The following is a 71,214-nucleotide window of genomic DNA, read 5'->3' as shown; positions in this document are numbered from 1 at the left end:
TATGAGCAAAGAGGTCAAGACCATGATGGAGACACCCACTGAAACAGCTTACCTGAGCTAATGGGAGCTCACCAACTCCAGAATGACAGGGAAGAAACTATCATAGGTCCAAACTAGTCCCTCTGAATGTGAGTGACAGTTGTATGGCTGGGCAGATTGCGGGGCCACTGGTAGTGGCACCAGGACTTATCCCTACTGCTTGTACTGACTTTTTGGAAACCCATTCTCTTTGGATGGATACCTTGTTCAGCCTAGATGTAGTAGAGGGGCCTTAGACTTTTCTCAAAGCAATGTGCCTTTTCCTCTCTGAGGAATGGATGGAGGGTGGGGAGGATAGGTAGAGGGGACAGGAGGAAGGGAGGAAGAGAGAACTGGGATTGGTATGTAAAATGAAAAAAGATAGTTAGTTTTTAAAAAAAAAAAACTAAATTAAAAATAGAAAGAAAAATGGCCTGGTGCCACAGGCCTGACACGCCAACATTTTCAAGGTTAAGACAGAAAGATAATGAGTTCAAGGCCAGCTTGTAAAACAGAGTATGATACTATCTCAAAATGAAAAAAAAAGTTTGGAATCTTCTGTTTCTGCTGGTGGCCTTTCACAAGAGAAGCTTCATTTTCTAAGGGTGTTCAGCTCTCCAGGGCACTAACTGTTTCCATGCCTCACTACAGCATAAGGGATCTGCGGGGGCTGAGATGGGAGCAGACAAGGAGTCATACATTTCCAATCCTCCTTTCTTCATTGTTCTATATAAGCCTTAGAGTCACAAAAGCAAGCCCCAGACTGGCACTTCCTACTTAGCTCCGTCTTCAGCCCGTTCTAGCCCATTCTAATCCCTGGGTCTTTCTACTTGGGTTTCTAAGTCTTCTAGTATTTGAACTGAGCTGTAGTTCCGGGGCCGGGACAGGCTTGCTTGTCGTTATCTCTATACACTTGCCATCTCTATACACTTGGCTTTCTCAGCACAGCTTGTTTTTCCACTCACAACCACCTGAAACTCTAGCTCAGGGGCTCCTTTGAGGGGAGATTTGTTTGTATTGATTGCTAAGACCACCAATAGAGTTCAGCCCTAATTCGGAGGGCAGTGTCCACATTCAGCTGGCTGGAGTGGACCATAGAGTTTCCTAACAGACTCAGAGGGAGATATAAGAACACAAGGAGGAGAAAAAGGAGGAGCTAAGAGGTTGTGGGGTCTTCTCGATCTAGGAATTGGGGAGAGGTTGGTGTTCGTGGCTCCATCTTTCTGTGGATCTCTCAGGTTTATTCCCTAATAATTACTCCCAAGTTTTATTTTTTTAATAAAATGAAAATGGAAATCACAATATCTGGCACCGAACATGGGACATGAACCCATGACCCTGAGATTAAGAGTCTCATGCTCGACTGATTTGAGGTCAGAGTCTGTAGGTGGTCTTGTAGCAATTAACACACACAAATCTCAAGAGACTCCAACCCCTCTGACCTCTGCAAGTACCTGCACTTGCAAGTACATCCCTATACATAGATATGCACATTCGCAGTTAGCTGTATTAAAAGTAACAGAGGGGAAGCAGGGTAGGGTGGGGCACTCTTTTAGTCCTAGCAGAGATAGAGGCAGGTGGATCTCTATGAGTTTGAGGCCAGCCTGGTCTACATAGAGAGTTACATGCCAGCTAAGATTCCCTAGTTGGTGTGGGAAGTTCTTTTGCATATGTGTTGCTTTTATTGGTTAACGAATAAAGAATATGCCTTGGTCTATGATAGGATAGAGTAAAGTTAGGTGGGGAAACTAAACTGAATGCTGGGAGAAAGAAGGTGGAGAAAGGAGATGCCATGTAGCTGCTGCCGGGAACAAATGAGCCGGAAACTTGCCAGTAAGCCACAGACACGAGGTGATATACAGATTAATAGAAATGGGTTAAATTAAGATGTAAGAGCTAGCCAATAAGAAGCTAGAGCTAATAGGCCAAACAGTGATTTAATTAATATAGTTTCTGTGTGGTTATTTCAGGGCTGAGCAGGGAACGAACAAGCGGGCTCCTACAACACATAGTGAGACCTCATCTCAAAAAACTAACCAACCAACCAAAGACAAAACAAAACATTAAAAGTAGCAGGGGGTGGAGGGGGCAGGATAAAGACATTATATATAGGAGAATAATGAAGCAAAGGGGCACTGTAAGAATGGAGATCAGGGACTGGAGAGATGGCTCAGGGGTTCAGAGCGCTGGCTGCTCCTACATGGCAGCTCACAATCATGTGCAATGAGATCTGGCACCCTCCCTGACCTGCAGACATACATGCAGATAGAACACTATATATAATATTTTCAAAAAGAAATGGAGATCAGAAGACAATGACTAGTACCTTTAAAGTATTATGGAAATAACTGTATTAAAAAAATAAGTAAACATGGGCTGGAAAGATGGCTCAGAAGTTAAGAGCACTGACCTAGATTCAATTGACATCAGCCACATGACAACTCACAACTGTCTACGACTCCAGTTCTAGGGGATCCAACATTCTCACACAGACATACATGCAGACAAAAGACAATGCACATGAAATAAATAAGTAATTTTAAAAAACAAGCAAAAGGCCAGGTGGTGGTGGTGGTGGACACCTTTAATTCCAGCACTCGGGAGGCAGAGTCAGGTGGATCTCTGTGAGTTCGAGGCCAGCCTAGTCTATACAGCGAGTTCCAGGACAGCCAGGGCTATTACACAAGAAACCCTGACTTGAACAACCAAAAGTAGGGCTAGAGAGATGGCTCAGTAGTTAAGAGCACTGGTAGATCTTCCAAAGTTCCTGAGTTCAATTCCCAGCAGCCACATGGTGGCTCATAACCATTTGTCATGAGATCTGGTGCCCTCTTCTGCAGGCATACATGCAGAAAAAAACACATAATAAATAAATCTTATGAAAAAAATAGAAGAAAAGCCAAGAATAAATAAATAGTAAACAAACAAACAAAATAAAATGATTTGCAACCACACAGAAACTGGGAGAACTTACTTTAGGGAGGACCTGCATTCTAACAAATGCTAAAAGAAGTTCTAGAAACTGATGGGAAATGACACCAGATGAAAGTATGGGCCTATCAGGAGAAACAAAGAGCAGAATACATGGTAAGTATCTGTAGAAATACAAGATGACTTTTCAAACATTGTCTCTAAGGCTGGGGTGATAGCCCAGTGGTAGCAGGTCTGGGGTTTTGCTCGCAGGTCTGGGGTTTTGCACTTGAATCCTAGTATACATACACCACATACAGACAGTAAATATTGCCTGTTCTCTCTCTCACACACACACACATACACAACATTGTTGATTGATAACTGTCTCCTCATAAGATAGCATGTAAGTTATTAAGCATCGAGGGAATTCTGAACAATGAATTTTTTTTCCATTTTCTGGATCTCAGTTTCAAGCTATAAAGATGAAGATAATAAAAGCATTACCTTACCGATGTGTTGTATTGGTTAAACAACGTATATGTTGGACCTAGCCTAGTGCTTTACATATCAGTTATTTCTCGGGAATAATAGATAAAGGGGCTGGAGAGATGGCTCGGCAGTTAAGAGCACTGGCTGCTCTTCCAGAGGACCCGGGTTCCCAGACCCACATGGTGGCTCACAACTGTCTGTAACTTCAGTTCTAAGGGATCTGATGTCCTCTTTCTGGGCTCTGCTGGCACCAGGCACAAAAGTGGTGCACATACATATATGCAGGCAAAGCACTCATATACATAAAATAAAAAACAGTAACAGTAATTGAATCTGGAGGTGGGTTGTGTATGAGAATACAGCTCAGGAGTAGCTTGGTTTGTCCAGCATGTATGAGGCCCCAGATTTGATCGTCAGTGCTGCAAAAAACAAAACAGTTGACTTTGACTCTGATGCCACACTGTTTGGAAAGGTAGTTTTAACTCAACACAAGGGATACACATTGCTACAAAACAGTAACACTAAAATTCTTTGAAAGCCAACAGCATCTTCTTTATCACCTCTGTACGTCCAGCATAACGAAGCACTGTGAAAATGACTTTGCTGTGAGAGATGAGCAAGAGCATTTTAGCAAATTTCCATCAGAGAATTCCTTGTGACATCCAGTGGCAGAAAAATAGTCTAGAGAAATAGTCTAGAAAGAGTCTAGAGAAATAGTCTAGAAAGAGTCTAGAGAATAGACTAGGCCCACTAGTCTTTCGGCTCTCACTTGACCAGAGCATCTTGGAGTTGTGATGGTGGCTGAGGGAATCAGCATTTGTTTCATACTTGCCATGTACCAAACAGTGACTGGGAGAACTTAATGAGTGCTGACATATTACTATTATTAATTATTGTGTGTGTGCGCGCGCATCTGCGCCTTGAAGCTAAGAACAGAGAAACACCTTTTCTTCATGGACGCGGCTGAGTGGCAGAGCCAGCGTCTGAGCAAGGATGGCTCTGGTGCTGGTGCCCACCTTGTTCCAATGGACCAACTGCCCTTCTCACTGTTTGACCTGGGCCATAGAGGCAATCTCGTCTTCTGTGTTCCTGGATGCAGGATTGTCCTTCCTGACCCACTCACCAGACTGAAACAAAATCAACTACAGAAACCACTGGTTGTTCAGCTTGATTCAACTTGACTTCTCTTTGGTAAGATGGGCTTAATTTGGTTGTGCATTTAATGTCACTGAGAACCACATGGTTATGTGAATTGAGGTAAGGCATCTTCTGTTTCAAGTTGATCGAAACTAATTTGATCATTTATTAGTAATCTTATATGAACACATTATCATATTGGATTTTGTTGTTACAGAGTGAAAAGCAGACATCACCTCAACACTGAGAGGTAGGTCACCTGTTCCTCAATGTTACTGCCAAGTCATGTGTTACAACGACACCAAACCTCACACTGAAATCTGACACAGGCTCAAACATTTACTAACAATCAACTAAAACCACTCATACAGTAGTAAGCTCAGTGACGTCTCAGCTCTTGGTTCTTTTATGTACTTTGTCAAGAACCTTTCATGCCAACCTTACTTTAGGTAAATAAGACATTCTCAACAGATTTGTCTAATGTAGTCAGAAACAGGTAACAGGTAACCCCTTGGCTGAAAGGGGTGTAAATGTCTATACATTGCTCTAGAGAATCTAGTTTCTGGCCTTACTAGATTCTTTAGCCGGAGTGTACAAGGGTGGAGAAAGCTGTAAAAAGCAATGAATTCTAACCAAATCGCATATCTTCTTTCCACCCGTTTCACTCAGGGAAAAATGCCATGGCCAAAGCTGAAACACATTTAACAACCCTGGAGCACTGTTGGAGGGAATGACAGCTGTTCTTAGCATAATTGCCACTGGAATGAAGGCTCTTCACTTGGAATTTCTCAGACGCTTCTAACCACTCCTAGAGTGTAAAAGTATTTTCTCTGCTTTTTTTTTTTTTGAGATGAGGTCTCATATAACCCAGGCGGGTCTCGGACTCACTGTGTAGCTAAGTATGATCCTAAATTTTGAATCCTCCAGCCTCTACTTCTCAAGTCCCGTGATTACAGACACACACAACCACACCTGGCTTTCTATGTCAAATCTAGGACTTTGTGAACGCTAGGCAAGCATTCATCAACTGAGCTACAGTCCACCTCTGGGATGTCTATTTCTTATGGTCTCTGGAGTTTATATTAAAGATAGTTGACACATGTAAATGTCAAATCTTAATGTACATTAAAACACTATGATTTGTACATATGTAGAGCATATATAAATATATGATGATTTATGTTGTTTCTAATTTATTGTACTATTTAAACAAATTATAGAAAAGGTAACACTTTCTCTGGAGTTTAGTGTAGTTTATGATGAGACAGGACAAGCTGATTTCTAAGACTTCTTCCACAGGCAATCTCCTATTACTTTATAAGTAGATTTAAAAGTAGACAGAATTAATTATTTATGTTGTGGAACAATCTTTGTATACTGTAAGTATGTATTGCTCTCATTGTTGATAAAAAGCTGATTGACTGATGGCTAGGTAGGATTTTCAGGGCAGAGAAAACGCTGGGAAGAAGAATGGCAGAGTCAGAGGAGGGTCACCAGTCAGATGGAAAGGAAGCAGGACATGCAGAAGAAGTAAAAACCACGAACTTCAGGGTAGCACATAGATGAAGAGAAATGGGTTGATTTAAGTTATAAGAGCTAGTTAGTAATAATCCTGAGCTATTTTCAGAGCATTTATAATTAATAGTAAGTCTCTAAGAGGTTATCGGGAGCAGCTGCCTGGATACAGAGAAACTCCGTCTGCAGATATACACTTTTATTTTGAAATGATGTATCTATGTGTGTGTCTTTGTGTGGGTGTGTGCACATGTGCACAGGTTCCCACAATACTCAAAGGCACCCCTGAAACTGAAGTTCTAAGCAGTTGTGAGTTGCCTGACATGGGTGCTGGGAACCAAACTTGTGTCCTCTTCAAGAGCTGTGCACAATCTTAACCACTGAGACATCTCTCCAACCCCAGAATCTGGGTTAGACACACAGAAAAAAAAACTTAGTAAAGAGTCATCAAGTATGAACACCTCTTTCTAAGATTTTATTTTTATTTTATGTGTATGAATGTTTTGCTTGTGTATGCATGTGCTCCATATGCATGAGTGCCAGCAGAGGTCAGAAGAGGGCTGGATCCCCTGAACTGGAGTGAGCCATCATGTGCATTCTGGGAACTGAACCTGGGTTCTCTGCAAGAGCAGTGCTCTTAACATCTGAGCCATTTCTCCAGACCCTTTTCTTGAATAAACTTCCATCTTTTTCTTTTCTTTTTTTTTCTTTTTTTGTTTGTTTTTTTTGTTTTTTGTTTTTGTTTTTGGTTTTTTTGGGGAGACAGGGTTTCTCTCTGTAGCTTTGGAACCTGTCCTGGAACTCGCGCTGTAAACCAGGCTGGTCTCTAACTCACAGAGATTCACCTGCCTCTGCCTCCCACGTGCTGGGATTAAAGGTGTATGCCACCACTGCCAGGACAGTATTTTTCTTTATTGACTTGGTTTTCTCTTGGAGCTGAAGAGAAAGCTAAGGAGGTAAAGTGCTTGTCAACTAGACTAATGACCTGAGTTCGATCCCTGGACATGATAGAAGGACAAAATCAATTTCCACATGGCCACCACACACACACACACACACACACACACACACACACTCACACATGCCACAATTCTTTTATTAAATATTTGATCTGTAAAGCAGAAGTCTTTTCCTTTAGCCTTCAGGTACACTTAGCATCCTCTAAAATCATATCTTTTGTTTTTTTTCTTTTTTTTTTCCTTTGGTTTTTCGAGACAGGGTTTCTCTGTGTAACAGTTCTGTCCTGAAACTCACTCTGTAGACCAGGCTGGCCTCGAACTCACAGAGATTCATCTGCCTCTGTCTCCCGAGTGCTGGGATTAAAGGCGTGTGCCACCACCACCCAGCCATTTGTTATTTTTCTTCTAGGCACTTATTTATTTATTTACTTATTAATTTATTGCCAGCAACAAAAATGTAATCTCTGTCAACAGCCATTTGTTTGTCCACAATTTAGTAACCTGACAGGACTCAGCTGGCCAGGTCCTCTGGTTTACTTTTGCTCACTTAAATGGTCATTCAACTGGAGGCTCACTGGGTCTGGATGACCCAAAAGAATCACCCTCACCCACCAAATGTTCCCTAATCCGCTGCTTTGAGTGTATAATTTATCCCAAAGAAAGGTGACTCAAGCTAGTGGATATTCAGCTCAGATAACACTGTGGATTCTTAGAGAGTTGGGTTTAACCTTTATGTCTTATTCATTCTCTTATTCATGTCTCTTTTTCCTTCATAATCACCCACCCTTCTCAAACCTTAGTGTCCTTCCTACCTCCACACCTTTGCTCATCCTGTTTTCCCTGCCTAAAATATTCCCCTCCTCTTCCTCCTTGCCTATCTGAGCGTTTCTCGTTGACATTTAACAAACTTGGCCTCACCCACCAAATGCCAATCAGGTCTGAGTCATGAAGAAAGCCATGAGAGATCTCTGGTTGGTACCATCCTTTGGGCCTATGGTGGGCACAGTGTTCTATTCTGTTCAGTACCACTTCTTGTTTTACAAAAACATTGCAACTATATTGTAAGCAAAGGAATTGTCATATTCTTGTGAGACTCTGTCTTTCTCAGTATACTTTAGTTATCAGACATGTCTGAAAAGGGCCGGGCCTTAACCAACCAATAGAGCAGGTACTGGAATTAAACAGGCTGTAGAAACAGACCAGTAACCCTTTGTCATTCTGTGGCGGAATCCTTTTCCTCAAGCACACATACCTAGATAAGAGTCCCTATATTGGTTGAAGTTTATATGATCAAAGTATACATATATACGATTAGCTATTCTATAATGATGTATGGTAATATATACAGAAAATATGTCCTGTATGCATACACATATACATTTAAAAGCTGTAGTTTATTTCCATATGTGAGTACGCACATGTGTGCACAGGGGCCAATGGAAGACAAAAGAGGATGTCAGATCACCTAAAGCTGGAGTTATAGGCAGTTATGAGCCACCTGATATGGGTGTTGGGAACCGAGTTCTGGTCTTCTATAAGAGCAGAGAGTGCTCTTAGCTGCCAAGCCATCTCTCAAGCCCAGGCTGATATATTTGATTGATCAAGTGCTGGGGATACTGATATCTCAATAAATTTTCTTTGCACTGACCTAAAAACACCTGAGAAAATTGAATCCAGCTAGGGTGGAGGAATTTCTGCTCTATGTATTTCTTGGGTAGGGAACCAGGAAAGAAATGGAGTAGTGAAGAGACACTACGTGAGTAGAACACAAAAAAACTGCTAAGCAGAGCTTCTCCTTAATGCTGGGATAACAAGTGTGCCACCATGCCCAGTCATTGTGTCACTAAGGATGGGATCCAGGGCCTTGGGTTCGCTAGGCAAGAAACTCAGCAACTGAGTTACATTTCAAATCCCCCTTTTCTTTGTTCTCTCTGTCGGTCCCTTTCTTTCTCCTCCTTCCCCTGGCCTCAAACTTAAAATCCTCTTTCCCTATACCTCCTGAGAGATGGATGAATTTTTAATTAGTGACATGTATTCTTAGTTTCAGTGGAGTGTATCATGGCCCATCACCATCAACCCGGAAATGTGGACATCACTGGGGTCATCCTGACTCTCCCTCACTCCTCAAGGTTAATCATCAGCCAAGCACTATTAATTTTGTCTCTTTTTTTCCAACCCATCCCTTCTCTTTCATTGTTACTACCATTGACCTAATTCAAGTTCCCATAATCTCCCAGAGACAACAGGTCTTTCTGCCGCCAGAATAATCCCCTTTTAATTCATCTTCCACACACTGCCGAGATTATCTGCACATATTTGACTGTACCACTCTCCTTAACGACTTTCACCTCTACTCCTCAACTGCCCAGTTCATTCTGTTTAAATTCTGAGTAGAACATTCCAGATGTTTTGACCCTTCCTCCCACCCTCCATACACCCTGTGTTCGAGCCCTACTGACCTACTTTCTGTTCCCTGAACACAACATGCTTTATCAAGTCCATGTATGAACACGGAATGCTGTCTCCTCTTTGCGCCAGCCTGGGGAACTAATTCGTCTTTGAAATGCAGTTGGTGAGTCATTTCCCTTGCCTTGCCCCAGCCATAGTCTGCCACCAGCTATAGTTGTCACTCCCTCCAGTTCCCCACAATCTCTTGGACATATTTACATATTGCATATACTTGCTTGCTTGCCTGTCTCCAACGGCAGTGGGAGGCTCTCTGAGAACTGCTTTTTATGTGTCTTTGCATTCTTCAAGTCTAACATAGGCTTAAAATAGGAGCTTGGGGTTTGTGAATGAACAGGTGACTGCTATATAGGTTCTTGAGGTTGGACAAAGCTGTGGCACAGGCGCCTCTACACAGGAAGGATGCTGGCTCACCTTGAAGAAAGGCCCTGGTCATTTTCTGCTCTTAGTCTGACATTTTGATCATTCAGTCAACTATTAAGCAACTATTATGCTTCAGTTCTTGCTTGACCTTTTTTTTTTCTTTTTGTTTAGGAGGTGTTGGAAGCAAGAAAGCCAGATGCCACCTCTAACAAGGACATTCTCGAGAGCTTTAAAGCTGTTTGAAGTTGAAATATGAAATTTTTCTCAAGTGTTTTGCTGGATGATATAAATATGTCATTCTACCGAAGACAAGCTTAAATAACTCTTTGAATAATCTTCCAGACTCTTCTACTCGCACACAACCCAAGCCTTCTCTAAGTGGCTTCAGGTGAGAAGTAGAGCGAGGGAGCCGGAAAGATGACGCGGAGACCGAGAGAGCTTACTTCTTCCACACCTGGGGATTTACAACTACCTGTAGTTCCAGCTTTAGGGGATTAGGATCCCAGAACCCACATGCTAGGAGAAAATAGACCCTGCAAATTGTTATCAGTCTCTCACACAAGGGCTATGGCATGTCCACCTATCCCCCAATAAAAAAAATAATAATAAATGGGGGGGTGTTACATTACCATAAAAAAGTAAACCGGGTAGTGGTGGCGCACACCTTTAATCCCAGCACTTGGAAGGCAGAGGCAGGCAAATCTCTGAGTTCGAGGCCAGCCTGGTCTACAGAGTGAGTTCCAAGATAGCCAGGGCTACACAGAGAAAACCTATCACAGGAGAGAGAGAGAGAGAGAGAGAGAGAGAGAGAGAGAGAGAGAGAGAGAGAAAAGAAAGAGAGAGGGAGAGACATGACTGAGACCTACCACTTGGTGGCAGTGCTTCTCCAGAAATGAGGCCTTCTAGGCCTAGGCCTTTAAAATAAAGCAGTTCACAAACTCTACAGAACTGTAATAAACTGCAACATGAGAGGCTGTCTTTCATAAGAAGAAGAGAAAAAAAAGGACCTAGAGAATGATCAGGGTAGGAGAACACTTATCTAGCATGATGAGGTTCTGCTTTTGATTCTCTGCCCAAAGGCAGCAAAATGCAAAGGAGTGAAAGATAGGATTTAGGCAACCATTCAAACTTTTCTTAATCTTTAGCATCTGTTTTGTTTATCTGCCACGGAACAAATAAATCATAACAGAACACTTGACAATGGCCTGAACATGTTAAGTTCTGTTTTTCTTGTGTACGTGTAATCTCAGAACTTATTTTTATTTTTTGTGTGTATGCTGCGTGCGAGTGAGCGGAGCACACATGTGCCATAACATCCGTGTGGAGGTCAGATGATAACTTTGGGGAGTCAGGTTTCTCCTTCCATTGTGGGTTCTAGGGCTAAAACTCTGGCAATTGGTCTCTGAAACAAGCGCCTTTTCCTGCTGGGCTATCTTGCTGGCCTAGAACTGACTTGGAAATATTCTGTGTGCTGTAGAAAATCCAAAGTGCCTAACTTCTTGGAAGAGTAGACTAATGGCTAAAAATAAGTTTTTACTCATTTTGATGTTTATGGGTGTTTTGCTTGAATGTGTGTCTGTGCTCTATGTTTGTGCCTGTTGCCCATGGAGTCCAGAAAAGGATGTCATATCCCCTGGAGTTACAGACAGTTGTGAGCTGCCATGTGAGTGATAGGAATCAGAAATCAAACCTGGGTCCTCTGGAAGTGCAGGGTCTAGGGATGTGAGGCTTTCCTGTGCTAAAGTTGGAAAAGTCCTCAGCAAACTGGGCCGAGTTGGTTGCCATACCAGTGGGGGGTGCGGGGGGGGGGCGGTAATAAACTCTCAGCTTTTTATTTTCCTGTGCCAGCTGGTCTCTTTACAAAAGCCTTGTAAGTAGTTTTACCACTAGCCTGACCATACAGAACCCAAAAGGTAGGACAGCTGGGACTATGCAGTCCAGAAAGGTCAGTCTTAACTGCCCGTAGAGCAGGGCAAAGAAAGGACAAAGACTCGAACAACAGAGGCAAGAACACAACTCTATAGGTTAGGATTGTTGCAGGGATGAACTGATGGAGAAAGCCTCCAATGGGATCTCAGGCTCCTTTATCAAAAAATCAGGTGTGGGACACCCCGGGGATATCTAGGGAAGGACTTCTCCCTAGTTCACTTCCTGCCTGGAAGTTTCACTTCTCAAATTGCTCTTGGTACGACGCATGAAAGTAAAACAAAGATCAAAAGTCCAAAGACATTATTCGCAGTCTACCTTCTTTCCAAGCCATAGCGCCGAACCTCTTGCCACCGGGCACCCCCAGCCACCCCAAAGTCAGTTCTAGATCTGGTTGACAACAGCAGCCGCGACCCGCCAAATCAACCCAAATTACATTTGCAGGGCCGGCTGGAGGCGCTTCCTGATTGGCAGGACTGTAGGGGGTGGGGCTTCGGAAGGAAACCCTCCCTCGGATTGGTGCAAACCCCCGAGGGTGGGTGCTGTAGTGCGTCTAGGCGCGAAAGCTCGAACTCTGCTGCCGGGCTGGAGACGGCGGGAGCTGCCGCCGGCAAGTTGAAGTTACTGAGGACCGGTTCTCCCGGAGCCGCGCGGTACAGAGGCCGGAATCATGACCAGCGAAGTGGATTCTGAGGTGAGTTTAGGCTCCGGCCGGGGCTGTGAAGGCCGCTCGCTGAGGACCAGGTGTGACAGGGGACCCAGCGGGGCCCGAGAGCTGAGCCCGAAGGACTACAATTCCCGGCGTGCACTGCTCCGAGACCCCTGGGATGGGGAAGGGGGTCGTGGCCTGGGCCTCGCACGGGTCTCCTCCTGGCGGCTTCCCGCGCTCGGACCTTGAGGTTCCTGGTTCGGCTGCCCGAGCCGCTGTCGGTCCAGCCGGGTTCTCGGCTTGTCACGGCAGCCCGCCCTGCTCTTTGGCGCGTTTCCTGCCGCGCAAGCTCCTGTTTTACAGCATCCCCGGCAATAAGGAGGCCTTGGCCAGCCTTGCCTGCGGGATGTGGGGCGGGATTCGCTGTAAACACTGGGCGAGGGGAGTACGAAGTTGGAACTGGTTCTGGAAGAGATCTGTGAGGGTCTCGCGCGTTGGCCCACTCCGTTCGCCAATAGTGCTTCCCGCGCGGCGTCCCGCTCGTAGCTGACGGCTCCCTGGTGGAGTTTGGCCGTAGGAAACTGTTTCGGGATCTGTGTTCTCTTTTGGAGCCAGGACTAGGACGAGACAGTTGCCTGGGAAACAGATGGGGTACCAGAAAACTTAATCACCAAGCGAAAGCCATATTTTAACATAAAGTTTCCATGATTAGATACTGAGCAAAAATATCAGACTTAAATCAAGATGAGCTCTCATCCTGCACCGACCTGCCTTCTCACCTCACCTAAATAAAAAAAAAAAAAAAAAGCAAAAAACCCTTGGTTTTAATAAAATTATTTACAAAATCAGGTGGGTGACCTCATAAGCCGTGCTTTTACTGACTCTTATTTTAAAAGAAAAGGAAAAAAGAAAAGCCTGAAAGTAGGTGAAAGGATTACTAGGGACAGAGAGGAGTACCAGGAAGATGGGGAGGCAAAGTTAGAATGGCAGATGAACACAATTACTGCAAGATGTGTGTGTGTGTGTGTGTGTGTGTGTGTGTGTGTGTGTGTGTGTGACAGTGGGGCCTGAGAGGTGGCTCATGAGTAAAGACACTTGTTGCCAAGCCTGATAACTTGACTCCATCCCTAGGACCCACCTAGTAGGAGAGAATAGACTTCTGCAGGTTGTCCTCTGACTTCCATACCCCATCTCCAAACATGCCCATGCAGACACAAAATAAATGATGTAATTTTTAAAAAAATTAAAAAGGGGGCTGGAAAGATTACATAAGAGCACTTGCTACTCTTCCAGAGGATCTGTGTTTGTTTCTGTCTCCCACATGGTGACTCACAACCATCCCTAAGTCCAATTCGGCGGGATCCAGTGCCCTTTTCTGACCTTCATGGTACCAAGCTTGCATACAGTGCCCTTACATGCATGCGGGAGAAATACTCATACACATAAACTAAGGGTTTTTTTTTTTTAATTTAAAAGAGTCTGGAGAGATGACTCAATGGTTAAGAGCCCTTGCTGTTCTTGTGGAGAAGCCTGGTTCAGTCCCCAGCATCCACATGAGGGCAGTCTGTAACTACAGTTCTAGGGGCTCTCACGCCCCCTTTTGGTTCCCACAGGCACTGCATGCAGATGAAAACATCCGTATACATAAATTAGTCTTTTCAATTTAAAAAAGCAAACAACACAATGAATCTGATTGGTGCAATTAATGTGCTTAATAATTAAAAGTAAAGGGGTTTTTTACTTAGAATTCTGTAGCAATTAATGTCTGTTTTTGCTTGTTTATTGTTCTGGCCAGTGATTCTAAATGTCATCTCTTCATCAAACCATTGTGTGAGTTCTTTCCAGTTGCAGCAGGATGACCCCACACTTTATGGATCCATACATACTCTGTACTCTGTCTCCTTGTTAATGCAAAGTTTATTCTCATTTTCTAGGTTAACCTGGAAGTCAATGATCTAAAATTTGCTTCACAAGAAGGAGCAGACAGTCCTGTAGACAGTGGACAGGGCAGCTTTGAAACACTCGAGCCCCTGAGTGAAAGAGGTTTGTAAATACCTACTATTAATCTTAGGAATAGAGTGTGGGGTCCTGGGTTGTAAGCAGTTACAGTTAATTACATTATTTTATTGACTTATTATATTGTTAGTGCCCCAACTTTATTATTTATTTTCTTTTTTACAGATAGAAAATAACAGTGCTTACATAGATTTTTAAGGAATATCCATTACTGTTATATAACTGAATAGATAAAATGTCTAATAATTACTACATTGCCTGGTTAAATTGCATTCGCTATAGAAAAGGATTTCTAACACCTGCCAGGATGATTAGAACAGCTTCACACATTATAAGTACATATAATTACATTTTTAGCAAGGGAGGTTTTGGCACAGGAAAAAACTTGTAGTGTATTTTTAGATATGCGTTGCTACAGCCAGTTCTTAATGGTAGTTGTGTAATTCCACAAGGTGACATATCACATGTATAATTGAATATAATTTTAAGTAGCTAGGAAGAAGCCCAAATGATTGGGTATCTTCTTTTTAAAAAAAAAAAAAAAATTTTTTTTTTCCTCCAGATTCTGATGAAGAGATATTTGTGAGTAAGAAACCGAAGGGCAGGAAAGTGCTGCAGGACAGCGATTCGGAGGCTGAGGACAGAGATGTCGCTCCAGAGATGCCCACCTATGGCAGCGCGGAGGAGAATAAAGAGAACGTGCACTGGAGGGAGAGCAGAAAGCACAAAAGCATCTCTAAGACTCTGGCCGACAGCGATGAGAGTAACGTGGAGGGAACTGTGTGTCAGGAGAGCCCTGGAACTCAAGAGACGCCTTCCTCAGAGCGGAGCCAGCAGTCTGGACGCCCCATGGATCTCACCCCTGACAGAAAGCTAGCCAAAAACCTCTTCAGAGAAGGAGCTGAAGGAAAAGCAAAACTGAAATCCAAGAGAAGACTCGAGAAAGAGGAGAGAATGGTGGAAAAAATTCGGCGGCTGAAAAAGAAGGAAACAAAACATGAGGTATGTTATGATTTTCCGAACTGTGTAATCCTTTTCGCTGTTATTATTTTTGAGATGGTCTCACCATGTAGCCCTGGCTATCCTGGAACTCACTCTGTAGACCAGGCTAGACTTTGGCTCACAGAGATCCGCTTGCCTCTGCCTCCTGAGTACTGGGATTAAAGGTGTGTACCACCAAGCCCAGCAATCATTTTCCTGAACTTTATAATGCAGTCTTTATTCAAGGTTCTTCTAAAATATATTTTTACTTGACATGTAATTGCCTATACTTAGGGGTTCTATGATATTTCAGTGCATGTGTGTAGCATGTAAGGATCAGATCAGAACAACTGGCAAACCCATCACCTCCATCTGTTGGCCTTTCTTTATGTTGGGCACATTAAAAATTCTGTCCACTGGTTATGATTATGATTATATTGAGTTAATAGTTGTCAACCAATAGTTACCTTACTGTGTTGTAGGATCTTAAGAGTTATTCTTGAGGGCTGAAGAGATGGCTCAGCAGTTAAGAGCCCTGACTGCTCTTCCAGAGGACCCTGTCAATTCCCAGCACCCACATGGCTGCTCATAACTGTCTATAACTCCAGTTCTAGGGGAAATGACACCCTCATACACATACATGCAAGCAAAACACCATGCACATAAAATAAACAAATTATTAACGAAAGAAAGAATTATTCTTATTCATCCACACTCCTATACCCACTCACTGTTATCTCTATAATCCATCCATCCAAGGCCCCGCTATTCTAATTCTTTCACTTTTTTTCTTTCAATGTGTATGTGTTTGTGCTTGTGTAAGTTCATGTACACCATGTGTATGGTGCAGGTGCCTGTAGAGGTCAGAGGTGTCAGATCCTCTAGAACTGGAGTTAAAGTCAGCTGGACGCCACCAGAAAAGGGTGTTGGGAACTGAATCTGGGTCCTCTTTAACAGCAGCAAGTGCTCTTAACTGCTGAACTGTCTTCTAGCCCAAAATCAACTTCTTAATTTCCATATAAGTGGGAACATGTGCTGTTTCTCTTTCTAGTTTGACATAGTGTCCTTGTCTTAGTTGGGAATTCTATTGCTGTGAAGAGACACCATGACCACGACAACTCTTATAGAAAAAAACTTTTAATTGAGGTGACTCGCTTACAGCTCAGAGGTTCTGTCCATTGTCATGGTGGGGAGCATGGCAGCATGCAGGCAGACATGGTACTGGAGAGGGAGCTGGGAGTGCTACATCTTGTAGGCAACAGGAAGTCGACTGTGACACTGGGGAAACTTCAAAGTCCACACCCACAGAGACACACTTCCTCCAACAAGGTCATATACACCCCAACAAAGCCACACCTTCTAGTAGTGCCACTCCCTATGAGGTTATGGTGGTCAATTACATTCAAACTACCTCAGTCCTCTGAGACCCATCAACATTGTTGCAAATGACAGAATTCCTTTCATTTTTTTTTTTTTTTTTCATATTTGAGACAGGGTTTCTCTGTGAAACAGCCCTGGCTCTCCTGGAACTCACTCTGTAAACCAGGCTGGTCTCGTACTCACAGAGACTTCTCCTTCCCTCCCAAGTGTTGGGATTAAAGACAAGCGCCACCACTACCCGGCAGAATTTTATTTTTTAAGTGTGAACAATATACCCTTAAGTATGTATGACTATTTCATGTTGGTGTTTGTTGAAGTACATTCTAAAGAATAATTAGGTTTTATTTTTTAAGGTAGATTAATGTTTTAAAATGTAGGTTTTAGTTCCTGATACTGTTTCCATACACAAATTGTAGTTTTAAATGGACTGCTTTGCATATGGTGGAATGGTTTTGTAATTGATAATTATTGATCTTCTTTGCCATTATGGATACATCTAGGATACTTCCAAATAGATGGGTTTCTGATTTCTTGGTGTGTTCTGGTAGTAATTCTTTGTTACTGCTCCTCTGGTGAAACTGACTTCAAAGGGAGGATTTTTGAAAAACACATAATCAATCAAAAAGTTCATTTGTTAGCAGGAGGCAGTGCACACCTTTAATTCCAGCACTCTGCAAGCAGAGGCAGGCAGATCTCTGTGAGTTCGAGGCCAGCCTGGTCTACAGAGGGAGTTCCAGGGCAGCCAGAGCTGTTACACAGAGAAACCCTGTCTTGAAAAACAAAAATCACAGCTTGGATTTCAAAGGCTAATTGTAGGTTAGGACTCATTAAGAATGTTCTAGGTGCGCTATTTTGTCTGTTGATGAACCGTGGGCTTTGTTGTCTGTTTCAAATTGCCACATGATGTGAAATGCTAGACTTTAAAATGACTGGGTTGTGCCTTTTCTTTATTGTCCAGGAACCTGATGCAGACCAACCGCTTAATGACAGTGGCTGTCTTCTTGAAGATAGTGATCTTTTTGAAACAGGTTTGGAAGAAGAAAACGACTCTCCAGTGGAAGATGAGGAGTCATTAGAGTCAATAAGGGCAGCCGTGAAGAGCAAAATGAAAAATCATAAGGCAAGTGAAGAGCCATCCCAACCTAGCCTGCCTCTTCAAACCTTTGCTTTGTGTTTTGATTTACTGTTGCAATTTTCATTTTTTAACTTCATTTCTAAAAGATTTGTTTTTATGTATGTGTCTATGTACCACATGCATACAATGCCCATGGAAGCCAGAAGAGGTCATTGGATCCCCTAGAGCATGAGTCACAGGTGGTTGTGAGCTGCCCTGTGGGTACTGGGAGTTGCTCTGTGGGCTATGACACAAGTGTTAGGAACTGAATAAGTGCTCTTAACTGCTGGGTTAACATTTCCAGTCCCCATAAAAGAGGCATTGTTTTTTCAGTTCCCTAGATATCATTTCCCTTCTTAGGAAATAAGTAAATAAAAAATTTAAGATTCTGATTCCATTTGTATCTAACTTTTTTCTAAGCACAGTAGGAAAAGTTTCTAACTGGTAATTATTAACTTAAGAGTAAAGTAGTAAGAAACATCCTTTCACCAACCTGGTGGTTGTGTTATCCCAGCTACTTGGGAGGCAGGAGAATTGCAAGTTCCAGGCCAGCCTGGGAAATTTAATGAGACCCTGTCTCAAAACAAAATTTGAGGACTGGGGATGTATCTCAGTGGAAGAACACTTGCCTAGTTCAATGCCTCTCACCAACAAGAGAAAAATATCATTTTATCTGAGTTTAGTTTTTGTCTTTAATCAATTTGCAATCTTCTAGAAAAAGGAACCATCTCTGGAGAGTGAGACGTTTTCATTAGAAGAGGAAAATGAATTATCTAAAGGCAATGGGAGGAAGGTAAGACAGCCCTACCCAGTAATTATATTGATCTCTTCCACAGGAGAGTGTGCATTTCTCATAGATAAATCTTCATCTTATTTGATTTCCAAGATCTTTCTTTTTTTATTTACTTCTTTTTTTAAAAAAGGATTTACTTATTTTTTATGTGTATGTATGTACCACGTGCATGCAGTACCTGGTGCCCATAAGTGAGTATCGGATCCCCTGGACCTGAAGCTGCTACATGGGTCCTCTGCAAGAGCAGCAAGTGCTCCTAACCACTGAGTCATCTCTCCGTCCTCCAAGATTTTTTGTACATGGAAGGAGCAGAAATATCATTAGGTTAAATTTGTTTTGTGAGATTTGCTAATAAATTCATTTTATTCTTGTACTGAGTTTATTAGTGCCTGTTCTTCCTTCTCTTCTTGTTTTCTTGGAGAGAAAAGCTCTTCAGGGATAAATATCTTTCAAGAAAACAACATTAATGTAGTTTCACCTTTTGTTTTGTTTTTTAAAGGAAAGAAAGGCAGCGAAGTTAAGTAAGGAAGCATTAAAAAAGCTACACAGTGAGACCCAGCGTCTTGTCAGAGGTAATACAAACCAGTACAGTAAACTTTGAGGTGAACCATGGTTTTGTGGTTTGTTTGTTTTTGTCAGCTCAACGTGGCTGTAGGGGAGTTGGTTTGCTGATACTCCTAATGTGAATTCACATTGTGATTTGAAATTTAAAGCTTGATAAATGTCCATTGTTCTCAATGTCCATGGACCATTAATATAAACAAGAAAATTTGCAGAACTGTGGTAGAGTTAAGGGGAAACTTTGTTTTTAATATATATATATTTTTAAATTTTAAGCTGTTTGTATAAATATGTATATATGTGGGGGGTTGTATTCATGTGAGTGTAATTGCCCACAGAGGCCTGGGGAAGTCAGAGCCCCTGGAGCTCAGTTATAGACAGTTGTGAACTGCTGGCCCGACATAGGTTCTGGGAACTGAACTCGGATCCTCTGTGAGAGCGTTAGTGCTCTAGCCCCTAGAGGGGAAGCTTTTAAATGTTGTCTATGGACTGACTACATCAGGGGCCCTGTAGGAAGTTTTGAAATCTATAAAATTTTAGGCTCCACAATGATTCTGATTCAATACGTTTGAAGTGGAATCCAAGAATATGTGTTTGTTAAAGTCATTCTTGTTGATTTTTGCCTGTCTTATGGTTCAAGGCCCTTATGGTGTTTGAAGCTGGGAAGATTGGAAGTTTGAGATCAACATGGACTCTACAGCAGGTTTCAGGCTAGCCCATGCTACACAGCATGACCCTGTAACAAAACAAGCACAAAAGCCAGGGGTCTCCAAGGAGCTTATCTGTGTTTGCCCTTGCCCTTGGTAAAGCAGGATTGCTTTCTGTTTCTCATGATGACTTTGTGTTACACTATTTGATTAACTGAGTATGAAGTGGCATTTCAAAATATACATGAGTATTTCCTTGTCTTGTTCCAATTTTTTAGAATCTGCACTTAATCTTCCATATCATATGCCTGAGAATAAAACCATTCACGATTTCTTCAAACGTAAACCTCGGCCCACTTGCCAGGGAAATGCCATGGCCCTGCTGAAGTAAGAACCTGCTTTTCTTGTGATTATTGTCTTAGTGAATATTCAGTTTTGTAGCATTTGGTATAAAAGTTCAGACTCCATAGTCCCTTAAAACTGATTTAAAGGATTCCTTCTGTGTTGAGGAATGAGAGTGTTTCACAGTGAGAGTTTTGAGAATTTTCAATTCCAGCTCATTTCCCCTTTACTAGGTCGTGTAAGTATCAGTCAAGCCATCACAAGGAAACCGTAACCACAGCAGATGCAGCTGAGATGAACGCTGATGACCCCAGCAAAGGCACTGAGCGGACACCAGGTACAGAAATCGCAACGGGTACTAATGTCCTCCCTGAGGTCTCGGAAGAAACTGGGATCACTACTGGGTTAGATGAAGCTCGGTCAGAGGAGCCGGTAAGACACGGAGAACTGGAAATTGAGGAACCTGAGAAGCACAGTGATGACAGACCTTCTCCTGGGGACAGATCAGTGTCACAGCAGGAGTCCCCCGTCTCCAGGAACAAGGCCAATGAGGTTGGAGAACTCACAGCATCTGACCCTCATGCCCTGGAGGGAGAAAAACTGGAAAAGACAGAAGAAACAGATTCAAAAGAGGAAGAGCCAGAGCAGAAGACTAAATTGTCAGCGGTCGCAGCCCCCGAGAAGGTGAGAAGATTTACCGTGGACCGACTTCGACAACTGGGAGTGGATGTCTCCATTCGGCCTCGACTGGGTGCTGATGAAGATTCCTTTGTGATACTTGACGAACCTGAAACGAACAGAGGTAACCCTTGAAACTGGGGAGGCTCTGTGGTTCACACTGGCAACTTGTGCTAGTGTGGAAGATGGTGAACATAGGAGAAGCCAGGGATCGCACTAGAATCTCATTCAGATGAGTCGACAGAATGTCAGGGTGATCTTTAAGGCTTTTTTCAGATAGAAGCCTTGTGATAATTAACATTTAGAATAGGCAGATTGCTGTTGGGTTATGGCATTTAGGAATTTGTTTATGATTTGAACATCTAAATTTTTCTCTGACCCTGAGTCAGATCTTATTAAATCATTCATAAAAGTGTTCCATTTTTCACAGCCAGAGAGAAACATTTTGGTCCACTTAAATTGTCTGCAAAACTGAATTTCTTCCCCAAACCCCATACTCAACAGATACTAAACTATTTGCTACATTTATAAGATGCCTTACCCCTTTCTGAGCTGACAGAACAAGGTCACCTGTAACTTCATAGGCATCCTGTTTTACAAGCAAGGCACTCTATCATACACCCAGGTAAACGGTCGTTTCACTGTAGGCCTTTGTTAAGAGCACTTGTTGCTCTACCAGAGGACCAGAGAGAGTTTGGTTCCCAGCACCTACATTGGATGGTTCATACCTACTTATAACTGCAGCTCCAGGACTCTTGACATTCTTGTGTCTTGTGTTTCTCTGGCTAGTCTCAAACTCACTGTGTAGTCATGGGTGACCTTGACTGAGTGTTGGGATTATAGACGCATACTGCCATGCCTAGCTCATGGATGCTAGGGATTGAATTTAGGACTTCATGCATGTTAGGTGAGTCACTCCCTATCCTTAGAGTATATTCCAAGTTGTTGAACTGAGTTTGGAATATTTAGTTATTGTTGAATCAGAATCTCTCTGTGTAGTTCAGGCTAGCCCTGAATTCCCAGTCCTCCTGCCTCTGCCACACAAGTGTTGGGATTCAGTATGTGCCAGCACTCAAGCCTGGCTTTTCTCTAACCCATCTTTGAAAGAAAGAAAAGAAAGACATACTATACTGTATGGCTCCTGAGTGATACAATACTAAGGTGTGTCAAAATAATGTATTCAAATGAGTAGAGTAAAGAAGCATTCAAATAGTGATAACTAAAATTATTTACATTGGGACTTTCAGCCGGGCAGTGGTAGCACACACCTTTAATCCCAGCACTTAGGAGGCAGAGGCAGGAGGATCTTTGTGAGTTCAAGGCCAGCCTGGTCTACAGAGCAAGTTCCAGGACAGGCTCCAAAGCTACACAGAGAAACCTTGTCTCGAAAACACACACACACACACACACACACACACATACACACAAGACTGTTTCAGTTAGCAGCTTATCATTGGCAGGTGCTATGTAAACCACTGTGTCCGTTGTAAAATATTTCTGGTGACTTTGTTGGGTAGATGGGCTTTGTAAAGGAGAGAGAAGAGTACTCTGGGAGTGTGTGTGTGTGTGTGTGTGTGTGTGTGTGTGTGTGTGTTGATTTGAGTCAGGGTCTCACTGTGTAACCTTGGCTATTCTAGAACTCACAGTGTAAATCAAGCTGGCCTCAGACTTGGCAGCATTCCTCTACCTCTGCTTCTCAAGTGTTAGAGTTACAGGTGTATACTGTAAGTGTGCCTGAGAAGGACATTTTGGAAATGATAGAAAAAGATCTGCATGTACATATCGGGAGAAGATGAGCTTTGATTGGAACTAGAGATCCAGCTGGGGTGGTATGAAACAACTGCACAGAGTCATCAGCAAAGGACAAGAAGGAGCTGCTGCCCACCGCACCGAGGAACATGCTAAACGACACTAGGCACTATCTAAGTAGTCCTGGGCTCAGATATAGGAGTAAGACCTCTTTTGAGTTCTATTATATTAAATACTGATATATTTTTTATTATCTTCCTTAATTCTTGTAGCCCTGGAGATTATTTTGCAAAATGAAGAAACAAGCTCAGGAGTTGTGTAATTTTTCCAGCATAACATTTAGGTTGTGCAGAACCTAGCATAATACCTGCCGCATGGTGGACACTTTCTTTTAATTTAGCCTTTTGTCCGGCTGGGTATGATAGCACATGCCTTTAGTCCCAACATTTGGGAGACAGAGGCAGGCTTATCTCTGAGCTCGAGATCAGTAGCTTGTTCTACTTAAAGAGTTCCAGGACAGTCAGAACTACACAGTGAGACCCTGACTCAAAAAAAGTTTATTTGTCCTTTAAATATACTTGGTATGAAAGCTGTTCCCAGACCAGTCTTTCATGCTACTCTGGACATGAAGTTTGTATCGGCATTCGCGCAATAAACTTTGACTTAGCATTTTGTTGGGTAGTATGTGTACAAGTAAGACACAATCCCTCTTTTCGAGAAAATGAAAATTTAATAGAGATAGACTATAGGCAGACAGGCTGTTACCTTACTGGGTGGTAAGTAAAGTGGTCAGTATATGCCACTAGAGAAGATGCATAGGAACCCTAGAGCAAATGGCATTTACTTGGGTTAGAAATTCAGACACGTTTCTGAAAGAAGAAATAAAACAAAAAACCCATCAGCGTACTGAAAACTGAGGAGCAGATACCAAGGCAGGGAGGGAGAAGACAGCGTTTTGGTAGAGACAACTGCAAAAGACACAGGTAATAGATGTCAGGGAGTGCTGGCTGTGTTGTGATGGTTGTAGGAGATTGGCGATTGCTTAGCTCCTGTGGCATGGCAGAGCTACCATTGAGCCTTTCTAATCAAGGACCATTGAAAAGCTTTATTTATTTATTTATTTATTTTATTTTTTTTTGAGGCAGGGTTTCTCTGTAGCTTTGGAGCCACACCTTTAATCCCAGCACTTGGGAGGCAGAGGCAGGCGGATCTCTGTTAGTTTGAGGCCTGCCTGGTTGAAAAGTTTTATTTTTTCAAGCAGGAAAAAATGACTCGATCAATTATTCATTTTAAAGGGTTCAAGCTGATCACTTGTATAGTTGATGCCTTGAAAGGGCTTAAGATTAATATTTGGGAGCTGGGCATGATACCATGTCCCTGTAATCCTAGCACTTAAAAGGCCAACGCAGGAGAATTATTGAAAGTTCAAGACCATCGTGGGCTACGTAGCAAGTACCAGACCAGCCAAGGCTGCCTAGCCAAGACCCTGTTTCAAAAACCTGAGAAACAGAAAAGGAGGTTAAAGAGGTGGCTCTGTGGTTAAGAGAATGTGCTGCTTTTGCAGAGGATCCAAGTTCAGTCCCGGCACCCATGTCTGGCAGCTTATAACCATCTGGAACTCCAGTTCTGGGGGATCTGATGCCCTTGGGCCTCCAGGGGCAACTATAGTCACTTGCACATAAACACACACACACAAACTAAAATTTTTAAATAATTTCAAAAAGTACAAACAAGAATGAAAACAATGATAATATCTCAATTTCTTTATCTCATAGAGTTAATTTTCGTGAGAAAAATGAATATAGATTTAAATTTCATCATGTAGAAAATACACTATTCCTATTCTTTATGAAGGCCTAGGGAATAGTATCTAGCTTTACTTAGTGGAAATGAGAACAGTGGACCAAAGCTACTGGTGTAGACTTGAGCTGGGGCAGAGGTTTTCTACCTGGCGAGAGATGAGAGAGACTAGGAGAAGACTGAGGGGAGGAGAAGATGTGGTAGTTGAGCCATGTATGGAAGGGCAAAGAGGGTGTTTGCTTCACCTGCTTTCAAGACAAAGAGCTTTGAGTCGTCACTTTCTCTAGTTATGAATGAAGGTGCTTTCTCACTGTTATTTTAGGGCCTTAGTGAAATCTTCCTACCCAACTGTTTTATTTTATTAGCATCAATAATGATCTGCCTATTTCTGTTCCCTTTCTGCTGGTGCCACCTGTTGCTTCCAACGTTACCGAGCCACTATAAATAGGAAGCAGCCTTAGGGTTTCTCTCATTCTTCTTTTGTCTGTAAGTAGACATAACATCTTTTAGAGTTGGGTTTTTTACTGCTAATAATTGTTAAAGGCACAATAAAAGATTTTGTCTCTTCTAGAGAAAATAAAGAACACATGTAGGCACTAGCCATATTGCTACTAACATAGGATTTAAAGACATGTTTTTAAAAAATTCATCATTGGCCAGGTGTGATGGTGCACACCACCTCAACACTTAGATGCCAGAGACAATAGGATCAGGAGTTCAAGATAGGCATGAACAACATGAGACCCTGTCTCTAAAAACAAACAAAATACTAATAAGATCCACCAAAAAATAAGCTTTTTCTTTTTATATTTTTAAAACTAATCTTGCCACTTTTTAAAAAAGTTACTGTTTGTTTCATTTTATGCATATGTGCCCGAATGTATGAATGTGCACTGTGTGTGCAGAAGGCATTGGATTCCCTGGAACTGGAGCGACAGGCAGTTGTTAGCCACAGTGTGGGTGCTGGGAACCAAACTCAGGTCCTCTGCAAGAGCAGCCAGTGCTCCTAACCACTGAGCCATCTCCAGCCCCAAAGTAAGCTCATGTTTTTTGAGACGGCAGCTCACTATGTAGCCCTGGCTGGCCTGAAACTTGGTATGTTGACCAAGATGGCCTTGAACTCAGAGATGCACCTGCCTCTTTAATTCTGAGTGCTGGAATTAAAGGTATGTACCACAACAACTGGCTCTAAATTAAGCTTTTTAATAGCTGAAATTAAGGCTAATTTGATACCAAAAATGAAATAGAGGCTGCAGGGGGCAAAGAGTAACGGCTCTTGCCATCAAGCCTGCTGACCTGAGTTGGATCTCTGGAACCCACAAGAGGAAAAGAAAGACTGACTCTAACAACTGTTCTGACCTCCACATGTGCCGTGGCATGCATTCATACATACACTATGGTAAGTGTAATAAAAATTTGCTTTAAAATGTTTGGTTTTTAAAGCAGCGAGAACAGTTATAGGTTATAGTGTATGAATTTTATGCAGATCTTAGTAGCAAGGGGGTTTTGGTTTCCCTGTTATTTTCCTTGATGCTTATCATTCTTACCTGGAATCCTCAAGCAAAGAACATGAGCATGGCACACTGACAAACTGTTCCTGTTTGGGTTTAGAACTGGAAGCCCTGAAGCAGCGTTTCTGGAGGCATGCTAATCCAGCAACCACTCCCAGGGCTCGTCAGACGGTAAACGTGAACATCATAGTAAAGGACTTAGGCAGTGACGGCAAGGAAGAGCTAAAGACAGATGTGGTGCCCGTGACATTGGCAGCTGAGAAGCTGGATGAAGCAAGCCACACAAAGCCAGGTATTTGTCTTTATTATTGGAGGCCACATGGCAAAGAGTTGCAGACCCTTTTTCCTTGGAGACTGTAGCACCATGAGAGATGTGGGGGCACGATAGCTTTATGTTTTAAAAATAGTACTTAGCTATTTACAAAAAGTAATAAATACTGTAGAAAAGAATACTGTATAGAGAAGCCAGGCATGGTGGTGCACACAAGTGCACACCCCAGCATTTGGGAGGCTGGGGCAGGAGAATTATCCCTTTTACCAGGCTTACTTTTTAATTGCTGGTCTTTCTATAAATAAGTGTGTCACTGTTTTCTATCATGGCTTCTGAGCCAGAGACTTTCCCAGCGCTGAGACTCAAATCTAGAGCTCCTGCGTGTTAGTCGAATGTTTCTCTACTGAACTACATCCCTGTCCCTTTGAGCTGGAGACTTCTGAAGCCTCATTCCCTCCCCATTATCCTTTAAACAGTTATTTATCATTATCTGGGTGCAGGCATTCTCTTCTGTACTATCCCATGTTAAAATAAGTAAAAGGGTGGTGGTGGCACGTGCCTTTAATCCCAGCACTCGGGAAGCAGAGGTAGGTGGTTCTTTGTGAGTTCAAGGCCAGCCTGGTCTACATAGCTAGTTCCAGGAGAGCCAAGGCTATACAGACCCTGACTTGAAAATCAAACAAACAAACAAAAAAGCCTAGAGTAAAAGCCTAGAGTAGTAAGGTCTTTGGTTTTCCTTTGGGGTGTCTAGAATACAAATAGAGTTAGATAAATTGCATGTTTATTTATTGCTTTGTGTAGTCAGTCATATCTAAAGCATGCTAATACTTTTTTTATGTTCAGGTGAAAAACTGCAGGTACTAAAAGCTAAATTGCAGGAGGCAATGAAACTCCGGAGGCTTGAGGAGCGGCAAAAGCGCCAAGCATTATTTCAGTTAGATAATGAAGATGGATTTGAAGAGGAAGAAGAAGAAGAAGAAGAAATGACAGATGAGTCTGAAGAAGATGGAGAAGAGGAGGTAGAAGAGGAGGATCAAGACACTCAGGAGGTTTGGGGCAATTATGTAATTTTGTTACTTGGTCATAATGAATAAGAGAAGATTTATTTATTATGAATATGGATGTTTTACCTGCAGTGCCTGTGGAGGCTGGAGTAGGATATTAGGTCCTCTAGGACTATAGTTCCAAGTGGTTTTAGCTGGTGCTGGGAACCGAAACAATTCTCTGGAAGGCAAAAGGTGCTCTTAAGTGCTGAGCCATCTCTCTAGTCCCAAAAAAGGTTATTTTTTTTTATTGTGTATACATATTTTGCCTGTATGTGTGTGTGTCACATGTGTGCCTGAAGTATGGATGGAAATGACTATCTAAGCCAGGCGATGGTGGCATACACCTTTAATACTGGCACTTAGGAGGCAGAAGCAGAAGAATCTCTGAGTTTGAGACTAGCCTGGTCTACAAAGCAAGTTTCAGAACAGCCAGGACTACATAGAGAAACCCTGTCTTGGAAGAAAGAAAGGAAGGAAGGAAGGAAGGAAGGAAGGAAGGAAGGAAGGAAGGAAGGAAGGAAGGAAGGAAGGAATTCTATCTCATATGTGCTCAAAGCTCACCGCATACAGTTCTGTTGGCAATCTTGAGTACTGCAGTTCTCAGCTGTGTGTGTGTTTTGTTTCTATCTGTATTCTACCTATGTATTTTAACATAGTACTAATATTGAAAAGTAACTTATTAATAAGGACTTTTATATTTCTCTTTGATTGATATTGAAAAGAAATTGTTTTTATTTAGGTTAAGGTCTGGAATAAGTTCTCAGGCAAGAGGTCCTCCTAAATTAATCTCATTCCTTGTTAAAGAGGGCATTTATAGACGAGACTCTGGCCCTGTTCCATAGTAGCTTTTCTGAACCAGGGGAGGCACTGATTGGTTATACGGCTGTTATTTATAGAAAGAACTCTCCTATCTATTGAAAGGCATGGCTAGTATTTAACCCTGAGTAAAGAACGAGAAAGCGGTGGCTGGACTGGACAGCACGTCTGGTTGAGCTGGACAGTCCCTCACAGTCTGGTTGAATGTGATCAGCTGCCACCCTTCCTCTAGACTGATAAATCCCTTACTGCTTTAGAAAGATGCTTATCCAGTCTTCCTTCGTAATTCTGTAGCTGTTTTGGGAGGGTGAAGAGCTCAGCCAGGCATGATGACACACGCCTTTAATCCCAGCACTCAGAAGGCAGAGGCAGGAGGATCTCTGTGAGTTACAGGCTGTGCTGATCTACAGAGTGAGTTCAGACTAGTCAGGGAGTCAGACCCACATAGTGAGATCCTGTTAAGAAAAAACCAAGGTACCTGCCCCCCAGAATCAAAAAATAAAAACAACTGTGAAAAGTTTGTCAGGAGTGACATTGCTGACAACACCGAGACTGAACGGTTTCTCAGGGGTGGCACTACTGACGACACCGAGACTGGACAGTTTGTCAGGGTGACATTGCTGACAACACCGAGACTGAACGATTTCTCAGGGGTGACACTGCTGACGACACCGAGACTGGACAGTTTGTCAGGGTGACATTGCTGACGACACCGAGACTGAACAGTTTCTCAGGGGTGACACTGCTGACGACACCGAGACTGGACAGTTTGTCAGAGTGACATTGCTGACGACACCGAGACTGAACAGTTTGTCAGGGTGACATTGCTGACGACACCGAGACTGGACAGTTTCTCAGGGGTGACACTGCTGACAACACCGAGACTGAACAGTTTGTCAGGGTGATATTGCTGACGACACCGAGACTGAATTTGTCTCAAGTTCACCTTTTTGGACTTGAGATGTGACCTGTAACAAAAAAATTCCTATTTCAGGCTAAGAATGGATTTGTTTTTTATGTTTTTTGAGTTGTATTATTATTGTTTTTTTTTTTCTTGAATGGCATAGACTACAGAATTTCTTCTTGGTAATGAAGATACAGAAACCAAAGATGAAAAGGAGACAGACAAAGAAAATACAGATGGCAGTAGTGAAATTGGCAAGTGTGTTGACCTCTCTGTTCCCAAGCCCCTCTCCTCAGATTCCACCTTACTTCTGTTTAAGGACAGCTCTTCCAAGACAGGGTAAGTTATTCTAAGGAAATACAAAATTCTCTTGGATTTCTAAAGGCTTGTGTTTTTAAAGGTTTGTGTGTCTGTGTGTGGGTATGTGCACAGCAGTTTACTATTTTATCTTATAGTTACTTTCCGACTGAAGAAAAATCAGAAACTGATGAACACTTGGGCAAGCAGTCTGACAAACTGGGTAAGTAGTGGTTCTTAAGTAGGGTTTTCCTTTAGTTCTGATACATAAGGACCATAATCTCAGGAAACTTCCTTTGTTGTAGTTGTTGAGTATTATTTTGAGACAGGGTTTCTCTGTGTAGCCCTGGCTGTCCTAGAACTCACTCTGTAGACCAGGCTGGCCTCAAACTCACAGGGATCCCCCTGCCTCTGCCTCCTAAGAGTGACAGCACATATCCGTACATGTTGCAGTGACAAGGACTTCCAGGAACTGAAATGTCCTTCGTGGCCCATTTTTGGGGCTAATTTTTTCTTTTTAACATTGACTTATATTTTACTTTATGAGTATTAATGTTTTGCCTGCATGAATGTGTGTGACTGGTGCTCCCAGAGGTCAGAGAGGGTGTTGGGTCCCATGGAGATGAAGTTACAGATGGTTGTGAGCTGCCATGTGGGTACTGAGAACTGAACCTAGGTCTTCTGCAAGAGCAGCCAGTGCTCTTAACTGTAGAGCCCTTAACCAGTGTAGTGGTCTTCACTGGAAAGATGGCTATCTTTCTAACGCCTGGGCTACGTTTTATAGTAGATCAAGAACATGGTAGACATGAACTGGACATATGTTGGTTTGTTGATTGAGTGAAACATGAAATATTTCTATACATACATCAAAGAAATTAATGTAATTTGATGGACTAATAAAGACTGACGAAGGCCTTAGGCAGGGGAAGAGAAGGAAGAGAACCTCTAGGTGTCACATACGTAGCTCAGAGTAATGAGCCCTGATTATGCAATGCTGTTGTAGTAAATTAAAGTAATTTACCTTTAAGAGAATGATTTGCAGCCTAGAACTTAAGGGGTTTGTGGGTGAATTTTACCTGTTTTATTCTCAACTCTTTTTCCTAACCAAATGCCCTGTGCTGCTGTAATCATATTCCCTCCTATGTCATCTGCTTCTTCAGATGAAGATGACTTGTGCTCACTGCTAACAAAGGAGAGCAGCCACAATAGCAGCTTTGAGCTGATTGGCTCCACAATTCCATCCTATCAGCCTTGCAACAGACAAACAGGCCGTGGGACCAGTTTTCTTCCTACAGCAGGAGGATTCAGATCCCCTTCCCCTGGACTGTTTCGAGCCAGTTTGATCAGCTCAGCTTCGAAGGTAAGGTGGTGATAGTTTTTCTAATCTCCTCCTCCTTTTACTTCCCACATTGCTAAATAAAGTGTGTCCCAGCCAACCGACTCCCACCACCTTGGTACTCAGCTTATGTGTGCTCAGCTTTACAAATCCACCTCCTTCGTGTATTAACAAGCTTGCTTCTTGCCTAGAGGTATTTTTCCTTAGGCTCCTTTGACGATGCATTGTCCTCCTCAACTGAAGTTGCCTGAGAGTAGATGACATATTGCAAGTAGCAACTTCTGTTGTTGTCATGACACTGAATGGCATTTGTAAAATGTTTTGCTATTGTTTTTGTTTTGGTGCCAGAGTTCAGGAAAACTGTCTGAGCCTTCACTTCCCATAGAGGATTCCCAGGATCTGTACACCGCCTCCCCAGAGCCTAAGACACTTTTCCTAGGGGCAGGAGACTTCCAGTTCTGTTTAGAAGATGACACTCAGAGCCAACTGTTGGATGCAGATGGGTAGGTAGTTTTGTGTTTCTGTGGGTGGGAATGGGGCTGGGTGCTGCTTAATTTTGTTTAAAAATAAAATGAGCTTCTGTCACTCCATCTGTGCTTTCTCTTCTGAGAAAGAGAAGGTGTGCCGACCACTAGTCTTACATTGTACGAGCTTGAACGAAGTCTCCAGAAAATAAAATGTAAATAACCTCTTGCTGACATTCCAGTTCTCTGATTTTATTTCAGACACATAGGTCTTGTATTGTAAGCGCTTTCTGTGTTCATCCCCTGTGTTGTGATTGTTGGGTAGGATTGGGATAGAATGCCTATCCCAACCTTTGTGCCTCACCTTTTGACAAAGCCTCCCCACCCTCCTGAGGTTAGCATGAGGCTAACATTTGGATCTTGTTTTCTGGATTGAGGCTCAGTGTGCTGGTTACTTTTCTCATTGCTGTGACAAACCTGGCAGACAGCTTGAAGAAGGAAGGGTAATTGTGCCTTATGGTTCCAATGGACACCATGTGTCACACAGGTCAGGCACGGTGGCAGGAGCAGAAGGCGTGGGGCGCATTGCCTCCAGGCAGGAAGAAAGCAACGAATGCTTACTTTCAGCTCCTTTTCTCTTTTTCAATCAGCCCAGGACGCCAGCGCATGGAATAGTACCACCCACAGTTAGGGTGGGTCTTCCTACCTCAGTTAACCTAGTCTAGATGATCCTTTGAAGACAGATTTGTTTCCATGGTAATTCTCAACCCCTCAAACTGAAATTCACGATTCACATCAGCTTCTTTTTTGTTGTTTTTTTTAATATAATTTTTTTCAAAGTTACATTTCATTTATATTGTGTGCATGTGAGCACACATGTACCATAGTACACATGAGAAGATCATAGGACTCTTGCTGGAGTTGGTTCCTTCCACCATGTGGATCCTGGGGATTGAAGTCAGGTCGTCAGACTTGGCAGCAGGCACCTTTACCTACACAGCCATCTTGCTAGCCACATTCAACTTTCAACCTTGGTGTTGGAAATCAGACAGCTTTTACCTGTAGTTTTGTCTCTCCTCGGGGCAGTGTCTAACACTTCATTGTGCTTGTAGATTTTTAAACGTTAGAAATCACCGGAATGGATATCAAGCTCTGAAGCCTCAGTTGCCACTGGCCAGTATGGATGAGAATGCCATGGATGCCAACATGGATGAGCTGCTGGATCTGTGTACGGGGCAGTTTACATCTCAGTCTGAAGAGAAGGGTCAACCTAGGAAAGCTGACAAAAAGGAAAACATGGAGGAACTTCTGAATCTTTGCTCGGGCAAATTTCCTTCTCAAGGTAAATATTCAGTGAAAGTACCCAGATTCCCACAGTCAGACAGCTTACATCAGTGACCCTGCCCCTCGAGGTGAGTGCCCAGAAAACAGGCGTGCAGTCGAATCCTTAGTTCCTCACCTATACAGCTCTTGCTTTCTTAGAACGACAGTGTCAACTGAGGAACGTTCGCTTCGGCCGCATAATGTAGAACTTAAAGTTAACCTGTGTACTTGAACCTCATCTGGTGTACAGTAAATGTTGCATGCTGGAATAGGACGTAGACTGTGAGGTAGTTGGGTGTTTGTTTTGTTCATTGCTGTCATCCTGGGGCTTGGCACATAGTACGTATGATGATTTGTGAAGAGCGGATGGTGAACTTTCCTACATTTTCCTAAGAACTGAGTTGAGCTGGCCGGGTTTAGATGACCAGGGAGAGTAAAGGTGTCGTCTCCTTCTCACTGATCTATTCTTGTTGAGGTAGATGCCTCCCCTATGGCTCCCCTGGAGCTGAGCAAGCAGGAGAAGGAGAGCAGCGTGGATGACCCTATGGAAGAGGCACTTGCTCTTTGCTCAGGCTCCTTCCCAACAGACAGGTAGGTCTCAGAGATTGATGGGAACTTGGGAAGATAAAACCCTAGGATCCAATTACCTGGGTTAGCAATAAACTAAATAATTTTGGGAAAGGCAGATCAGAGATATTGCCTCACATCCATTAACTAAGTATTGGTGAAGATATTGAAAATCTCTGTTTGCCACTGATGAGCTGCTAGAAGAAAAGAGTATGGTTTCTCACAATTGATAATAGACTTATATCTGATCCAGCAACTCCACATAGGTTCAAAAAAAGTCTAAGTGGTAGGTGTGGTAGCACTGGGAAGACCGAGGCAGGAGGATCGTGAATTCCAGGCCAGCCTAACCTATATATTGAAATTCTGTCTCAAAAGAGAGACAGACACACAGACTTAAAAGCAAAAATTGAAGTGGGCAGGTGTGGTGGTATGCACCTATGACTCTAGCACGCAGATGCTGAAGCGGGTAGAACATCTTCAGCTATGTAGAGAGCTCCAGGCCAAGTGAGTGACATGGGATAGACCTGCCCCTCAAAACCAGGAAGCCTGGTATAGTTTATGCCTGGAATCCAGTATTCAGGAAACAGGGGCAAGAAACTCAGAAGTTTAGGACCAAGTAAATGGCTCAGTGAGTAATGGTACTTGGCTTCAAGTCTAAAGACCTGGGTTTAATCTCTTGATGCCTAACATGGTAGAAGGAAAGAACTGACTCCCACAAGTTGTCCTCTGACCTCTATATGCAGGCAATGGCATGCATGTAGTTAGAGATGCACATGCTAGTCTATGTATACACATTAAATAAATAAACAAATGTATAAAGGCCAAATTCAACTACATGAACTCCTTTTTCATAAATAAATAAAGCAGACTTTTATAGTTTGTGATTAACATTATTTGATAGTAGCCAAAATGAAGAGGGAATGCAGTGGTCTGCTGTCTTAGTTAAGGTGATTCCTGTAATAAAACACCAGGAAAAAAAGCAAACAGGGGAGAAAAGGGTTTATTTGGCTTACACTTCCACATCACTCTTCATCATCAAGGAAGTCAGGGCAGGAACCTGGAGGCTGGAGCTGACGTAGAGACCATGGAGGAATGCTGCTTATTACTGGCTCGTTCCCCATGGCTTGCTCGGCCTGCTCTCTCAACACCCCTGAGCCCCAGCAAACATTCATTTTTACAATGCCCTACAGGTTTGCATACTGCTCTATCTGATGGAGGCATTTTCTCATTTGAGGCTCCCTCCTCCCTGGTGATTATAGCTGTGTCAAGTTGATATAAAACTAGCCAACACGTCTGTAAATACAGTGTATACACACTAAATGGCTTTAAAAGGAAGAAACTTGTTCTTGTCATCTGAGAGTAAGTTTTCCCTACTCTGGCCTGGAGTTCACTATTAGTTCAGACTGACCTCAAACTGGTGATCCTTCTGCCTCCTCTTCCAAGTGTGTACCACCATACCCAGCCCAACAGGAAGGAAATTCTGACACACATGCCTCAACATGGAGGAACCATGAAGGTATTATGCTAGGAGCAAGAAATGTTCGTCATAAAGGATAGATACTGTCTAAGTCCACTTCTGTAATCTTTGGAATAGATAGGGTTTTTTTTTTTTTTGTTTCGTTTTGTTTTTGTCTTTTGATTTTTCGAGACAGGGTTTCTCTGTAGCTTTAGGGCCTGTCCTGGAACTAGCTCTGTAGACCAGGCTGGCCTCGATCTCACAGAGATCCGCCTGCCTCTGCATCCCAAGTGCTGGGATTAAAGGCGTGTGCCACCACTGCCCGACCTGGAATAGGTAGTTTTATGTAGACAGGAAGTGAGATTTGATGGTGACTGGGAAGAGAGGATGGAGATGTCTGACGGATGGAGAGTGCTTAGTAGGCACTTGACTTTGGAGACTGCTAAGAGGATCAACATACTTTTTTTGTTCTGTTTTGTTTTGAGATAGGGTCTCCCTATCTATTCCTGACTGGCCTGGAATTCACTATATAGACCAGGCTAGCCTCAAACTCACAGAGATCCGCCTGCTTCTGACTTAATGTTGGGCTTAAAGATGGGTACCACCACACCTAACTAGTATGAATATACTTAATAACTTAATAATTAACTGTATTTTTTGTTTTTGAGACAGAGTCTCACTGTATAGCTCTGGATATTCTGAAACTGGCACTGTAGACCAGGCTAGCCTCAAACTCACAGAGCTCCTCAAGTGCTGGGATTAAAGGCGTGCACCGCTATGCCTGGGTATGACTGGGCTTTCTAGCTAGCCCATCCCGGGCCTCCCTATCTCTGCCCTACGAGGCTGTAATTGCAGAAGGCAAACTATCTTGTTTCCTGTTTCTTAAGAAATTGTTGGTGTTGATAAATGTCTTAAATCCTTCACTTAGCTTGCTGCTTGTAGTTTGCTTTAGTAACTCAGTGACTTGTCTTCTAGGGAGGAAGAGGGTGGAGAGGAGGAGTTTGGAGACTTTCAGCTTGTTTCAAAGGAAGATGGATTTGCTAGTGATGAGGTGAGTGAGTGTGGCAGGAACACAGCCAAGCTCCATACGCTGCTTCCCTCGGGTTCTTACATCATCAGCTCCTGAGAATTTTGAGTTTAGTGTCTTACTAGAAGCAATGTCCTAAGATGAGGGTGAGGACAGAACTTCACAAATCCTCTTGTTCCTTTTTGCTTTTGTCTCAAGGTACTGGAGCTTAAACCCAGGACCATGTGCCTGTAATCCCAGCACTTGGGATTATATAGCAAGACCCTGTCTACAAAATAAATAAATTTAAGAACAAGAGAAAGAGCACGCAAACTTTTCTTATATGCTCACAGCAGGACAGCATTTACTTCTTGTGATCCATGTTTTTATTGTGTGCAACTCTGCATGTGATATTGTAACTTTGCAGGATGAACACAGTGACTCTGGTGATGAAGAGCTGGCCCTGGACCAGGAGGATGATGAGGAAGAGCTCCTAAAGCAATCTGAGAAGATGAAAAGGCAAATGTAGGTGTTCTGTCTATTCCTTCAGCTTCTAGACAGTTCTAAGTTGAGGTATAGCTTGCTACCTTTTTATATAAACTTGCTGGTTTGGTTTCTGCTTTTTAAATTACACAAACCCTTTTTGGACTCTGGGCAAATGGATGACTTTGCAGGTAAGGTATTTCCTTTGCAACCCTGTCTAGGTTCAGTCTCTAGATCTTGCAGTGAAAGGAGGAAGCCAACCCCCAAAAGTTGTCCTCTGACCTCCACACCTGTGCCATGGCACTCAAAATAATAGTTTTAAAAAATTCTTCTATGGCTATTTCTTGAGTACTTAAATCACATCTATACTAAATACCTGATTCCTCCAGACCTAATGACACTCTCGGTAGCATTGCTTCCACGCTTCTGTCCTGCATGCCCTCTTTCTGCTCAGGTGTGGTCTGCCTGTTGGCTGGATGAGTACTATTATCATGTAATCCAAGATTACAAGAGCCGAATCACTTCCTATAAACGAAGGACCTCGTAAATAACTGACATTGTCCAGAACTTTGTACCTATGAATTGCTGTCATTCCTCATTTTCTTGATTATCATCTTGGACAAATGGCCTATTTAATTCTTTTATTTTTAAAATATTTGTCACTCTGATCATGAAAGTTATACATTTTAGAGTATTCAAAAAAATTGTATGAAACCAGACATGATGGCACATGTCTTTAATCCAAACAAACACTCAGGAGGCAGAGGTAGGTGGATCTCTGTAGGCCAGCCTGGTCTACAGAGGGAGTTCCAGGACAGTCAGAGCTACACAGTGAAACCCCATCTTGAAAAAACCAACCAAACAAACAAAAATATATGGGCTGGGAATATAGCTCACTTGGTAGAGTGCTTGCCTTGTATGAATGAGGCCCTGAGCTTGATCCCCAATGCCACATACACCCAAAAATTAGGTGGGTAGGTAGGTGGGTGGGTGAATGGATGATGTACCTACAAATTTACAGATGGACAACCAGATGGGTTGGAAATGTAGCTCAACAATAGAGCACTGCCTGATATGCACAAGACTGGGTTTATCCCCAGCACCATCAGCATGAAGGGAAGGAGCGGGAAGAGGGAGGAAGGGAAAAAGTAAGGCAGTTATTCATATTGATTGGCCAGAATGTATGTGCAAATATTGATAATAATTCCTTCATAACTTTTTATGCAAATGTTCTTACACAATTTATATTTAAATAATTTCCCTATATGATTAATTTTGCATCTGGACTTTTCCTCCTTGTTGCATATTCATAGTTTTTTTTTGGGGTGGGGAGTGTTGTTTTTTTTGAGACAGGATTTCTCCATGTTGCCTGGGCTGTCCTAGAACTCATTCTATAGACCAGGATGCCCTTAAACTCAGCTATGCCACCACTGCCTGGCACATAGTGTTTTATGATTTTAAAGAAGTTTCACAAACGTAACTCTAATAAATATTTGGTAATGTATAGCGTGTGCATGATTTTTGGATTCATATCCAGGATGTTGGAAATTTTTGTTGGCTGGTAGAGGTCGCAGTGTGCCGTGGCCTGGCAGCTTTCTAAGCTCGGCAGTATGGAAACTCCCTCCCTCCCAGCAAAGCTTCCTGTTCTCTACCCAGCCTTATCTAAAGGGTGTCCCTGTGCCTGGAGGACTGACCTTATCTAAAAGCTGTCTCTAAAACCAGATGTCTGTGTCTGAGTCATCGTTAGCTTGATCCTTGGCACAGATCCCTGCTGAGAAGACCTGTGCTGGGAGTTCTCCTATAGGACCCTACTTCCATATGCTAAGTCTTGTTATTGGAGTGTGCCACTTAATGGAAATTAGGGTTTGTCCCCAGGCTCCCCAATCCTATATATTCCTTACATTCTGTTATAAAGTTGAGGTGATTCACCGAAATCTGTCTCCTGGGGACCTTGCTCTGTCTGTGCTCATTGGCCCTTGTTGCCCCTTCTGCCTCTTTCCCCTCTTAGACTGATGGCCAGCAGGCCGAGAGGGAAAGAGAGCCCCCACACCAGGACATCATATTGATCTCTATTAAATTTATACTGATCTTTCAGCCTATTCCGTTCTCTTAAGATATAGTGGGTTCTAATTTGTCACCTGTCGCCTTAACTTTTCTGTACAGCTTTAGGTTATCCGCGGATCTTTTCCCCTGAGAGGCAGTGGTTGTTACACCTTATTTAACTGCAGAGGTCTTTGAGTCAAATTTTGTAAAGAATGACAGCCACGGCTGACCTGCTCAGCAACATTGCTCAGAAGACTGGGAAATCTAGTGGCTAGTGGCCCTTGAAGGAATTCCACAGGAAGCCTAGGGTTTAGAGGGGAAAGACAATACAAATACTTGGTTCAAAGGTCATCTTTCAAGCTGGGTGAGGTGGTGCACACCTTTAAAGGAGGCAGAGGCAAGAGCATCACTGTGAGTTCCAGGACAGCCAGGGCTATGTAAACAGACCCTGTCTCAAAAAAAAGAAAAGAAAAGAAATCACCTTTCAGACTCACCAAATTTCTGCTTCTTGTAACTATAGATAACAAGACTTTGAACCCAAGGTCGATAGCCACCTCCTTCTCAAAGAGAATGAAGTTAGAAAGATTGCTAAGCCGGACTGGTGGTGCAAGCCTGTAACTCCAGCTCCGTGGATGCTGGAGTAGAAAGATGATAAGTGAAAGTCACCCTGGCCTAGGCAGCTTGTTAGAGATGTCTCAGAGTGTAAGAGTGGGGCTGTAGCTCAGAGGTGGGATGCTTGTCCAGCATGTGCAAGGCTGTAGACAAAATCCAGCACCACACCAAAAAAGAAAATAGAAAAGACTATAGTAGTTTTAATCAACAAGGAATCTTGCTCTATGATCTTACTGTACCATACTGTTCTCTAAGCACTGACGAGCTTAAATACAAAACAAAAATTAGTTTGATCCTTCCAGCAGGTATTCCCAAAGGTGTAGGAAGACACTGAGATTGTTTCTGGGACTGGGAGGCGGCTCTGGGCGAGACTGACAGCTGTGCAAGCCCAGTGACCTGAGCTCAGTCCCCAGAACCCACACATTGGGAGGAAGGAGCCAAGCCAGACAGCTGCTGCTAAAAGACAGGAGAATGGGGGACTAGAGAGGGGCCTCAGTGGTAAGAGGACTGGCTACTTTTCCAGAAGACCCAGGTTCAGTTCTTAGCACCCACATAGTGACTCACAGCCATCTGTCACTCCAGTTTCCTAGGGTCTGACATCCCCTTCTGTCTTCTAAGGCACTGCAAACATGTGGTATACAGACAGACACTCATACATACAAAATAATCAACAAATTCTAAAAGGGCTTGTTTGTTTGCTTACTTGGTTTTTTTTAAGAGAGTCAGAATGACCTGGGAGCTTGTGGGCCAACTAGCTTGGAGTATACAATGAAGCAGCTGAAACAAAAACCCTGTCTCAACAAGGTGGAAGACTCTAGGATTGACTCCTATGAGATGTCCCCAGACCTCTGCGTGCAGACACACAAAATACATTTTAAAAGTTTCTGTCAGTGGGATTACTCAAGCTAGGCTGAGTGCCACCTGCTTGTGGGACCTTGAGTAACTGCTTGATCTCTCTGAGCCTCCTTAAATGGTTTCTGTACAAACATCTCTAGTTCCTTCCAGAACTAATGGCATCTTTAGTGTTATAGCTTCAGTCTCCTTGTGTCTTAAATATTCTCTTTTCTTAACTATACAGTGGCAGAGGTGAGAGTTACTGATTCCTCAGATAATAGGGTAATTGCATCTGTAAAGTACAGCTGTTAGTACATGGTATGAATTAAGTGATCAACATTTAAATATCAAAAAAGTATTTGATATGTTATCAAAATGTATAAATTTAAGCTTATTGATGATTCTACATTCTGCTTTTCTTTTTATTAGTTTTTTGGCTATTTCATACATGTATACACTGCATTCTGCTCACATTCATTCCTCTGCCCCTCACTGTCCCTGCCTCCTGACAGCCGTCACCCCACCCCCTTTACCCCACCAAGCCCATCCTGATCACATCTCTGTTTGTTTTTGTTTTTTGACTTACTGGGTTTAATGAGGGCCACCCCCATGGGGCTTATCCATTAGAGCATGAAGAGTGACTTTCTGCTTTTCTTGGTGTATCCATATTCTGTGTATGTATCCATTGTCTAATTTCTAATCTTTCAAATTGTTTTCTAGGAGATTACAGAAATACCTGGAAGATGAGGCAGAAGTGTCAGGAAGTGATGTGGGAAGTGAGGACGAGTATGATGGGGAAGAGATTGACGAATATGAAGAAGATGTCATCGATGAAGTGCTTCCTTCTGATGAGGAACTGGAGAGTCAGATCAAGAAGATACACATGTTAGTGTCCCAGCAAGCCCCTCTCGACATTAGGGCACCTCAAGGCAGCCATTTTGTCAGCGGGAAAGTCGTGGTGTTGAGCACCTTGTTTCCACTGTTACAGGAAAACCATGTTGGATGATGACAAGCGACGGCTGCGGTTATACCAAGAGAGGTACCTTGCTGACGGGGATCTGCACAGCGATGGGCCTGGACGGACGAGAAAATTCCGATGGAAGCACATAGGTATCTTGGTCCTTTACATACAGTTGGTATGTAATGTACATGTTTGTTTCCTGTCAGCTGCTAAATGGCAATCAAAACTAAACCAGAGATGTAGCTAAAGATATAGCTCAGTTGGTGGAATGCTTACCCAGAACACAGAGGTCCTGAGTTCCATCCCCAGCACCACATTAGAGAACAACTGGGCACCAACCAGGCAGAGGTGGTGCACACCTTTAATCCTAGCACTCGGGAACCAGAGGTTGTTGGCTCTGAGTTTGAGGCCAACCTGGTCGACAGAGTGTTACAAGACAGTCAGGGCTACACAGAGAAACCCTGCCTTGGAAAAAAAAAAGGGGAAAAAGGAAGGAAGAAGTCACCCAGGCATGGCATGCTTGTAATCAGGATCTGGGAAGTAGAGGGAGAACCATCAGGAGTCGAGATCGTCCTTAGTTCCACAGCAAGTTCAGTACCGACCTGACTCCTTGCAACCCTTTCTGAGGTAAAAAGACGCAAACAGGAAACGTCGCCATAGCTGTAGCCATCGCTTCTGCGGCTGGGAAATGTCTGTGTCAGCGTACAGCAGCTGTAGGCTTGTTTTATGTCTGTCTATCGCTTTGAGGATTACACACTCTACGTGCCTTACCTCTTCCCTCTAGATGACACCTCCCAGATGGATCTGTTCCACAGAGACTCTGATGACGATCAGGTTGAAGAGCAACCTGACGAGACCGAAGCCAGGTGGAGAAAGGAGCGAATCGAACGAGAGCAGTGGCTTCGGGAACAGGTAAAAAGCATCCAAGAAAATTGCCAGTCTTAACTAAGATTCAGCTACTACACCTGCCATGAAAACTTAAGCAGCAACAACCTAATCCTTTAATCATGGGTTGTTTTTGTTTTGTTTTGTTTTGTTGTACTGAAAAGATTGCCATAGTCAACTCTGTCTAACTGTCCAATTAAAAAATATATGTGTTTTAGGACTGGGCGTTGTGTTGCACAACAAGTTGTATACCAACACTTAGATGACAGAGGCAGGTGGAGCTCTGTGAGTTCCAGACCAGCCAAAACTACATAGTGAGACCTTGTCTCAAAATAAATAAATAAAATAATATTTTTCAAATTATGTATATATGGGGTAGGGGAGGTGCATGCAAGTACAGTGTCTGTGGAGGCCAGAAGAGGGCATCAGATCCCCTGGGGCTGGAGTTACAGGCAGTTTTGAGCTATTTACATGTGTTCTGGGAGCTGAACTTGGGTCTTCTAGAGGAGCTGCACATGCCTTTAGCCACTTAGCCACCCCTCCTAACCATTCTGCTATCTCTCCAGTCCTTTTATCTTTTGATCTAAGGTAGCAAAGGTTCTAAAAAGGGAAACTGATTTCTCAGTAACCTGACTTTACACTTCAGCCTATGTTAAATTATTTTCTTATATATTTTTAAAATATTTTTTAATTAATTAATTAATTAATTATTTTTGAGAAGGGATCTTACTATGTATCTCCAACTGTCCTAGAACTCACTATGTAGATCAGGCTGGCCTTGAATTCACAGAAATCTACATGCCTCTGCCTCCTGAGTGCTGGGATTAAAGGAATGAGCCACCGTGCCAACTTTTAATTATATATCATTATTTTATGTGTATGGGTGTTTTGCCTGCAAGTATGTAAGAAGAGGGTGTTAGACTCCCTGCAGCTAGAGCTACAGGCATTTATGAGCTAACCTGTGGGTGCTTGGAATTGAACCCGAATCCTCTGAAAGAGCTGCCAGTGCTTTTAGCTACTGAGCCATCTTTCCAGCTCCCTTAAATGGACTATGAAGCTGTAATCATCATCATCATCATGTTTCATGAATTTGTTTTGAAGACAGGCTGGTCTGGAACTCATTATGTATCCCAGACTGGCCTCAACATCATGGAAATCCTCCTGTCTCAGCTTCCCAAGTGCTGGGATTATAGGCATGTGCCACCACACTTGGCTAATCCTGTATGATCTTCATATTCAGGTTCAACAGGGGAAGATTGCTGCTGAAGAAGAGGACATTGGGGAAGACAGTCAGTTTATGATTCTAGCCAAGAAAGTTACAGCCAAAGCGCTGCAGAAGAATGGTGAGCTCTTGCTTCTTAGGTCTAGCCCTTGGATTGTCAGTGCTGGAGCCCAGGAGGAGATTCTAACCTTCAGGGACTATGGCAGCTAATATAAACATTTCTATAATACTGTCTTAAAGGGGCCATGGAGCTAAGGAGATGCTGAGGTTGGCTCTTAAGCTGTTGGTCAGCAGAGTTGTACTTAAGTTTGTGTAGCTTGTTTGCTTCATGTTTTGAGGCTTGGCTGTTGCACTGTGGCTTCTCTTTGAGTTGCCCAGGATTTATAGGCTCGAGTGTTAGAGCTGGGATTGAACATAGGTGTATTGAGCTTCATAAGTGGACTCTTATACCAACTGCTTTTTTTTCTTAAATTAGTCCTTGTTAATGATTAATTGATAATCTTGACTTCATTGTCTCCTTAACAACTCTTGCTATAGTTTTAAGGTCATGAATATAATAAGAGTTCTTAGTCAGCTCTTAAGTCTTCTTAGCTTGTTTGAATACAGAAGGAATTCTACCTAGCTCTGCCCAGAACACTTCCTTCTGTGTTCTCTTTCCAGCCAGTCGTGCTGTCGTTGTTCAGGATTCAAAGTCTGTGCCCAGTGACCCTTTTGAAGCCATCAGACCAGGAAGTGCTCACCAGGTTAGTTGGGACCCTGTTGGTCTGACGTCATGGTTTGTAGATGATAGTGTGTCTGTTGCCGTTCACAGAGGGAGGTCGAAGGGCTGCTTCAGTATCCGCAATTTGATATCAGGTAACTCTTTTTTCCTCAGCTGAAGATGGGCTCCTTGCTGAACCAGCCCAAGACTGTGCTTCAGAAACTTGCTACCCTGTCTGACCTCAACCCCAGCGCTCCCCGAAACTCAAGAAACTTTGTCTTCCATACACTTTCTCCCACCAAGGCAGAGGCAGCAAAGGAATCATCTAAGCCTCAGGTAGAGAATTTGGGAGCTGATGTGGTGCTTCCCAGATAGCTCTTATTTGTGGGAATTTGGGGGTTAGTTTGATTGTTTGTTTTGGTTTTTAAGATTTGTTTGTATTTTACTTGCATCTATATGTATGCACTCTGTGTGTGTGTTACCTGGGGAGGCCAGAAGAGGGCGCCTGATCCTCTGAAACTGGAATTACAGCTGCAAGTTGCCATGTGGGAATGGAGTCTGATCCTCTGCAAGAGGAGCAAATATATCTTAACCACTGAGCCATCTCTCCAGCCTCAGATTTGATTTAATTTTAAAAAGTGTGTGTGTGTGTGTGTGTGTGTGTGTGTGTGAAAGAGAGAGACAGAGAAAGAAGAGAGAAAGAGGGAGAGAGAGGGAGAGAGGGAGAGAGCTGGTTTGGTGGTAAGAGTACTTGCTGTGAGCCTGCAGGCCTGAGTCTGAACTCTAGCACCATTTAGAATGCCAGGCATGGCTGTATGGCTGTGTGATTCTGCAGCCCCAACACAGGGCAGAGAAAGGTGGAACTTTCTGTTATGAGACAGACTCTATCTTAAAGGCACGTGGCAAAGAACAATAAAGGGAGATGCCAGCATCCTCTGGCCTCCACAATGCACGCACGTCACATCCTCATGCATATATCACACCCAAAAAAGTAAAATAAAATGAAATAAAAAATTCTGATCTAACAGTTTGCTATAGTGTTAGAATTTTGCACTTCTCAAGAATACATCGGGGAGCCAGGTGGTCGTGGAACACGCCTTTAATCCCAGCACTCAGGAGGCAGAGGCAGGCAGATCTCTGGATTTGAGGCCATCTGGTCTACATAGTGATTTCCAGAACAACCAGGTCTACACGAAAAAATCCTGTCTTGGGGGGGAAAATCTGATTTGCTGGACTATAGTAGCACATGCCTTTAATCCCAGAACTCAGAAGGCAGAGGCAGGGAGAGCTCTGTGAGTTCAGGGTCAGCCTGGTCTACAAAGCGAGTTCCAGGGTAGCCAAGACTACGCAGAAACCCTGTCTCAAAAAAGAAAAAGAATATATGAGTGAATTGGTGAACTGATGCTCCAATAGGCAACCAGGTTTTAAATTTGCCTTCAAAGTTTCGATTTCTTGCTTTTTTTTTTTTTTTTTTTGGTCTGTTAATCATCTATGGTTTAACTGAGTTGCTAAAGAACTCACTGAAGGTAGACACTTGTATGAGTCTTGAGCTGGCCCTGACTCCCTCTGTTTTTTCTCTAGGTGAGAAGAAAGGGGCCATCACTAATGATGTCACCATCTCCAAAACGGCTAAAGACAGATAATAGCAGTCCAGGCCCAAAGCGAAGCATCTTCAGGTACTTGGAGAGCTAACACTGTCCAGGATGCCAGCATCTGCTAAAATTGCTCCAAGTAGGTCTGGCCCCCAATGTGGGACTGACTGACGTTTGCGCCAATGGCCTCTCCTTCCCTTGGATGCATCGTGGGCAGAGTTTCCAGTTCTTCCTACCACGCGGCTCTTGGTAGCAGTTTTCTTTCCTAGTGTTATTTTCCAGTTCAGCCACTGTTCTTATCACTACAGTTTCCAGCCACGATTTACAGAATAATTGAAGTCTCGGTTCTTCTGTTACGCACTTGACATTTTTTCTTAGCAGTTTCCTGGGTCGACACCACTTTGAATTGAGGTGTTTGGAGGAGGAAGAAAGTGTGGCATTATAGAAAATTACAGAAAGCACTGAAAGCCAGTACTGGGATGACTCCTCCACACCCACGCGCCCCATAGCATGGTAACCAGGACTCCGTGAGAGTGCCTTAGGTGGAGGACCTAGGAGCCACCCAGCCATCTGTTGCACCGGTCTTGTTCCGTCTGTGTTTCCTGCAGGCTTCCAGCCTCGATGTCTAATTAACCTTTACTACCTGTGACAGAAGGACTTAAGCTGGTACCGAGTTCATGTTCTGGAGCATGGGAGGAAGATGGAGGTTATACCCAGTGTCCACCCACACTGGGTAGTCTGTGGAAGAGAGACCTCCCTGGGACTAGAGGCTCAGAGCATTTGTTCATGATCCTCCCTTCTGCCAACAAGAGGAAACCTGACCGCTATTTATTGCATCTCTTGGGCTGACCAGTCAGGGAACATTTTAACATTTCATCCCTAATATTGAGAGCAGACCAGTGGACTTTAATAAAAAACATTGAAGAGAACTGCCATCACTCACCTTCTGGGACCTGCCACTGGGCTTCCGGAAGTATAGACCAATTGTCCTCCTCAGAATTGAACTCGGTACTGCTTTGCCAAAGCCATTCCAGTATCGAAAGCTGAGCATGGGAAGTTGGGGGAGATTGTGTCTGTCTTTTATTGAGAGACATAAAACAGCCAATTTAATTGATGAAATCAAGATGTAGGTTTTCTGTTGATTGCTAGGGTTTATTGTTTTGTTTTCTAATACTCAGGATGCTGACTTTTACAGAACACACATTTGTATATTTGTAATCTTGTAATGGGAGAGTGTGTATAAAGCTGTTTTAATATGTATGTAGGTTTTCAATAAATCTCATTGCCCTGAGGGCAGGGTTTGCTATCCAGCCAGAGTGCTCATTCCTAGACCAGTCAGTGCCCAAGCTGAGAGAGTATTTGATCTTCAGGATGTCTCACTCCCAGGAAATTCTGTGTCCAGAATAACAGGGTGCTGCATTTGCCCTTCACTGGCTCCTCCCTTCGTCTGCAGTGATTGAAGAGCTCACTTCGTGGTCCGAATGCAGTGTTGGTCGGGGGAGAGCTTACGTGTACAATACTTGCCCCATCCTCTGAGTGGCACTTTCTCTTTAGCTGCCTTTATCTGTACTTCGGTGTTGCTCTGGCCCAAGGTCAAGCTTATTGCCACTTTCTTTGAGTGTTCAGCACCTAAAGCAGGCATCCCCTTACCCCCTAAGCAAAAGCCAAGAAGTGAGGCTCTGGTTTTCTCCCTTTTTGCTTTTCCACATGCCCTATTGGAGAGGTAAATTATTTGGGATTAAACTGAAGGTCTTGTCTAGATCAAGCAAGTATTCTAACTTCCCCACATGCTGTTTTTTAGGAGAAATGAAAAGAAGGACTTGCTATTAAATATAGAAAAATCAGTGCCTGAGAAATCTGGGAAATAAATTACTTTTCCTTGAGTCTCTGGGAAAATACATTCTATTTTTTTTTTAATCTTCCTACATTTATTTATACTTGTGTGTATGTTTGCAAGGGTTGGTTTTCTCCTACCACCTTATGGGTCTTGGGGATTAAACTCGGGTCCTCCAGTTTGACGGCAAGTGCTTTTACCTGCTGAGCCGTTTTGCTAGCCCCAAGAATGTATTCTTTTTTGTGGGAGGTCAGGGAAGCAGGTTGAGACAGGGTTTCTCTGTGTGTAGACTTGGCTGCCCTGGATCTCATTCTGTAGACCAGACTGGCCTCAAAATCACAGAGATTTTACCTGCCTCTGCCTCCCAGGTGCTGGTATTAAAGGCCTGCTTTCTGGCCTCTCCCAGTGTCCTGCCTGCATGTGTGCCTGCAGGCCAGAAGAGGGCACCAGATCTCATTATAGATGGTTGTGAGCCACCATGTGGTTGCTAGAAATTAAACTCAGCCCGTGCTCTTATCCTCTGAGCCAGCTCACCAGTTCCACGCTTCCACCTTTTTGACAGGATCAGATTGAGGAGTTTCAACCTGGCCGTATACCATCTGTCCAAGGTCTGTCCTTCTAACTCCAGTAGAACTCAGCTCCACCGTCTTCTGAATTTCGTGTTAGGAGGAATGAGAGCCTAAGTCTGGGAGCCTAAGTCAGTGTCAGCCCTTCCGTTTCTTCCTCGTTCCTGTGTGAGTAGGGGCATGTGGTATTGAAGCCATTTAAATTAATCTCTGATCTTGTCTAATTCATTTCAGTTCACAGTTGCATAAACTGTGTAGTCTCCTTCGATAAAGTATCAAATCCTATTCCCAAGTCTCCAGAGAGTCTCTCTGATCTCCATAGCACCCCCTATCACCTCAGCTTCTCTGCAAACGTCTCCCTGGTTTGAGATGATTTTTATTTGTTTGTTTTCTTTCTGTTGTTTATTTTTTGAGGCAGGGTCTCTTTACATTCTCCTGGCTGTCCCGGATCCCATGCAGTATCTATGTCATGTGACTCACGGTTGCCTGTACCTCCAGCTCCAGCGAACTCACTACCTCTCGTCTCCCAAGGCACCCGCACTCTCATGCACAAATCTCACATGCACACATAACTTTAAAATAAAAAAATCTTAAGTTGGTTATCACTGTACCCCCATCCCTCAAGTAGGAAAAAATGAAGATCATTCTTGTCCATTTCCAGGACCTTTCTTTAAGTTCGTTCCTTTCTGCATCTTGAATCGGCTCACTTACCCAGCTCTGCAGCAATCTATGCTCCAAATTTCCTTTTCTTTCGAGGGTACTGCAGTAGTCTGCTGATGGCCCCGCTTCTGCTTCTGCTTCCCTTTCATCCAATCTACATAGCAGCCAGAAGGTGACCTTTACATACATAATGTGTGGAGGACGCTCTGCCTGACATCACACCTTCCCATGGGGATGGGCTGTTCCCTGGCAGAGTATCTGCTTAGCAGGCACAAGACTCGGGGTTCAATCCCAAAAACAAACTTTTCTGCTGGGTGGTGAAGCATTCAAGAGGCAAGGGCAAACAGATCTCTATGAGTTCAAGGCCAGCCTGGTCTACAAAGCAAGTTCCAGGACAGCCAGAACTGTTATATAGAAAAACTGTCTGAAAGAAAGAAACAAACAAAAAAACTTCTCACTTAAGTTGGCAGAGGCAGGAGGATTGCCACAAGCTAGCGATTAGCCTCAGTGACAGTCCAGGCCTGCTGGGTCTATAATAATACAATGCTGTGTCTCCCAAACAAACAAACAAAAAAATTAGAGGCCAGAGAGATGGCTTCCAAGTAAATAGCACTTGTTGCTCTTGCAGAGGGCTTGGGTTTGATTCCCAGCACCAACACAGTGGCTTACAAACTTCTGTAATTCCCAGGTACTCAAGTGATACATATTCATAAATGAATGAATGAAATTGATATTTATATACACACATGAATGAATCTATAAATATATTTTTGAAAATCTAATCAAATAAATTCTTCGATGCCTCCTATCACACTCAGAATAAAGTTAAAACTCCTCAGGGCCCAACAGGCTCTGCGTGAGAAAACCCTGCTTCACAGCCTCCTTCTAAACTCAGCCTCGGGGCCTTCTGAAGCCCCCTCCAATCTCCTGACTTGCCTTTGCCTCCAAACTCCCTCTTTGGCTAATATGTAATTCTCAAAACACTAATTCTACCTTCACCTTCCTCAGAAACAGCCCTGACCACCATACTAAAAGGGATGTGTGATAGAACATGTATGTAATGTTCCCTGCACTTTTGGGTCTTCTATCACAATTTGTCACCTTGTGTTTGGGTCTGTTTTAGCAATTAAGATAATAAATCCCTTGAGAACAGACTGGTCTATTTTGCTTTTGGGGGTAGAATTGTGCCTGGCACATAAAATTATTTAACTGAGGGCTGGAGAGATGGCTCAGAGGTTAAAAGCACTGACTGCTCTTCCTGAGGTCCTGAGTTCAATATGCAGACAGAACACTGTATACATAATAAATAAAAATCTTTTAAAAAATTATTTAATTGATAATTTTTGAGAAGTAAATGTTGAAAGACTTGGTAAAAAAAAAAGCTTAGAGCTGAATTTCTAGCAACACTTTTTAAAAAGTACTTTTTATCCAATTGTGGTGGTGCACACTTTTAATTCTAGCACTAGGGAGGCAGAGGTGGACAGATCTCTGTGAGTTCCAGGGCTGCAGAGTGAGACTCTGTCTCAAAAAGAAGTATTTTTAAATTTTGTTTTTGTGCAATTGCTATTGTTATTGTTTTAAGATTTATTTTTATTATTTTTATTTGCATGTGGTGTGTGTGTGTGTGTGATAGCTACAGGTGCCTAAGAAGGCCAAAAGAGGGTATAAATCGGTTGGAGCCACCATGCCTGGTGGCTTGCAAAGCTTTCCAACGTAAGATGGGGTAGTAGAGATAACTGTGGGACCTTGTTCTGTCTGTAGCGTACAAGTAGTGTGGGATAAGTCATTCTCTGAACTTTTCCCCTTGACTGGAGAAGAATGCCCATGAGCTTTGTTTGGCTCACTGGGCTATGGTTGGACTAAAGGTACCATAGAATGTGGCGTGATCATATTTAATGCTGCATGTCCAGCATACTGCTCAGAAGGGATGGAGCTGATGCCTGGATACGGCTAAGACTGAGTGGGTAGAAGAGGCCAAGCCTCTGCAAAGCTCCACAGTCTCCCAGCCCATGGGGCTATTGCAGCTGCCAAGGGCAATTAGTGCTATACTGAGGCTTGACAGGTGTAGGAGTGGAGGCCTATGGGTATTGCCAACACTCTCAACGTGGACTAGGGAAAGAGGCTTGGCTTTGTGTACAGCTTGTGTCGACCTCAGGTTGCTGCCGTCCGAGAACATGTCACCAGACCTCTCGGTCCCTTGGCTGTAGTGCCTTAGTTTTATCCATGCCCTTCCCGTCCCCTCTTCCTGTCCCATCTTCTCTCACCTTAAAGGTTTTTCATTTTCAGTGTATTGATTTCGCTCTTCCCCGTGGTGGGTACATAATGAGAAGAGGGAGCTGGAGTGGCTACAGCCTAAGGGTGATTAGAGGATGCTTTGGGGTTGAACACTTGGGTTCTTTGCTAACGTTCAGATGAAACACGGCATGTGGTGTTTCTTATGGCTGCTGGGCGAGTGGGGGTGACAGAGCAGCTCCCAGCTCCGGGCTGCAGAAGCACAGGGCCCCGACCAAGGGCTCGAAAGTTCTGGGGCCTGGTTGGGAGTGAACTTTGCTGTGGGCTTTTCGGCTCCCTCTTTTTCTCAGAGGCCGAGAGAAGGGGAAAAAACCTGATTGCTCACCCCTTTCTTTGTCTTGTCTAATTTAACTTACGTTATTTATCAAAGAGACAGGTTATTTGGAAAACCAGATGGACCCAGGCAAAAATCATCTGGGTTTTCTAAATGTGAAAAATTAGGTTCTGGGAGCCCAGTAGGGAAGGCGGGGTGTGTGTGTATGTGTGTGTGTGCGTGTGTGTGTGCGCGCGCGCGTGTGTGTGTGTGTGTGTGTGTGTGTGTGTGCGTGTGTGTATAGTGGTGGGGAGACCAAGAGTATTGCGTAAATGTATCCAACCATTCTCAGAGAAAAAAAAAAAACCTGTCTGACATCCAAGTACCCCTTCTCTCTCTTTCTAAATTAAACTAAAATGAAGAAACTCGAAACAAAATGAAACCTTCATGTTGGTGCCTGGGTATGCTGAAAAGTTTTGTTTTTATTTTTTGAGATGGTCTCACTGTGTAGCCCAGGCTAGCCTCAGACTCGCTTGGGATTACAGGTGTACAGCATCATCTCGGTCAGGGCTGTAGCAGAGCAGCCGCTGGTGGCGCTCGTTTCCAGTCTTTGTCCTCTTCGGGGTGCCGTGGGGTGTCTGGAGTGGTCTCTTACCTCTGGGAAGCAGCGCCATTAGGAAAGCGCTGAAGCAGGGTGCCATGGGACCGGCTCTTGGCTACAGTTGGGCGCTGAAGCAGGGCGTCGTGGGACCGGCTCTTGGCTACAGTCGAGGATGCGCTGGCTGCAGACCTCAAGCCGTCCTATTCATACAGCACACACAGGTGGAACAGAGCCAAGTCCCTTTGTGGCCTGAAGAGTCTCTGACAGCAGGAATGACACTTGTCCCATTGTGAGTATGACTTTTAAAAGTGTCATTGGACTGTGAAAGCCACTTAATAGCTTGATCCCGTCTGAGTAATCTGACTCACTCCACCGCTGTGGGGATTAAATACAAAAAATGAAAACTGCCTCCAGGCCTGGCCCCGGAAATCCCAGTGAAGGCCGGATGAGTGGGTTCAAAGCTGAGTATTCAGGCTCGCCTGACCATCGCCGAGGCTCCGCGTAGAACAGACTGGTCCCCCTGTGCCCAGAACTCGAAGCCCGAGCTAAGCCTGTGGTCCATTTAACACAGTTGAGCATTTGTGGCGTGTAGGGTGAACCTTCTCTGAAGGCCTTACCAGCCCAGCTCCTGGGGTCACTATGAGGACAGCTTCCTGTGTTAGCCCCGTTGAAACTTAGCCACAGAACACCTAGTAAGGCCGGGCCAGCTCGGATCAGGTCGGGAAATCTCGGAAGAGCCATTGTAACCTCAGAACTCCCTGTGGGGAGCCGAGACTGCACCCCAGGCTTTTGTTGTGACTCAGCTTCTTTTACCCGCTTCCTGTTTCACAGATATTGAGCCCAAAGGTACTGGGTCTTTTGTTTGTTTGCTTGTCTGCTTGTTTAATGCTGGGCTGCCCAGACTGGCTTTGAACTCACTAGATAGCTAAAAGTGACCCCGAACTTTTCATCCTCCTGCCTCTTCCTTCTGAATGCTGGGATTATAGTTTGTACCACGCACCACTATGCCTGGTTTATGCAGTGCTGTGGTACACACACACCCCAGTCAGCCAAAGGGCACTCTTTCCAGACAGATCCTCACTTCGTACACCACAAAGATGGTTCTTACAGATGCCCCTGCCTCTACCTCCTGAGTTCTGGGATTAAAGGTTGGTGCCACCGTGCCATGCAAAAAGGAACTCTTTTTTTTTTTAAGGTTTATTTATTTATTACGTATACTGTGTTCTGCCTGCACACCAGAAGAGAGCAGCACAGATCTCATTTCAGATGGTTGTGAACCACTATGTGGTTGCTGGAATTGAACTCAGGACCTCTGGAAGAGTAGCCAGTGCTCTTAACCACTGAGCCATCTCTCCAGCCCACAGAAAAGGAAGTCTTGATACAAGTGTCTGAGTGAATGCTAGATTTTTTTGTTTGCTTGTTTTTCAAGACAAGGTTTCTCTGTAGCTTTGGAGCCTGTCCTGGAACTAGCTCTTGTAGACCAGGCTGGCCTCGAACTCACAGAGATATGCCTGCTTCGGCCTCTGGAATACTGAGATTAAAGGTATGCGCCACCATTGCCCAAGTGAGGATGCCAGGCTTTATCACAGGAACAGGAGCTCCTTTCACAAGGGAGTTTCAGCGTCGGAGGCCTTGATAGTTCTCTTTATGCCCACCAGAGGGCAGCAGCCTCTTAGCAATCATCCCTTTTGAGGCGTCCCGGAGGGGGCTTGAGCCCTAGTCCCTCCTGGAGTGTCCGCCCTTCTTCTGAAGGAAGAAAACTTTCTGAGCTCTCTAGACTTTCACTTGTCAGTTTCCAGCTCTCTTTCCTCCAGCACTGAAGCTCAATCAGTCTTCCTCCTGCTCCCTCCCCTTCCCAACCAGACACTTGCCTGGGATCTCCCAACTCTCTCCGGCAAGGCCGGCAATAGATTTGTTTTCTGTGTGACAAGGTAATTACAAGCTTGGAGCTAGGAGGCCCAGGGGCCAGTCTGAGGATGGCCACTTCAATTTGACACTCTGGTTCTGCTAACATTATCGATTTCTTAGTTTTATTTATTATGATTTTTTTTTTAAGTCCGGTGACATGAGCTATGAAGGTGAGAGGGCAAGTTCACTTGTCACAATTTTGTTCTTGAAACTACTAGCCTTGGGGCTGGAGAGGTGGCTTGGTGGTTAAGAGCACTAGGTGCTCTTGACGAGGACCCAGGTTCGATTCTCAGCACCTGTATGGCAGCTCACAAGTATCTATAACTCCAGTTCTGGGAGATCTAACTCTTCTGACCTCCACCCAAGGACACTTGCTTTTTTTTCTTTGAGATAGGGTTCCAACGGTGTGGCTGGACATCAGACATGCCCGTAGAAGAGTGTATACATGCAGGCAAAATGCTCATACACAATTTTTTTTTTTTAAAGAAAGAAACTACTTGCCTGACCTTTTGTTTGTTTGTTTGGTAGGTAGGTAGGTAGGTTCTTTATTTGGAGCCTACGCTGTCCTCAAATTTATGATCTTCCTGCCTCAGTTTCCCAAATACTAGGGTTACTGGCTATGCACCACCATGTCTACCTAGAACCCAAGTCCCAAAGTTCCCAGCTATTCCTCTACAGGAAGGTGGCTGGACAGAAGAGTGGGGACAGCAAGAACAATACCTTTTGCTAGCAGCCTGTCCTTCATCCAGCAACCTTTATGGCTTTCCTATTACCTGTTAGGTATTTATTTCACGGCTAGGCCACTCAACATCCGGCTTCTTCCTGTGCCCTACCCTGTGCAGACATTTCTAAAACAAGCCACCCTATGTGCCTTGCTGTTTTATTTCTTTACTTTGTGTGTGGGGAGGGGAGGGGGCGCTTACAGGGTCTCGACAGGCCGTGAGAAGGACCATGGAGAAACTGAGCCTGGGTGCAGCCCCTTCGAAGAGGAACCTCAGGCTTTAGGCAATAAATTAAGGGGATAGGATAGGGGTGAGGGGGTCTCTGAACTTCAGCGGTGGTGGTGGGAATTATCTGAGGCTCAGGGCGATTTGTGGGGCCATGGTCCCTGGAGCCTGTTTTCTCTGAGCGTGCCAAGAGAATGAATAAATCATTGTTCAGGGGCGGGATGCAGCTGCCGGGCTCCTCCCCTCGGCACATGCCCGATTCCCGCTCCTCCATTGAGGACTGCTGGAGCAGAGCGGTTTATACACCCAGCTCCCCAAATCCTATTGAGACCTCCCCCTCCGCACGAGCCGCTGACTCCAAGCTCATTCAGCATGGCCTTTTGTGCTAGGGGTTAAGTGGTTACATGTGGGGGGCACCCAGAAAGGATCTGTCAGGCCCTGAAATGCTGCACTAATATGGTGCCCTCCTACTGATGAATGGGATTGGTGGAGGAGAGGTGGGCGGCCAGAGGATGGGGTGGAGGTGAGGGCGAGGGGATTATGGAGCCCACAGAAGCAGCTGCTCGGAAGGGGGCACGTAGGGAGAATGAGAAGGCGGCCCCTTCCCTCATTCCTCCTTCGGTTCCGCTTTTCTCATCTGGTCACTCGTGCAGTGGGCTCTGGGATATCCACAACCTCAGCCTGTGTGTTTGGCTTCCTTGGTCTCTAGCGAGGGGTTGGGAGAAGTGATTCACTGTTTGAGCATATTGCAAAGAGAGTCTACATGGTTTCAAGCAACCCCGTTCTTTTTCTCTTGAGGTGTGGGGGTAGAGATAGGAAGCTCTGTTTTCTGGGTTTATCTGGTTCAGCGGGTTTGAAACTGAGCTTTAAAATCTTCTTCGGTCGAAGTCGTGATGCCCTGCACTTTTAGTCCCAACAGAGATAGGCAAACCTCTGAATCTGAGGCCAGACTGGCCTATAGAGTTAGTTCCAGGGCTCGAAAATAAATAAATGAATAAAAAAGAAAGAAAGAAAGAAGAAAAGAAAACACACACACACACACACACACACACACACACACACACACACAAACAAAAATGCTTGTAAGCCTTAAGTCCTAAGTTTGATTCCTGGAATCCAAAGTGGAAGGAGAGAACAGTCTCCTGCTGTAAGTTGTCCTCTGACTTCCATACACATGTGTGCCTGCATTCCCCTCCCCACAAGAATGAATGAATGAATGAATGAATGAATGAACACCTTCCCTTAGTATGGAAGTGTAGCTCAGAGGTTTAGCCTATAAGATGTCCCTAGTTCAATCCTCAGCACAACTAATGAAAACAAACCCACCCACAAAATACAAAAGTGAAAGTCTCCAGCACCTCTTAGGAGCTGCTTAGGGTGGAGACGTCAAGAGAGATCTCAAACTGGCCATGTCCAAAAGATTTTGGCCAGGGAAGCCCTGAGGGGTGTACTTGCCTTTAATCCAGCAAGCGATCTCTGTGCGTGAGAGGTCAGCCTGGTCTACATAGTGAGTTCGGGGACAACCAGGGCTGCATAGTGAGACCCAGTTGTTTTTTTGTTTGTTTGTTTGATTGTTTTTTTTTAAAAAAAAAAGGATAGGAAATTTTTGTTCAAAGAAAATTAAAGGTGGTTCCCAGGCACTTTAGTGGCTCGTGTCTATAGTAATCTCAGAACGCAGGAAGCCTACAGGACCAGGGGTGAGATCAGACAGAGCTCAGTGGCAGAGTTTCTGCCTAGCATGTGAGAGGCCCTGGGTTGATTTCTGATATAGAGCCTAGCCTTTAACATCTGAGCCATCTCTCCAGCCCTGAGGGAGGCCCTGAGTTTAATTCCCAACACTGAAAACCTTGTTTGTTTCTTTCTCTCCTCTCCTAAACAAAACAAAACCTTAAAACTTCTGGTTGGAAGTACCTCACCCTCATTGCCTACCCTATCCTTTTACGTAAGTTGGTCACATGTGCCTCCGTGATAGTCCAAAGTGGACCTTTACCTTTAAGAGGTGCTGGAGCAGAGATGAACAAAACTAGGTCACAGGCTCCTGGGCCTTCCTTTCCCAAGAAAAGCTAGTTCTGGGGAGTAATCTTCTAATCTGCCTTTAGGGCGTTCAGGCTAAGCCAAGGTTCTCCTGGGCTGTGCCTGTGTTTGGAAGCTCCTGCAGCAAAGTCACAGGCAACTCCAGCTCCTCTAAAGGCACCTTAGCCTTATTTAGTTCAATAAGGTGGAAATGACTTGATTTGTCAAAGTTCCCAAAGTTGGTAGTCGATAACAGGAAAAGAAAAAGAAAGCAAAATGAAAGTCGAATGTCCTCCACGACTAGAACGTTCTGAAATGGAGTCCCTGGGGCCTTCCCCAGTTACCAACCTGCCGTCACAGGACGAAGCCTGCGCTCCTGGAACACGGGCAAGACCTTGCACAACCAGGCTGAGTTTTCAGCCGGCTGTCATACCTCCTTTTTGCCTCCAAGTTCAGCCACCCTGGCATACTCCATTTTCTCAGTACTGTCTGAATAAGACACTCGAAGGCCTGCCCTGTGTTGGTGATGTCTATACGGTCAAGCCCTGTCTCAGATGGCTCCTCAGGAGGCTTTCCCCACCATCTCCTTTGTTCATTCCTTTCTCTAGCAACTCTGCTACAGGGCCCATCACGGAGTGGAGTCTATTTTTCTCATTGAGTAGTTCTTCTAGACGGCTTGAGTCTGTTCTGAATTCCCGGTGTAGCATCCAAACAGAGCAATTTGTGACTGTGTGTTGTAAGAACCTGCTTGTTAGTTCCCGGCTGTTCAGCCCTGAAATAATCACACAGAAACTATATTATTTAAATCACTGCTTGGCCCATTAGCTTTAGCTTCTTATTGGTTAACACTTATATCCTAATTTAACACATTTCTAGTAATCTGTGTATCACCATGTGGTTATGGCTTACCCGGTTCCGGCGTCTGTCTTCTGAGGGGCTTCATGGCTTCTCCCTGAATCTGCCTCCTTTCTCCCAGCATTCAGTTTAGTTTTCTCCACCTACCTAAGTTCTGCCCTATCAAAGGTGGTATTCACAGCATACAGAGGGGAATCCTACATCAGCTGCACATTGCCTGTGAGCAAATGGATGGGAAGAGTCAAGGTTGCCAAGATGAGATGAGTTGGTACCACCCACCCCCTCTTCCGGTCTGAGCTGGTCTAAACCAGTCTGAACCAGTCTGGCCTGGTCTGAACTGGTCTAAGCCGGTCAGGACTGGTCTGATTCGATCTGAGCCAGGCTGACCCTGTCTGAATCGGCCAGGACCGGTCCGAACCGGTTTGATCTGGCCTGAAACGGTTTGATCCGGTCTGGACCGACCGGAACCGGCCTGATCCAGTCTGATCCGGTCAGAGCCAGCCTGAACTGGCCTAAACCGGCTTGATCTGGTCTGAACCGGTCTGAACCCGCTCGGTCCGGTCTGGGCCGGTCGGAGCTGGTCAGAACCGGTTTGACCCGGTTTCATTGGGTCAAAGCCAGTTTGATCCAGTTGGAGTCAGTTTGGGCCGGCCGAAACCAGTCTGAACACGTTTAACCCGGTCTGAGCCCGCATGATCAGTCTGGGCCGGTCTGAGCAGGTCTAACCTGGACAGAAATGGCCTGAACCAGTCTGATCCGGTCTGATTCAGTCTGGATCGGTCTGAACCGGTTTTGTCCGGGTCTGAATTGGTTTGAGCCAGTTCGATCCAGTCGGAGCCGGTTTGATCCGGTCGGAACAGGTTTGGTCCGGTCTGAACTAGTTTGATCCAGCCAGAACTGGTTTGAGCCAGTCATGGCCAGTCTGGGCTGGTTTGATCTGGTTTTATCTGTTCAGAATCGGCTTGATCCGGTTGGACCCGGCCTGAACCGGTCGGAGCCGGTTTGATCTGGTCTGGACCAGCCGGAGCCGGTTTGACCCGGCCTGAGCTGGTTTGAACTGGTTTGATCCGGACGGGACTGGTCTGAACCAATTTGGTTCGTTTGGAACCGGTTTGATCCGATCTGGACCAGTTTGGTCCAGGTCAAGCCAGTCTGAACCGACCTGGTCCAGTCAGAACTGGTGTGAGCCGGTTGATCCGATTGGAGTTGGCTTGATCCGGTTTGGACCAGTCTGAACCGGTTTGAGCCAGTTTGATCTGGCCTGGGCCGGCTTGATCCAGTCAGAATTGGTCTGGACCGATCAAAGCCTGTTGGACCAGTCGGAGCCAGTTTGATCCGGTCTGGACCAGTTTGATCCAGTCGGGACCGGTCTGAGCCGGCCTGATCTGGTCGGAACCGGTTTGATACAGCCTGGACCAGTCAAAGCCGGTCTGATCTGGTATAAATATAGATTAATAGAAATTAAGATGTAAGATTCATACAACTGGTTGGGAGCAACGGCTGGATACTCGGGGAAGGATCCAGTGACCCTCCCTGTCCCTCCTTGTAGGAGGGGATGCAAACAGTCAACAGCCCTATGTGATGTTCTTTGGCAAGCAGCCCCAGTTGCTCTTGTGATGACCATGTGACTTCTGAACCTTCTCAAGAGACAGGACAAATGTGCTACAAGCGTTAGTGCTGTGGAAGCAGACCAGAAAACCTAGGGAGTCAGGAGGCTCAAGCGCTGGTGAGTCCTGAGCCTGTCTCTCTTCCTCCTTTGCCTTCTCTTGGGAGGAAAGAACCTGGGACATAGAGGTAAGGTGGAGACAGATGAGAGGCCCAACTGCAGTTAGATCGCTAGGTAAAATCCAGATGTGTGTTGGTTGGAGCCCCGTGCCCAGTTAGCCTGGCATATCCAGATGAATAGACAAGGCTGTCAAGTCAGGGGGGCTGAACTGGCTTGATCCGGTCTGGACTGGCTGAAACCGAAAGAGAATCTCTTATTGCTGTGAAGCTCAGTTCAGCCGGGGTGACCGTGCAGGGAGCCTAGATTTCCTCCAGGTTCCATGCGCACATGCACCGTTCCTGGCTTCTGCTGTGTTTTGTGGTTTGGTGTGTTGGCTGACATGGGAGTCCCCTCTGTAGGCTGTGGATTCCATTGTGAATAAAGACCCTGTCCTGGCCTGTGATAGGGTAGAACAGAGCTAGGTGGGGAAAACTATCCTGAGTGCTGAGAGAAAGGAGGCAGAGCCAGAGAGAAGCCATGGAGCTGCTGCCAGACACGCTGAAACTTTGCTGGTAGGCCACGACCTTGTGGTGATGCACAGATTAATAGAAATTAAGATGTAAGATTTAGCTAATAAGAAGCTAGAACCAATGGGCCAAACAGTGATTTAACTGATACAGTTTCCATGTGGTTATTTCGGGAGTTTGGGTGGCCAGGCGGTGGGGAAACAAACAAGTGGGCTCATACAACAGTTGGCTTTGCTTTTTTGTGACAGAGTTTCTCTGTGTAGCCCTGGATGCCTGGACTCTCTCTTTGTAGACAAAGCTGGCCTTGAACTCACAGAGATCCACCTGCCTCTGCCTCCCAAGTGCTGAGACGTGTGCCATCACTGCCTGACTCACACCTGGATTTTTAATGTGACTTCAGAGGATCAAATTCAGTTCGTCTTGTTTGTCTAGCACTTTTCTAAGTGGGCCATCTCCCCAGCCCCACAAAGAATGTTCCCCGTATCCCTGTGACTGCAAGGCCCAGAGCACCAGCCTCATTTGTGCTCAGAAGCTGCAGCTGCTATTTGCTCCCATCATGGATGCGTCCTCCCAGACCCTCCAGGCGGCACACATCCCCTGAAGTGTGGATCAGGTGCTGGTAATGACACATCCCTCTGGCCTCTCTTGGGTAGATCACCTATGCTCTGGGTTCAGGGCACTGACCATTGACTTGCACTGGTCAGTTCTCTGGACCTTGATGTGGTCTCCATCCTCATGTGCTTTGGTAGCATGCACCTCAGCTTCCACATGTCACTAACAGCCACAAGGGTCACTTGCTGCTTGCTGCCATCCAGGTACAAGGACTCCACAACCATCTTCCTGAGCCTCCAGTTGTGCAATCAAGGAAACCGGGACTCATAGAAGCTGAAAGATTTTCCCGAGATCATGCCACCTCGAGTATTCAGTAGGAGCAATGTTTTAGCCTCTTCTCACTTTCCTTCCCTCAGCTCATGCTGACACCTGGCTGGGACCCTTTCTAAATTCTCCTAAGGTCCTTTGGGTGCACAATTGACCAATCCTGAAGCCTCATCCACCCTGGATTCTCCTCACGTGTGGTGATGAATCTTTGAGTTGTGGTTTTAATTTGGATCCCAAGCATCCTAATAAATACAGCGTCGCAATCACTTACGGAACTGATGTGGGCTGTGAGAGGTCATCAATGATGCAGACACAAAGCCAGGAAGCAACAGAAACACCATGTGATTCCCACACTCATCTGATTGTCACTCCCTGGCCACTTCTCTTGTCTCAGCTCAGAAGCCATAATTCACTCCTCCCACCCAGCCTCAGCCTCGCATGCTAAGGATCTGATCCCAACAGCAAACCAAAGTTTACTTCTTCCTGGTCCACCAGTGGGCTCGTCAAGCTCACTTACAAAGCACAGGTGGACAAGGGTTTGCAAGTAGGAACGTGACTGACCCCAAAGAAGCTACACTAGAAGGTTGGTACCCAGCATGGGGAAGGCTTCCCTTAACTACGTAGATGGAGCTTCTTTCCCATAGTCTTCCAAGACGACCATATACACCGCCCCTTCCTGAGACCCACGCAGCTAGGGCAGAATTCATACAACTGGCTGGGAGCAATGGCTGGATACTCGGGGAAGGATCCAGTGACCCTCCCTGCCCCTCCTTGTAGGAGGGGATGCCAACAGTCAACAGCCCTATGTGATGCTCTTTGGCAAGCAGCCCCAGTTGCTCTTATGATGACTGTGGATGCTGTGCTCAGAGGATGGTGCTAAACCTCCCCATCCCACGTCCCCGGGGACCCATGAGTCTCCAGAGCAAGCGAGGTGAAGAATGGAAAATTGTGAGCCCACAGATGGGGATAATGGCTAAGCATTGCTGTGGTCCACATCTTGGGAGTCCAGGGCAAGTGACTGTGAACCTCATCTCTCTTACTGCACGGCATTCTCCTGTCTTATCACCAAGCCTCACAGAGAAAGCAAACCCACCCCACAGTTATGTACTTGAAATCAATGAGCTTTTCTGAGATGCAGTGATAATGAAAGAAGAATAGACCAGCTGGTTCTAGATAACATCCTGACAGGAAGCCACAAGTCCCCATGCAGGTGATCTATCCATCACATTGATGGCCCCATTCAGAAGCCCCTGCACTAACCACATCTCCCCCGTTACTCAACACAGCACTCTTTTGATTTTTGTCAAGATTACAGTGCTTCTCTGTCACCCTGCATGGGGAGGTGCGTCCCATCCCACGTAGTCACTGAATAGTGATGTGTGGTGCCGACTAGAAGAGAAATTTCCCAGGTGAACAAGCCGGTTTCCAACTTTCAGGGATTCCTCACATCCCAAAGTCAGCCTGGTCACTGGTGTCGCACCAGGAAGACAGAAAGCTTACCTGCCAATCACTTCGTCGCTTACAGCCTCCCTTTCACTGTGCTGAAGTCAGGCATAGCCCTGAGCAAAGTAGGCAGCAGGCCCTCAGAAAATGGCCACTGCAGTCACCCAGCCAATGTTTAGTTCCATCTGAACCTTTTTCTATTCTCTATCTGACTGCCTCCCCTCCCGGTCAGCCTCTGTGCCTGGCACACGGTGGATGCTTGAGGGTGCACTTGTTGGAGAAACACTCTCCCTACTGGGCTCAGGCTGTCATGTCTCAAACACCACCCTACTCCACAGCCAACCCCTCCCCTGCCCAGAGGGCAGACGTCACATTCCGCCTCTGAGTCTCAGTCTGACTCCTCTGCATCCTGCAGAGGGCCCTGCTGTGCTGCTGAGTGCCACCTAGGCTTCTACCCATGACTTAGCCCCCCTCCCGTCTGACTCCCCTGATCTGACAACCTTGTCTATTCATCTGGATATGCCAGGCTAACTGGGCACGGGGCTCCAACCAACACACATCTGGACTTTACCCAGCGATCTAACTGCAGTTGGGCCTCTCATCTGCCTCCACCCCATCTCTATGTCCCAGGTTCTTTCCTCCCAAGAGAAGGCAAAGGAGGAAGAGAGACAGGCTCAGGACTCACCAGCGCTTGAGCCTCCTGACTCCCTAGGTTTTCTGGTCTGCTTCCACAGCACTAACGCTTGTAGCACGTTTGTCCTGTCTCTTGAGAAGGCTACTCTTGTGCCTGTATCTTTCTTCGGCACAAAATTTCTGTCATTGCCAATATCCTGGACTGCCCATTATCAATAAATTCTGACCTGAAGTTTGTTCAAAGACTCTGGGTAGAGGTTCTCACTGTCTGGCCTCAGACGCTTTCTTACACACACTTGGAGTAAGTCTCCATTGTCGTATAACTACGGCATTCTGCACGGCCTTAAAAACAGCACCATGTAGATGATTCTGTGTCCCCTCAATCTGGGGGTGAGAGGGGGTAGAGAGGAGGAGATAGGAGTGAGAACATGGAGAGATGGGATCGTTAAGGGAAGAGAGGGAGGAAGTGGGAGAGCAATGGAAGAGAGATCTGGATAGAGCCACTATGGGGTTAGAAAGAAACCTGGTGCTAGGGAAATTCCCCCAAATCCACAACAATGACCCCAAATAAGAGTCCTATCAATAGTGGGGTGGGTGCCTGAACTGAACTTCCCCTCTAATCAGATTGGTGAACACCACAACTAACATCATAGAGCCTTCATCCAGCAACTAACAGAACAAGATGCAGAGATCCACAACCAACCACCACGCCAAGCTCCAGAAATCCAATTGAAGAGAGGGAGGAGGTAATACAGGAGCAAGGGAGGGAAAGATCATGAGGGAATGTTGGGAGCTGTGAACCCCCAGATCCTGAAACAACTTGTTTTCCCCTGATCTGAGTGCCTACAGCTGCTCTGAGCAGGCGACCTCAGGAGTTCCTGATGGCAGGAGAGTGGTTTCTGGTGTGAGGGTGTTGGATCCCCTGGAACTGAAGTTCAGTTACAGACAGGTATGAGCTGCCATGTGGGTGTTGGGAACTGAACCCAGGACCTCTAGGAAGAGCAGTCAGTGCTCTTAACCGCTGAGCCATCTCTCCAGCCCCTACTTTGCCTTTTAAGTTCATCTCTAAAGAAAGAACCACGACTTACCAGGAACAGGATTCCTATCCTTAGATTCATGGGGCTCTAGTGTGAGCCATGTGGTCAGAGTTGGAAGCCTGAAGGAAGGGCTGTTCTAAACAGTTATTTGGAATGATGGCCTTGAACCTAGGTCCTTGTGTTAGGCCAGTGAGCCACCACCAAGCTACACCCCCTTCCTAGCTCCAGGATAGAGAGAACATTGCATAACCCTAGCCCAGTTAGCCCTCAGAGCACCTGAAGTAGAAACAGGATTGAGGTTGTCACAATACATATTCCAGTTCAAAGGAGTGGCCTGAGTTTGTTTGGCTGATTGGTTTGGATTTTGACACAGAGTCTATGTAGCCTCGGCTGGAACTCACTGTGAAGACCAGGCTGGCTTTGAGCTCACGGGAATCCTTCTGCCTCTGCCTTCCAAGTGCTGGGATCACAGATGTGTGCCACCGCACGTAACCTGCTTTGTCGTCCTAAAACAGCGATTGCCACCATCTCTCTCATTCCCCTTTTGTCTCCTTATTTGCTGGTGTGATTTATTGAGTCATTTGGTCAGTAGGTTGCAGAATAGTGGACTGAAATCAAGTTGAAACCAAGAGGATGCCTTTATCATTGGGTCAGGAATTGCTGTTATTTGGTTGAAAATTGAGTCCCTTGGGGGTGGCGAAATGGCAGAGGTTAAGAGAGCAGGTGTCTAACTGGTCGCGACCCACCGGTTGAGAACCTCTGTTTTAGACCATAGCCAGGCATGGTGGCAAACACCATTAATCCCAGCTCTGGAGAGGCAGAGGCAAGCAGATCTCTCTGTACATTGGAAGCCAGTCAGGTCTACATCGTGAGTTCCGGGGCAGCCAGGGCTACATAAAGAGACTCTGTCTCAAAACAACAAACAAGCAAAACAACAAAATCCACACAGCTTTCACTACATGAATTTAATTAAATAGGCACAGCACAATGAGAAATGTGGAGAAAAAAAAAAGTCGTCCGTCTCCCCGTCCCCTTGCCCCCAGGCTAGATGAGGGAATAACCAGGTCTAAGATTCAGAAGGGTCCTCAAAGATCCAAACTACAAGTGGAAACGAAGGGGGACTTTAACAGCAGAAAAGTGTGCGCAAAACATCAAAGGAGCGGGGCAGGGTAAAGACAGCAGCGGGACCAGACGCGTACAGCGGCCTCTAGGACTCCCGAGCGACCGGGAAACCCAGGAAGGAGTCACATCGTCGCCATGTCTGCAGCAAGGCGAACCTATGGATCCCAGGCGTCGGGCCACGTTGGTGATGAGATGACACCGGACCTGGAAGGATCAGGTCGAGCCGCAGGAAGAGGCAGTTCCTGCGCGGAGAACCAAGCCGGCCCACGTGGGTCAGGCCGCCCCGCCCAGTCACGCAGACGCGCTGGACTCTGCAGGTCGAGGCCGGGCTGGGCGAGCGGTGCAGGGACCACGCAGCCGCGCCAAGACGCGTGCACGCGCAGGCCGAGCACCCCCGCTACCCTGCTGCGATCAGGCCCCCGGAAGAACCGTAGCCAGCCTTGCAGGAGCTTCTAGGCCGTGAGTCCGGGCCCTGATGGAGGGCCTGGGGCCCCGCTGCGGGAGAGCGGGGTGGGGAGCTGCTTCTACAGAGATTAGGGTCTCTGTGCAGTCTCAGCTGCCAATTCCCATCCTACTACCGCCTCTTCCACACCTACACTGTGGATTAGCTGGGGGGAATCCAGATCCTGGGATGTCTGGACTCACTCTTCACTGACTCTGAACCTGGATCCTTAGTTCCAATCTCAGTCTGCCTCACCCCAGCTGCCTTTCTGAGCCCGGCCAGACTTTTTAAGAAAAATTTTAAAATAGAAGCGAGGGAAGAGCTTCAGGCCTTTTCTCATGAGCCAAAAGGGTGAAGCATCTGTCCCCTTCTGCCCATTGCTGGGTGTGGGGTCCCCACCACCTATGGGGGAGAACCTTCCTACTGGCTGCTTGACTTAATAGTATTTCTTATTAAGGAGTTCTCGATTCTTCCAGTCATGGTAATGTGGTCATTAGAACCTCTTATCAGTTCAGACTCAAAAGCTGCTATGAGGGAAGGGAGGGGAGGAGGGTTCAGGATGTAGCAAACTGGGCACAGCGCACTGAGAGGGGAGGGAAAGTCTTGTTGTGGATTCCACAGGAAGGGGCTCCTTAGCGTGGCAGAGACCGGCTCTGCGGCCCTGGGTCCTCCGCAGTAGCCTCCGGCTGCCCTTACCTTACTTTGTCTCCTGAGGTCAGGAATCCTGTTGTAGTTCCTCTCTCTCACTCTCAGCAGTGATACCTTCTATTGCTGGGTATGTGCTAGAACCTTCCTAATGCTGTGACCCTTTGATACAGCTCCTCCTGTTGTGGTGACCCCCCCAACCATTTAATTATTTTTATTGCTACTTCATAACAATAATTTTGCTACTGTTATGAATCACAATGTAAATATAATCATAATATAAATATCTACGTTGTGCGATTGTCTTCGGGGACCCCTATGAAAGGGTTTTTCCAACCCAAGGAGCCGTTGCCCACCCACGGGTTGAGAACCACTGCACTAGAGGTTGTATAAAGGCGTTCTTAGTGTTGGCCAAGGAGCCAGATAAAAAAGGATCACAAGACGTTTAAGCAATCAGTTCCAGTTGGCTAGGCATTTGCTAGCCATCAACAGTGTGTGCCAGGGTCTGTGGGGAGCCAGAGTAAGTTTCTGTGTATAGCAGGGTAGGGCGCAGTGTCTTTCAGGCTCAGACAGGGAGACTTTAAACACAAAATCAGAATTTGAGAATACTGAAGGCCAAATGAACACTGTCAGATAATGGTGTGCCTGGGGAGGTCTCTGGTGGGCTGGTGGGATGAGGCAGACAGAGTGGTAACAGTACAGAGGACCGGGCAAAACAAGGACTACAGCGGTCTAACAGTAAATTAGGGGCAGCATTCAAAGCCATTTCCAGTCAAATTTACACATTTTGCAAGAAGGGTCATTGTGTTTTATTGAGATACAGTTTTGCTATGTGGCTCAGGCTGGCCACCCCTGCCTCAGCCTCCAGAGTGCTGAGATTACAAGTATGAGCTGTCTTACCTGGCTAAATTTGTGTGTGTGTGATCGCTCATCTCTCTCTCTATATATACAAACACACATATACACAGATTTTGTTTTGTTTTTGTTTGTTTGTTGTTTGTTTCTATGAGTATTCCTGGCTGTCCTGGAACTTGCTCTGTAAACTAGCCTGACCTCTAATTCACAGAGATCCACCTACCTCTGCCTCCTTCCCAAGTGCTGAGATTAAAGGTGTGAGCCACCACCCCCAGGCTGATATATGTTCTTTTTTAAAAAATATTATTTGTTGTTATTTAACCGGGCATCATTTTAAAATTTTTAAAACAAATGTATGTATATGTGTGCGCGCACACATGTGGATGTCCAAAGAAGCCAGAAAGGGTGTTGGTATGGAGCTAACTTTATAGGCAATTGTGAACTATCTGGGTGGGTGCTGGGATTTGAACCCAGGTTCTCTGGAAGAGCTATTAGTACTTTTAATGGCTGAACCATCTCTCCAGCCCCTGGAGGAGGATCAGGGAAAAGTCTGTGACATTCATCTGGGAAAAAAAAAAATCAGAGCCAAATGAGAGGGAAGAGGAAGAATTGTCAGAATGTGGACAGCGACAGGAGGTGGGGGTGAAGAAAGGGGGTAAGAGCCCAGGGTGCTCCCAGGCATCTGGTAGCTCTCTTGCTGGGAGAGCTGTTTGGATGGGTAGTATCTGAAGAACCTTTGGTAGTCTGCAGAGTTGAATAGCAGTTGTTTCTGGTCTGGACACATTTCTCTAAGTCACTCACACATGATGGTTCTTGAAGCTACCACAGAGAATGGAGTGGCTTGCGGAGAAGTGTGTAGCATGGAGAGACAGTCAGCCTTAAAGGGAAAAAGGAAAACCCTATGAGGAAGACAGACCGACTAATCAGAGAGGAGGGAAGGAAACCATGAAGCGGTGACTGGGGCCCAGGTTGCCACTCCGCCTTGTCCTGCTGTGACTTATTCTTCTGCTTCCCCTTCACAGACCAGATGTTCGCTGCCATCCAGCCAGGTCTAGCAGAGGGGGCCCAATTCCTGGGGGGCCTGCCTCCTGGAATATGTCAACCTGAGCTCCAACCAGACAATAATTCCAACTTTGTGGAGAGTGCTAAGGATGCCAATAAGAATTGGCATGGTGTGCCAGGCAAAGTGGAACCCCTCCCGATGAGGAGTTCCTCTGAGTCACCCTCTGATAACCAGGTCTTCCAAACCACTGGGCTCCTTGAGGCGGGAGTCCGCAGTCCCCCGGAGGGTGCAGAGCTCCCCAGTGCTGAGCCTGAGAAGTTGAGTGTTGCCAGCAGTGTGTGCTCGCCTCTGGAGGACATTGGCTATGCCAGTAGTTCCCTGAGCATCGACAGCCTCAGCAGCAGTCCAGAGCCTACCTGTGGGACTCCTCGAGGCCCAAGCCCTCTGGATCCACTTCTGCCCTCTGTGGCCCAGGCTGTGCAGCAGCTGCAGGCTCAGGAGCGCTATAAGGAGCAGGAGAAGGAGAAGCACCATGCGCACTTGGTGATGTACCGTCGCTTGGCACTGCTTCAGTGGATCCGGGCTCTCCAGCACCAGTTGGTTGACCAGCAGGCCCGACTGCAAGAGAGCTTCGACACTATCCTAGACAACCGGAAAGAACTTATCCGCTGTCTCCAACAGAGGGAGGCATCGTGCGGGCACCAGGACCACTGCTAAGGGTATACGCAAGTGTGTATATTTGCAGGCCTGTGTGTGGTTATGCACAAGTAAGTACGTGAGTATCAGTATGCATGAGTGCAAGCAAACAGAAATGTGTGTGTGCTAACATGTAGGCGGGTATATACAGGCATGTGTGGATGAAGTTGTATGCATTATGTGTAGCATGTATGTTTATGTATGCATGTGTGGCTAGATGCCCAAGAATGTATATATATATATTCCCGAATAAGATGTACATGCAAAATATTTGTATGCATATGTATCAGTTAAATGTACAGACTTATGTTGGGTGTGAATGAACCTTTGTGTGTTGAGATCTATGTGTGCCAGTGCTGGCATAAGAAGCATGTGTTAGGGACATGTGTATTTGCAGAGAGACTTAAGAGCAGGTGTGAGCAGATATATGTCCAGTTGTACTGCAGGGCATCCACCCATTCCCGTGTTCCCAAAGTCCATCCCAGCCTTATTCTCTACTGAGTCTCCCAGCTTCCTGGAGAAAGAAGCCTATCTTGCTGTCATATATTGGAAGGTGGTGGTTGATGTGGTTGCTCCATTCTCCTGGAGTTTCCCAGGCTACCTCCTATCCCTTCTCCTCATTTCACCCAGGTCTTGCTCTGTCCCTAATGTTGGCTTTTTGGTAAGAGCTTTTTTTATGTGGGGTGGTTGCTTTTTGTTTGTTTTGCTCGTTGCTATACGTGGGATTGAGCCCCAAGTGTTGTGCGTGCTAGAGAAATGTCTCAGCACTGAGCTGCACCCCCAGCCCCTGTTCAGAGTCATTTTGGCTGCTCTGATCTTCCGTTGCACATTTGCTGCGGTTGGGTCAGAGGAGTTGGTGGAGAGCGGGTATCAGGGAGGGAACTGGCATGATGGAGGCAATGGCGGGGGTAGGGGAGGGGATTTTAAAAAAAAGCTAGAAGAAACTGTCTTCGTGCAGCGGTGGTGGCACATGCCTATAATCCCAGCACTCAGGAGGCAGAGATAGGCAGAATTATTGAGTTCCAAGCCAGTCTGGTCTACAGAGTGAGTTCCAGGACAGCCAGGGCTGCACAGAGGAGCCCTGTCTTGAGAAAGGAAAGAAAGGAAGGGAGGGAGGGAAAGAAGGAGGGAGGGAGGGAGGGAGGGAAGGAAAGGAAGGAAGGAAGGAAGGAAGGAAGGAAGGAAGGAAGGAAGGAAGGAAGGAAGGAAGGATGGAAGGAAAAGAAAAGAAACTGTCCTCTTGAATTCTGTCTTTGGCTTCATGGGATGGATGATGGGGATGGGAGTGAAGGGTGGTGTAGAACTCCGTGAAGAACAGGAGAATGGTATTCTGAAACACACCATATTGCCCCCTCCCCCATGAGGAGAGGCTGACCACCATGTTAATTTAAGTTTCTCCTGAAGGAGACTGTGTGTATATAAGCTTGCAGGTGATAGACCAGATGCACCAAGGCCGTTGGGGCACAGGGAGGAAACCTTCCTTCTCTTCACCTCGCCCTTGCTGCCTGCCTTGCCTTAGCAACAGTGAATGTCCAATTGGTTTCATTCATTTTTCTGCAATCTGACTGTCCAGAGGAGCCAGAGCTTAGCTTCCCAAGTGGGCTGGGGACATTGTCAGTCCAGCATCCCGGGATGGTTGGTTATACTTTGCCTTTTCTGCATGGCCCCTCTGAACAGGGATTGACAAGCTCCAGCAGAGGCGTCAAGCCTTGGAGATGAATGCATATGGGGTTGACTAATAATTAAGGTAGTGGAGCCTTTTGTTTTGTTCCTGGGTGCCAAGAGAGTGCAATGACATGAAGCAGGAATGGTGGCAGGTGACAGAGAAGGCACCGATGGTGCCTCTGGCCTTCAGTCTCCCCACCTGCCAAGTGGGGATCCTTCCACTCTATCTCCAAAGAGTTCCATCTTCGATTGGAGGGTGGGTGAAATGTGGGCCCTAGGGACTTTCTGTAGTTCTTGCATGTTGAATGTGAACCTGGCCTTCGGACCAATCCAGGATAAATAAACTAAGGCAGAAAATTAAATTATTTGAGGATGTGATTTTGCTCTATATGTTGCCTGGTGGCCTCCTTCACACTCCCTGAGTTCTTTGTAGCTGGGGCCAAGTGCTGAAAGTCTGGGAGAATTGCCTAGCAATCTCAGGCCCTCACCAGCTGACAGTGGAGACTTGGCCTCTGCCCTGACAGCACCGTTAGGGATTGTCCTTGTCCTAAGTCACACTTGGATTTGAGTGGATGCTGAGGGAGCATCCCATCCTGTGCACCCCTGCTCTGAAGGATGTCCTGCCTGCAGGAGCCTGTGTGAGGGTCTTCACATGAGACCGACGTCTTTATTTTATCTTATTGTTGTACTATGGCACATGTCTTTAATCCCAGCACTCACGAGACAGAGGCAGGTGGATCTCCCTAAGTTCGAGGCCAGCCTGGTCTACCAAGTGAGTTCCAGGACAGGCTCCAAACCTACCTATCTCAATGGGTGGATCTAGAAAACATCATATTGAGTGAGGTAGCACAGACCCAGAAAGACAAATATCATATGTACTCGCTCCTAAGTGGCTTTTAGACATAAAGCAAAGAAAAACCAGCCTACAATTCACAATCCCAGAGAACTTAGACAAAAATGAGGACCCTAAGAGATACATACATGGATCTAATCTACATGGGAAGTAGAAAAAGACAAGATCTCCTGAGTAAATTGGGAGCATGGGGACCGTGGGAGAGGATAGAAGAGGAGGGGAGAGGAAGGGAAGGGAGCAGAGAAAGATATATAGCTCAATAAAGACAATTAAAAATTAAATAAAAAAGTACTATGTACATAAAATATGTAAAAATTGAAAGAAAAGAAAGAAACTTTGTCTTAAAAAAACAAAAACAAAAAAAGAATTGAACCCAGAATCCTGCAATTTGAGACAAGTAGTCAAGTACTCTACTACTGAGCTGTGCCCCCACCCCTGGTTGTAATATTTAATAACATGCCTGACTTCAGATATCAGTTGACGACAATTTAGATGATTGTCTTCTACTGTAGTGTATATGATTATTTCTTAATTTCTCAAAAATCCAGGCACTAAACATGTTGCTCATGGCTGAGCAACAAAATATTTATTTGCTTATTTGTGAGCATTTCCAGTCTCCTGCACCGAAAACAAATTTGCAGGCACGGGAGTGAATTTCTGTAACCCTAGTACTTGGGAAGTAGAGACAGGAGGATGAGGAGTTCAAGTCGTCATTGGCTATACAGTCTTTACCTGCTGAACCATCTCACCAGCCCAATTTTTTACAAAAAAAATAATAATAATAATCTTTTTTTTTTCTCCTTAAGGAAGTTGGTTCTAAAACAGAGTTGGAACTCTGTGGTGGTTTGAAAGAAAATGGCCCCCAAAGGGAGTGGCACTGTTAGGAGGTGTGGCCTTGTTGGAGGAAGTGAGTCATTGCGGGGTGGGCTTTGAAGTCTCAAAGTTTCCCTCAATG

At 45.1% G+C, this 71,214-nt stretch overlaps 2 protein-coding genes across 2 annotated transcripts; both read left to right on the top strand.

Moving 5' to 3' along the window:
- The first annotated feature begins 12,324 nt into the window (after window positions 1-12,324).
- Window positions 12,325-46,135, top strand: Clspn (claspin). The gene is made up of 25 exons (XM_048434404.3): window positions 12,325-12,480; window positions 14,370-14,478; window positions 15,014-15,453; window positions 17,771-17,932; window positions 18,642-18,719; window positions 19,219-19,291; window positions 20,206-20,314; window positions 20,503-21,071; window positions 26,108-26,299; window positions 27,122-27,327; window positions 29,208-29,383; window positions 29,500-29,564; window positions 30,502-30,701; window positions 31,026-31,180; window positions 32,254-32,483; window positions 32,944-33,055; window positions 35,463-35,538; window positions 35,921-36,018; window positions 40,186-40,350; window positions 40,454-40,575; window positions 41,211-41,338; window positions 42,552-42,654; window positions 43,194-43,276; window positions 43,408-43,569; window positions 44,815-46,135. Exons 1-25 carry the CDS (start codon window positions 12,457-12,459, stop codon window positions 44,923-44,925), a joined length of 3,948 nt encoding a protein of 1,315 aa, XP_048290361.3. The 5' UTR covers window positions 12,325-12,456; the 3' UTR covers window positions 44,926-46,135.
- Window positions 46,136-64,378: 18,243 nt separating this feature from the next.
- C3H1orf216 (chromosome 3 C1orf216 homolog) lies at window positions 64,379-68,884 on the top strand. Its single transcript, XM_048434402.3, has 2 exons — window positions 64,379-64,559; window positions 67,065-68,884. The coding sequence occupies exon 2, from the start codon at window positions 67,070-67,072 to the stop codon at window positions 67,760-67,762; it is 693 nt and encodes a 230-aa protein (XP_048290359.1). The 5' UTR covers window positions 64,379-64,559; window positions 67,065-67,069; the 3' UTR covers window positions 67,763-68,884.
- The last annotated feature ends 2,330 nt before the right edge of the window (window positions 68,885-71,214 follow it).

This window comes from Myodes glareolus, chromosome 3 (genome assembly GCF_982192425.1).
Source record: "Myodes glareolus chromosome 3, mMyoGla1.1, whole genome shotgun sequence".
NCBI lineage: Eukaryota > Metazoa > Chordata > Mammalia > Rodentia > Cricetidae > Myodes > Myodes glareolus.
This window is presented reverse-complemented; position numbering and strand designations above follow the sequence as displayed.

Excerpts from the sequence above, each read along its gene's own strand:
- Clspn (XM_048434404.3), top strand. The coding sequence starts at position 12,457 with ATGACCAGCGAAGTGGATTCTGAG. Across the intron at positions 32,484-32,943 it reads GGGCAAATTTCCTTCTCAAG|ATGCCTCCCCTATGGCTCCC; the intron begins GTAAATATTCAG and ends TTGTTGAGGTAG. Across the intron at positions 40,576-41,210 it reads ATTCCGATGGAAGCACATAG|ATGACACCTCCCAGATGGAT; the intron begins GTATCTTGGTCC and ends TCTTCCCTCTAG.
- C3H1orf216 (XM_048434402.3), top strand. The coding sequence starts at position 67,070 with ATGTTCGCTGCCATCCAGCCAGGTCTAGCAGAGGGGGCCCAATTCCTG.